Below are 72089 nucleotides of genomic sequence, written 5' to 3' on the forward strand. Positions count from 1 at the left end.
CTATCATTATGTTTGATCAACAACAATTAAATGAAGATTATCCAAGTTTATATGAATATATATATAAAATCCTAAATCAAACTTAACCACTAGATTGATTAATTATATGAAATAACATATGGATAAATATAAATAAATTCTCTTCTCACAAATATATCCAATTTCTAAATAAATCTATATTTAACAACATATAAATATTAATTCGCAAAATATAAATCTATACTCAAATCTAATAACATTAAACTAAATATACCTAATTTTATCCGATATAACTATCTTTAACAAAACCTAGCTATATTTATCCAAAATATAACCATTTTAATAAATTGTACTATATTATCAACTAAACTACATTTCTAAAATTTAAAATATATTTATTTATTTAATTATTTGACCAACAACACTACATGTGTAAAAATGTATTAACATTTATGAATTGATCTATGTGTGTGTGTGTGTGTGCTAATTTTAGTTCAGATTAGATAGACAAAAATTCACACAATTGTACAAACATTACCCTAGGAAAACCTTCCTCTTGAAGGTGAAAAACCCAACAATTGATCTCTTGAATGTATTAGCAAAATGTCTTACAAATGCTTCACACTTTGAAGCTATACAATGAGAGAATTCTCTCTAGAATCAATCTATATAATGAAGATTAAATCCTCTTTATATGATGATCATTACTAGTTGAATAATTCTACAATATGCAAAAGATAAATCACAATATGCTATAGAATATCTGAACTGCTGAAGATAATCTATAAGAAGATATAGACAAATCACTTGAATATGAATCCCTGAAGAGGAAATGTGAATCTAATGAAGAAGAACACGAACTTCTTATTGCTACCCTGTTGTAGAATTTGATTTGCTTTAAGTGTATGTATTTGATACTTTGAAGGAGGGGAAGAATGGTTCTATATACCCTTCACAAGGTGGAGCCAACCAACACGTCTCCTTAGGTAGTTGGCTCCTTATAATGAACATGTCTCTTCATTAATATGACTTTAGTTAGGAATAGGACACGTCTTAATAAATGTGTCTTATAATCCAAGGGTGGTGGATTATACATAATTAGAATATTAACAAATAGAAGAAAATCCATACAATTAAATTGTCTAAGGATGAAAGGCCAGTTAGACAATTTAATAGTCTATATCGGCCCAAAAATATTCTGACCGACGCTATCACATTAGCACTCCCTCTTAGCTAGGGAGGAATCCTTCTTGATATTCAAATCACATAGTGATATCCACCATGGCTATTCCTAGAGGGTGGATCCATCATGGCTACACCCATGAATGGAAATACAAATGAACACAACCACCATGGATACTTCTAGAGGATGGGTCCATCATGGATACTCTCATGAATGGAAATCAAATAAACACAAGTTCCCATCACTAAGATGTGATTTTTTCATCTCAGCATGACGTTCACCATAGCTACTCTTAGAGGGTGAATAAACACAAGTGCTAAGTCATGAAATTTCTCTCGTGACATCCACCATGGCTACTCCTAGAGGGTGGATCCACCATACCTACTCACAAAGGGTCTAACAAGGGCTTGCACCTCAAAATTGTCTCACAAAGAAGAATGCATTATAATACATCTCAATTAATCATTGATATTGAGACTCCCTCTCAGTAAGGGCTTCATTCTCCACAACTCCAAGCTTGTCTCAAAAATGCACAAACTTCACTTTGGTAAGAGGCTTGATGAGAATGTCACTCGTTAGCTCCTCAATACAAATGTATTTTTCAATTGAATAGCATTCCTCTATACCATATCTCTGATGTAGTGGTATTGGATGTCAACATGCTTTGTTCTATCATGAAGCATTGGATTGATAGAAAGCTTCACATAACTTTGGTTATTACAATGAATGGTGGTAGGATCTAATGTTTGTCGAAACAATCCTACAAGGAGATTTCAAAGCCACACTACTTCATGAGTTTACACACATGTTGCAATGCATTTTGCCTCTGCGATGCTCAGTGCCACTAAAGACTACTTCCTGCTACACCAGGAAATCATAGAAGATCCCAAACTGAAACAAAAACCAAAGGTGCTCTTCCAATCAGTAACACTCCCTGCCCAATCAAAATCAGAATAGACTTCAAGAATTAGGTCCACACTAGAAGAATATTTCAAGCCATATCCAACTATGCCATGCAAGGATCTGAAGATATGTTTGGCTGAAACTAAATGTATCTATCTCGGTTCACACATGAACTAACTAAGTGCACTCATTGCATAGCAAATATCTGGTCTAGTGTTAACTAGATACATCAAGGACCCAATCAACTGCCTGTACATATTAGGATCCACAAGATCTAAACTACTTGCAGCTTCCCTCAATTTCTTCAAGTTTGTTTACATCGGTGTGATCATAGATTTACAATCTAATATTCCAAATCTCTTTAAGATGTCAATGGTGTATTTTCCTTGACTTAGGATAATCTCATTAGGCCTCTTCCATACTTCCAAACTTAGAAAGAAGTGCATGAGTCCTAAGTCCTTCATCTTGAATTCTAAAGTCATCTCCTTCTTGCATCTATGGATGAGATTATCTTCCTCGGTAAAAAAGAGGTCATAAACATAAAGTACCAAGATTAACATTTCACTATTGAATACCTTGAAGTAAAGATTCAAATCAACATCATTCTTGTAGAAACCCAAGCCCACTAAGTATTTATCAATTCTTTCATACCAAGCATGAGGTACCTGCTTAAGACCATATAAATATTTCTTCAATTTACATACATGAGACTCTTTCCCATGAATCACAAACCCCTTAGGTTGCTCAATGTAGACCTCTTCCTCAATCACACCATTGAGAAAAGTTATCTTCACATCCATCTGATGTAACTTCCATCCCTTAGCTGCTATAATGGCAATGATGGTCCTGATGGACATATATCAAGCAACAAGAGCAAATGTTTCTTCATAGTCTAATCCCTCTTTCTAAGAGAAACCATGAGCCACAAATCTAGCCTTGTACTTTTCAATGCTTCAATTAGTTGTATGCTTATTCTTGTACAACCACTTGGAAGATACAATGGATTTCCCCTCAGGTCTAGGGACAACATCCCACACATTACTCTTGATAATGGATTTATACTCTTCATCTATTGCATCTTTCCATACTTGTTGTTGTAAGGATTCCTCAACACTGGAAGGTACAAATTCAATAAGATTACACATCAATGCAACATAGCTAGAAAATATCTATGGTCTTTTTCTTTCTCTAAATGTGCCTCTAGGAGCTGTGAACTATTCTGTGTCATGCATAGTTCTCCTTGCCCAAAGAGGTCTCTTTCGATTCACAACAATATCTCTAGGCCCATCAGTAGGATCCAAAGGTTCAACTGGATCATCATTCACTTCAGGTTCTATAGACTCCATCTAAATATTAGGACCATGATCAACATCCATGTCTTGAGGAATCTCATGGTTTTCATCATCTATCTCCATGCATGAACCCTTTGATTTTTTGAATGCAACATATTCCTCAAATGTGACATCCCTGCTTACTTCTATTTGCTTTTGACTAGGAATGTAAATACGGTAGGCTTTAGAGGCTTCACTGTAGCCCACAAATATCTCTCTCTTGCTAGAAGGTTCCAACTTGGTCCTCTTGTCCTTGGGAATATGAACATACATAGGAAAACTAAAGATTCTCAGGTGATTGGTATCAGGATTAATCCCTAAAAAGGCTTCTTCAGGAGTCATATTTTGCAATATCCAGTGAGGAAATCTATTTTGAATATTAACTATTGTTCTAGAAGCTTCTACCCATAGAAAAGTCCGAAGGTCTTGATCATGAATCATAGCTTTTGTAGCTTCAACAATGGATCTAATCTTTCTTTCTACAACCCCATTTTGTTGAGGGTTGTAAGCAACACAAAACTCCCTCTTGATCTCTGCCTCAATACAGAACTCACAAAAGCAACCTGAGGTGTACTCACCTCCATTATCAGACCTTAAAACTTTAATTCACTTTCCCAATAAATTTTTTACTTGAGTCTTAAACTCTTTAAATCTACCTAGGACTTCATCAGACTCTTTATACCCTAAGAAATAAATCCAAGTCTTCCTAGAGTAGTCATCTATGAAAGTTACACAATACAAAACTCCACTTAGGGATGGAATTAATATTGGACCACATAAATATGAATGTATAAGATCTAGAATTTCTTTAGACCTACTTTCATTGCTATCGATAGGACTTAATATTTTTACCCATAGCACAACCTTTACAAGTACCATCGTGTACATGATTAAGTTTAGGAATACCTTTCACCATCTTCTCCAGTGATAGAAGAGCCCTGAAATGAAGATGCCCAAGTCTTCTATGCCAAAGTTTGTTGGAACTAGAAGAGTCATGAAGAAGAGCTTGGAAAGGATGAGTGGAGAGCTTATACAAAATCTCATGTTGATTCACAATCAAACGTGCAATCTTTATGTTGGATTTCTTTGGTCATGTAAGAACACTTCCTTCAAAAAATGCAATTTGATAGCCCTTAGCGTCCAAGGTAGAAATAAACACAAAGTTTCTCTTGATTGTTGGCATGAATAGAACATCACTTAGATGAAGAGAGACTCCACATTCTAGATTGAGTGATGTATCACCAAACCCTCTTATTGTATATCGTACATCAACTTTGATAATCACTTGGAGATTAGACTCCTCCACTAAATCTAAAAGATGCTCCCGATAGTTAGTGATGTGTCTAGATGCTCCAGTGTCAATTAGCCAGGTATCACTATATGTAGGAACATTTCTTGATAATATTGATATAAAGAGGAATCCATTGGAGTTATCTTCAGTTTCCTTCTGAGCTGAGACTTCATTTATGTTCGCCCCTTGTTTCTTAGGTCTTGTCAAACAATCCCTTACATAGTGACCAAACTTGTCACATCTAAAGCATTGGATGCGGGATAAATCGTTCTTCTTCTTCTTTGAATCAAGTACAAAATCTGATCTCTGGTGTCTATTCCTTTTGAAATTTCCCTTCTTCTAATTCTTTCCCTTCTTGGTAGATTGGGTGGCAAGGACATGAGTGTCTTCATTTTGAGAACCTTTGACAATTCCCCTAGCTGCCAATCTTGATTCTTGTTGAATGCAATTCACACGAAGTCGATCAAACTTAGATAATTTGGATCTCCCACTTATACTCTAAATAAATGGCTCCCATGAATGAGGAAGACTATTCAATGCTAGTATGACAAGGTCTTTGTCAATCACTTGGTCTCCAATTGCACTTAGTTGATCTCTCAATTCTGAAATCTTTATGAACAATGACATAACTGATTCTCCTTTCACCATCTTTACGTGGCGAAGTTGTTTCCTTAATGCAAGAGCCCTACTTGTGTTGTTAATGTCATATAAACCTTCCAAGGTCTTAAACATTTATCTCGCAGTTGTCATCTTGGAGATGAGATGCACTAAATGATCTCTTACAAAGTTGATTAATATCTTCTTTTCTTTGATGGAATTCTTCTTGAATTGAAGCTTCTCCTCATGATCTTCAGGTTTAGTTAAATCCTTTTCCTCCACAAACTGAAGAAGATCATTTTCTTCAAGTGCAATAAGCACTTTAAACTTCCATGAGGTGAAGTTTGATACACCTTCAAGTCTATCCTCGACTTTAAAACTGTTCACCATTTTCGAGGCTTGAGGTATCTTCTTGAAGATGAAAGTGAAGAGAAAACTTCACAATTTTAGGGAAATCTGATCATGATCTTTCTTTACCATGTCTCTGATACCATGTTAATTTTAATGATCAGTCTAGACAGACAAAAATTCACACAATTCCAGAAAGATTACCCTAGGAAAACCTTCCTCTTGAAGGTGAAAAACCTAGAAATTGATCTCTTGAATGTATTAGCAAAATTTCTTACAAATGCTTCACACTTTGAAGATATACAATGAGAGAATTCACTCTAGAATTAATCTATATAATGAAGATTCAATCCTCTTTATATGATGATTCTTACTGGCTGAATAAGTCTACAAATTGCAGAAGATCAATCACAATATGCTATAGAAAATCCGAACTATTGAAGATAATCTATTTGAAGGTATAGACGAATCACTTGAATATGAATTGTTGAAGAGGAAATGTGAATTTGCTGAAGAAGAACACATGAACTTCTGATTGTTACTCTAATGTAGAATTTGATCTGCTTTAAGTATATGTATTTGATACTTTTAAGGAGGGGAAGAATGGTTCTATATAGCCTTTACAAGGTGGCACCAACCAACACGTCTCCTTAGGAATTTGGCTCCTTATAATGGTCATGTCTCTTCATTAATACAACTTTAGTTAGGAATAGAACATGTCTTAATAAATGTGTCTTATAATCGAAGTGTGGTGGATTACACATAATTGGAATATTAACAAATAGAAGCTAATCGATACAATTAAATTGTCTAGGGCCGAAAGGCCAATTAGACAATTTAATAGTCTCTGTTGGCCTACAAAGATTCTGACTGACGCTATCACATTAACAATATCAATATATATATATATATATATATATATATATATAAATATATATATATATATATATATATATATATAATCGATCCACAAGAAATATTAATTTCTACATTTTTTTTAATAACTAACATTCTTCTTTTAATATAATAATGTAGGTTGAAGAAAGTGCTGAGAGAGGGGGTTTTCCACCATGGACCCCCACAATGGTGGTGGAGATCTCACCATTGTGGGTGAGCCCATAGTGGGTGGCTCCCCACTACCGTGGGCAAGCCCATAGTAGGTGGGCTCTCCTCCATCGTGGGTAAGCCCACAGTGGGTGGGCTCCTCTCCACCGTGGGTAAGCCCATGGTGGGTGGGGTTTCCCAACTCCATAGTTGCCCAAGACACCCTTAAAAACCAGACACTAGAATATAAATAAACACGCAAAAAATAAACAAAGATTAAAATAGTAAATTATAACTTTGTTCATATTTATATATATATATCAAAATAACTAAGAGGGATTCACAAAAAATTACTAGAAGAGAGAATAATATTTTTATATTCTTTTTTCGAATCCAAGAATCTAAAAGCACAAATTGACCAATAAATACGTTCTAGCCCCTAAATTTTTCCAAATTATTTTAAACAAAGATCAAACAAAATTTACAAAACCTCATTATCAAACAATCCATTTTATTTTCTCTTTTCAGATAAGCAATCAACTATTTTTTTTTATCAACTAAAAGAAATTCTACATGCAAGAAGTAAATCTGGAACCCTACCTCTAAAATGCTATCTGAAAATCACGCATAGAAGCAGAAGCCAAAAATCCTCTAGAAGATCCACAACCGCTGAACAAAATATGTTAGGCACACAAAACCAGAAGCTTTAACAAAATCCTTCAAACCCTTTTCACTAATTTCCATAGCAAAACCCCAAACAAAACTCCATTGTATCTCTAATTTCTTCTTCCAACCCCATTTTCCACCAAAAAAAAAACCTTTTTTAGAAAATAATAACCAAGAATTCCTACGTACTATAAACTTCATGCCCCCGCCCCCCTCCCCCCCCCCCCCCAAAAGAACAAAAACAAAACATTTCCTCTTCCTTTAAAAATAACCCCCAAAAAGCATGCAAGAATCCACTACATTAAATTCATTAATTATTTATTAATTTTCTTTCTGTAACTCCCACACATGTAAATTTTAAATTTGAAAACAATTAATTATTAATTACCCTTTTAAAAATTAATTTTCCTTTAATAATATAAAATCCATAACTAATATTTAATTGCCTTTAATAAATTATTTTCTAAACATTAGATTAGATTAAATCACTTAATATAATAATGCGCAAATACAATTATATTAATTATATTAATAATATTTAATTACCTATAAAATATTAATATTTTTACTTTCTCACTATAAACACATTACACTAACACAACGGTAAGGGAGAACGACTAACAAATCGAAGTACCAACATGGCCTACACTAATATGACTGACAAATAATGAACAAGGGTACCTGACAGGGTCTTGTTCCCTTAGGAACAATGGTACAACAAGGCTCTGACTGATAACTCTAATTTCTACATTACCATTGGGTTGTAGAGCACGCTCAGACCTGAAGGTTCAGGTGGAGTCAATGCTCAGTACTTGTAGTTGTATAAACAAAGTGTCAAACATATACCTACAACCATATCATATCATACCGTGAAAAGGGATTGGAAGCGACGTAGCTTGCCCGTGAAGAGAATTGCAGCGCTTTTCCCTTTCACCCAAGAACATCAAGAATAAAGCACAATGAATATCAAAACAATTAAACATCGATAAATATAATGACTAAATCCTAACATCACATATATAACCCACATCATTAATTATCTAACTATCAAAGCATAAATAACAACATGCAATCACATCAACATGTAAATCATCGATCCATAAAGCATATACCCTAGATAGCCACATAAATTGCAACAAAGGTCATCCAAAGTCAAAATAGGTTAAATTGAGTCTGATCAAGGGAGGGGCATTACATCAACAATCATGTCATTGTATGTGGGCTCGTACATGCTAGGAATCTTTGAAAAATATGGTTAGTAAAATATTGCCAAAATCACTTTGTTTTTTATTTGCATTTTTTTACATTTGGCATGTGATGTTAGGGTGAACCCACAATAGTAGGATACACTTTTTTGGAAAAAGAATTTGACTCTTTTGTCCAAATAATATTTTCACCCACGTTTTGTCAAAAATCCCTTACGATGGAATGCCAGAAATACTTTCATTTGAAAGTATTTATTACAATAATATCGAACAAAAGTGATATTCGATCAAAAGAGATGTTTGTTCTTAAAATTAATATTTAAATGGGTTTGATCAAACATAGTTTTGATCGAAACCCATTATTTAGGGTTTTTAAAAATAAAAATTAGTAATTGTCAAAAATGACAGTTACATTTTAAACAGTCGTTGGGCCTGTGGAGAATAGGAAGAACAGGTGTGGTGAACTTTCTATAAAGATCTAAATCGTTCTAACTTTAATAATAAACAAAACACTCTTTATTCTTAAATAAAATCATAATTCCTTTAATAAGTCTATTTCATTTCCACTTTTCCTTCCATAGCTTCATTTGATCATTGCATTTATATCGTAATAAACACGAAATTTCTATTAAAGATAAAGATTCTTCATTTAATAAATAGATATAAGTAGTATCTCAATCATATAATACTTAGGCATTTCAAGTTGTCGTAAGTTCAATAACAAAATAATACAATGTAAAGGGTGAGATGCGTCCTTTGATCTACAACCCAAGCTATCCTCAATGCAATCTTTAACATGAAGACCAGAACAAGATTTGGGTGCTTTTTCCACCCAACCTTGAAGCTTACACTTCCCTGAAATTCTTAGTCAATCAAGAATACCCAACCCTACACGAATTGCTTAGCAAAAAGAATTCGATAGACAAGATGGAATCTGGTGCGTGCCTAGATGATACATGCATTTTCATTTTTCTAATTCCATTAATAAACAAGCAAGATTAATCAAGGATGTGGTAGAGAGCATAAATAAATCCATCTATTTCAATGGTCCATAAGTTACTCGACCGAGTATAATGTCATGCATAGCAATAAAAGATAGTTTGGAAAAGCAAACTATTCTCTCTATAATTCCACATTCGGCACCCGTCCTAGAAGGTAACTTTCCACAAACACAAGCCTATAAAGATTTGTTCGCATGAATCTAGAATAAATATATAGAGAAGACAATCTTTCACTTTTCAATTCTAGCTTCCTATTTCTCATAAGATAAAAATAAAATGATAAATAAGACAATCTTTCATTGAATAGAAATAGAAAGAATCAATCCTACGTTACAACCAATCCTATCTGACAGGAAGCAATCTTTCATGCATAAACAAATATACATATGAAAAGAAAACAATCTTTGCTTCTATCTTTCAAGCAATTAAAGACAAGAATTAAATATTAAGAAGGTGTAACACATACATGTATCATTACAAAAAAAATGAATAAAAAATGAGTACACATTCTTTTATTCATTTATTAAAACATTTAAATAGTGTAATCATTAACTTGCATTCCATTTCTTATGGTTTAGAATTTCCATGTTTATATCATCTAAGCTCTCTATCTTTCCATGTGTTTTGGTTTGTCTACCTCTTTTCTCGAATAACATATTTAGTTTAATATTAATAGCGACTTTCATGATTTAAGAACTCAACTAACTGATTTTACAAATTTCCATAACAACAATCTAACGTGATGAAAATTCAAAAAGCGCATATCTATATGGCTTTTCAAATGAGACATCTAATAATCATCTCTACTTTTCATGCAAGGATCAAATTCAAAATTGTATGAATTCAAAATAAGCTTCAATATTTAATAATTCATTATCCTAGTATTTCATCTTCTTTGTGATTCAAGTTCAAAGTTTTTCTCTCTCTATCCTCTTACTCTGTTTCTAGAGGGTTTTGGTGATCTAATTTCTGAGAGTTTCACTAAGTTTATCAACAAACTTTAAGAAAATATTTCATTATTGCATCTATATTTACATGAACGTAATTTAAAGCAATAAAAAATGGTTCATATCATGATTCTAATTCCTTCATTAGAATATTGTATAAATCTAAAATAGAACACTCTTTATCTTTTAGATCCCTACAACAAAACATACTAGAATAGAGCCTACCTTAGGAAATGCGATCCAAGTCTGTTATGGTCACGAATAACTTTAAACTATCTGCAATTCATCCTGATTCCAATGCTTTTCTCATATGCACTTTTCTATCTCATGAGCTCTCTCTCTCCTCTACTTACCACTCTATATTTACATTCTCCATTCTTAGTTCTTATCCTTTCTATATTATGAGAATTTCTCTCTTTTTTGTAATACCGTCTTCTCTCCCTTCCAATCTCTAATAATAATAAAATAAACTAATGCTCGTTCAAGAGCCTAACTCTTAAATTCGATGCTAAATCAAAGATGATCATAACCAAACCTCTACGTCTGGTCTTTATTCTCCTAAATATCGAATTCCTATTCTCTTTTACCTTCCATTATCTATTCCTTTGTTGCATCCATGTCTCCCTCCTTCTCCTCCAACTTGATGGTCTATCTATAGTGATCTAATCTAGCTTCTTTCCTATATACGAGCTATCTCTCCTAGTGGTGGATTGATTCTAAATGACACCACACATGGTTTAATTGCAATATAACAGTCCTGATCGGGTTCAAACACCTATGTGTTCACCATGCAAAGTTATTTGTTAGCTACTATGTGACTCAAAACTGCACATGTCATTGCAAACGGTTTCTAAGTTCCTATGATGCCAAGTCGAGTTCCCTCTAATCATGCATGGTTTGTCGACTATGACTTGTATTAAATACACCCAACCGTTGCATAATCAATATTATACTTTGACTCTACCATGCGGTAAGATTATTTCTTAATAACTTGCTACGTGGAATTGCCAACCTTGACTCCCACTTATCGTACCTTATTCTATGGTTTACGTGGGCTAGTAACCCACAACTTTCACCATGTCCAACATTGTTGCAGGTTGGGTCTTCGTGGCTGCAACGTGACTTGTCATGGAAGGTAATAAAGGAGAGGAGGAGTAGTCGGTGATATTACCGACCCCTCAAATTTAAATAAGGGGAGTGGTCGATATTACTATCGACCTCCTTCATTAACATTCACTTGCTTTAATAAACCACTCCTTTTGGTCGATAGCTTTTCACTTAAGTCGCTCTCCATTTTAATCATTATTTATTTATTTATTATTATTAATTGTTTTTAATTTTAATTTTATTTATATTTATATGTAAATAAATAATGACTTTTCATTTAAAACAATAATTATTTAATTTAAACAATAGATTTACATGTTCAATAATTACATATGTATATATAAGTCCTTGATCGAATTATTATTAGAACTCATATACATATATATGTTATACTATTATCAGATTACAAAAGTAAACTCATAAGTAAGATATTTCTCACATTTATACATATCTACACATAAAGAACGTATAAACCTACTATCAATATTCTTATCTAACCCATTATCGAAACAATCTTACTTTTAAAATAAGACATAATATTTCACATTCACTCATGCAACTTGGATTTAATTCAATCACCACTCAAATCATGCAACAAATGCTCATGTATAAATATTTAAATCAATCTTCTACTCATTCCAAATTCATCATTCCAATTTAAACAAACACTCAAATAATGTCATTTAAATCATCCATCATTACAAGATGCAAATTATAAATCCTAATGTGGTGTGTGAGCGATTCCATCTATTCTAGCAAAATCCAGGAGCTAAGACAACTCTACCTGAACCATGTTCTCACCTTCATTCACATTCTTCTATTCCTGCATTCACTTTCACTCAATTGCTCATTAGCAATGATGATCCCAATTTTACAATAAAAATTATTACTGATCATTCAGTTGCATAAAAATCATTTCATTGCATTCGACCTCCTATCTTATTTCATTATCAATTTCATTTTCATTTGCAAAAAATAAACATTATTTTCCTAACTAAATAATTATGGAAAAATAGGGTTTGTGACATCCTTCCCCTCTTAAAAGAGACATCATCTCAATGTCTTATTATTCTATCAATAAGCACATACTTTCTTAACATCATAAATATTAACCATACATTGTGGTCTCAAATCAAGTATAACAATAATAGTACTATCTATACTATCCAAATTTACAACATGTAAATAACAATCAGAGTATTCAAGTATTTCATGCATCAAGAAAATACTACTCTAAGAAAACAAAAGAGGAATATTGCAGTCAATCATCGCATCATCCTCCCAAGTAGAACTATCATCAGAATATTGGTCCCACTGGATCCAATACTAAGTGAAATCTCTGCTATGTAGCTTAACGCTACATTGATCAAGAATTTGGATGTGCTCCACTAGCACCATTCCTAGATCTTGTATCCATAAGCAACTAGATTCATAACCTTCAACACATCGAAGGGTCCCACATATCTTGGTACCAACTTTGATGATTTCCTCGATAAAATAGAGCTCTTATGAGGCTTCTCCCTCAAAAGAATCTCATCTTGAGTAACAAATATCTGAGAGTCTCATTTCTATTATCATAGCTTTTCTTGTCTGTCAATTGTCTCTTTCAATATATTCTTGATCAATTTCATCTTCTCATCCATTTTTTTAAGCATATTAGAACCAATGATGATCTTATCTTTATTTCATCCCAACTGGAAAATCTTTGTCATTTATGTCGTAAAGCATCATAATGGGTATCATTCCTTAAAAATGTATGAAAAGATTTTGTTGTATGCCAACTCAATCCAAAGGCAAATACTTCTCCCACTTACATTTCTAATCCATGCAATATACCCAAAAGAATCCTCCACTACCTGATTAACTCTTTTCTAGTCCATCATCTGTCTAAAGATGTCATGCCGACTAAAATGTAATCTAGCTCCCAAAGATGTATTCAATATTGTCCAAATCCAAAATTCCATCTAGACATTCCTATTTGATATTTTTGTTTTTGAAACTCTATGTAATTGATAATTTGAATGAATAAATTTCTTCACAAGATTCAATGATTCATCTTTATATATGTCCAAGTATGAAATGTGCAATCTCTGTCAATCTGCTGACAATAACCAGCTATGATATCATGCTTATTATTTCTCAAAAGAAATTCTTGAATAAATTTCATATTGGTTTCCTGCCACCTATACTTAGGTTTGATACAAAAGTCCTAATATATGATCATGCTCAACTTTCACTTGCTAAACATTGTGCCACATACTCAACTACCTTTTCCAAAGTTCTTAGTTTCATCACATCTTTATCAACAATCTCTAGATTAACTAGATATTTCCAAATGTTCTAAATAAGATGGAATATTAACATCCTCAAGTTTCCGCCTCTAAGTGAGTACATCCTTTATTGACGTTCTTAATTACCTTCAAGTTCTTATCTCAAATCTATCAAGTTTATGATCCACAATATCTACTTCCAAAACTTGCTTAACCCTTAGATAACGTTCCACTTCCAAGTGATTCCACAACTATTACTATCTCAGGATTGACCTTATAGTAACCATTGTAGATAAAATTTATTTGATCTATGAGAACCCATCATTTGAATTCCTTTTTATTTCCAACTATTCTGACCAACTCAATCTACTTCATACCTCCAACTTCTATCAATCCATAAGATTTCCAAACTACTAGGTATACTTTTAATTGACAAATAACAAGGCAACCAAGACGACAGAAAATTCTTAACGTCATAACATATGTTATACAACTACTAGCGTAACCTTTTTACTTAATTATTTCAAATGTGTCTTTATGCCAAAGACCATATATTCTTGGATGTTCAAGACTCCAAAACCCACTTTTAACAAAAGACATCTTACATGGTCACATGATCTTGAAGGTAAAACCGAGGAAGTAAGATCACATATAATTGATGAACTAATTTGAATTTGTCTTTCTACTAAATATGTATAAATATATTTGCCTTAGCAAGGCATATCCTCCTATTCCACACATTGGATTTACTCAAACTAAAAATTACACATACACATAGTATTATTGCCCTAACTGACACAACACCTATGTTTGGTACACTCTCCGCTTTTTATTTTCTTGGGCATACTATCAGGGGCTCACTATGAACATGATAAGGAAGGAATGCAATATGCAACCGAAAGACAATGAAAATTTTAAACATTAGATCAGCCACCATAAAGGTTAAGAGAACAAGTGGTCAATTTCAACAGTAAATTATAAAATGCGCATAATGAAACATTAAGTCAAGTGTGACCAAAGGTCACAAAATAGAAAATTGGTGACTTGTCCATTTAGAAAAAGAAAATATAATCAAGTTAAGAAGTCAAAACTCATTCAAAAATCAAATAATTCATCAATAAGCCAAGTAAAGCATCAAAACGAATACATGTCAAATGTACTGAGTGACTAGGAGTAGTCACATATGAAGGAGTGTTACAACACCTTGGGGTATCTTTTCCAGGGTGTACGAGAGAGAGTATCAAACATAGTACCTACAATTTCGTGTTGAAGATAAGGACACAAAACTAGAATATAGAGTCCTACGAAGATTTCATCATATCATCCATAATTCCTATCCATATAGTACCTACCTCCTACAATATAGACATAGAGCAATATCTTTTTCAAGAGATAAGTTAGAATAAGTATCAGTCTAATAAATCAAGCATCTCAAGCATCTAGGCTCTAATAACAACTATCATTTTTATATCGATAAAGTCTCAACTGCAACTTTACCATATAAGTACCCAACTCTTACTCAATAAACTATCATCCAACGTATGTGTCCATTAAGTATGCTAACTCTAGGAGATACTCTTTCTCTGTCTATCTAGACACCATGTTGATTTCGAAAAAAGTGACTTTACTTATCGATTGTTCATAAATGATATCACCCAAATTTATATCTCTTCTCATGGAGTCAATGGGGTATGTCCTTTCAACACATTTGAACTAAATATAGTTGACTCAATAGGGAGATACTCATATAGATGTTATTCGTCTATCTCGTTAATAGGGCAGTCCAACTATTCTTATCTCCCAAGGAAATGGGATGAGATTTCCGTTACCCTACTTAGCTTGGCTAGCTATTTATTCTCTCTTGGTTTAGGAGTTTATTCCTTTCTTCTTTCATCCTATAAGTAGACAACTGCCTTCCTTGACCTTATAATTCTCATCTTGAATGACTTGAATTCGTTCCATAGTAGGAGGGAAATATTTCTTCCTTAGTCAACCACCCTCCTTCTTCTAGGTTGTTATCATCAATTCACCTTTATAAAAGATTTGTGCTCTTTAATTTGCAAATATCACGTGTTAGATATCCAATAGCAAGTTTGTTAAGCACATGACATCATTCATGAAGTGAACTCATAGGACCTAGAGTTATAAACCATGCTCTGATACCAAAATGTAAAGACGTAAATTGTGCTAACTTCAATAATAAATGAAATACTCTTTATTCTTAAATAAAATCATAATTCCTTTAATAAGTCTATTTCATTTCCACTTTTCCTTCCATAGCTTCATTTGATCATTTCATTTATATCGTAATAAACACGAAATTTCTATAAAAGATAAAGATTCTTCATTCAATAAATCGATATAAGTAGTATCTCAATCATACAATACCTAGGAATTTCAAGTTGTCATAAGTTCAATAATAGAATAATACAATGTAAAGGGTAAGCTGCATCCTTTGATCTGCAACCCAAGATATCTTCAATAAATTCTTTAGCATGAAGATGAGAACAAGATTCAGGTGCTTTTTCCACCCAACCTTGAATCTTACCCTTACCCGAAATTCTTAGTCAATCAAGAATACCCGACCCTGCATGAATTGCTTAGCAAAAAGAGTTCGATATAAAAGATGGAATCTGGTGCGTGCCTAGATGATACATGAATTTTAATTTTTCTAATTCCATTAAGAAACAAGCAAGATTAATCAAGGATGTGGTAGAGAGCATAAATAATTCCATATATTTCAGTGGTCCATAAGTTACTCGATCGAGTATAATGCCATGAATAGTAATACAAGATAGTTTGGGAAAGCAAATTATTCTCTCTATAATTCCAAATTTGGCACCCATCCCAGAAGGTAACTTTCCACAAACACAAGCCTATCTAGCTTTGTTCACATGAATCCAGAATAAATATATACAAAAGCCAATCTTTCACTTTTCAATTCTAGCTTCCTATTTCTCATAAGATAAAAATACAATGATAAAGAAGACAATCTTTCATTGAATAGAAATAGAAAGAATCAATCCTATCTGACAGGAAGCAATCTTTCATGGATAAATAAATATACATATGAAAAGAAAATAATCTTTTGCTTCTATCTTTCAAGCAATTAAAGACAAGAATTAAATATTAAGAGGGTGTAACACATGCATGTATCATTACATAAAAATTGAATAAAAAAGGAGTACACATTTATTTATTCAATTATTAAAACATTTAAATAGCGTAATCATTAACTTGCATTCCATTTCTTATGGTTTAGAATTTCCATGTTTATATTGTCTAAGCTCTCTATCTTTCCATGTGTTTTGGTTTGTCTACCTCTTTTCTTGAATAACATATTTAGTTTAATACTAATATGTGACTTTCATGATTTAAGAACTCAACTAACTGATTTTACTAATTTCACATAACAATAATCTAACATGATGAAAATTGATAAAGCGCATATCTATATGGCTTTTCAAATGAGACACCTAATAATCATCTCTACTTTTCATGCAACGATCAAATTTGGAATTGTACGAATTCAAAATAAGCTTCAATATTTAATAATTCATTATCCTAGTATTTCATCTTCTTTGGGATTCAAATTCAAAGTTTCTCTCTCTCTATCCTCTTACTCTGTTTCTAGAGGGTTTGGTGATCTAATTTATGAGAGTTTTACTAAGTTTATCAACAAACTTTTAGAAAATATTTCATTATTGCATCTATATTTACATGAACATAATTTAAAGCAGTTAAAAATGGTTCATATCATGATTCTAATTCCTTCATTAGAATATTGTATAAATCTAAAATAGAACACTCTTTATCTTTTAGATCCCTATGACAAAACATACTAGAATAGAGCCTACCTTAGGAAATGTGATCCAAGTCCTATTATGGTCACAGATAACTTTAAACTATCTGCAATTCATCCCAATTCCAATGCTTTTCTCATCTGCACTATTCTATCTCACAAGCTCTCTCTCTCTCCTCTACTTACCACTCTATATTTACATTCTCCATTCTTAGTTCTTATCCTTTCTATATTCAAAGAATTTCTCTCTTTTTTTCAATATTGTCTTCTCTCCATTCTATTTTCTAATAATAATAAAATAAACTAATGCTTGTTCAAGAGCCTAACTCTTAAATTTGATGCTAAATCGGAGATGATCATAACCAAACCTCTACATATGGTCGTCATTCTCCTAAATATCGAATTCCTATTCTCTTCTACCTTCCATTCTCTATTCCTTTGTTGCATCCATGTCTCCCTCCTTCTCTTCCAACTCGATGGTCTATATATAGTGATCCAATATACCTTCCTTCCTATATATGGTCTATCTCTCCTAGTGGTGGATTGATTCTAAATGACACCACACATGGTTTAATTACAACATAATAGTCCTAATCAGGTTAGAACACCTATGTGTTCACCATGCAAAGTTATTTGTTATGTACTACGTGACACCAAATTGCACATGTCGTTGCAAACAATTTCTAAGTTCCTATGATGCCAAGTCGACTCCCTCCAATTAGGCATGGTTTGTCGACTATGAATTGTATTAGATACACCCAACTGTTGCATACTCAAATTATTATACCTTGTCTCTACCATGCAGTAAGATTATCTCTTAATAACTTGCTACATGGAATTGTCAACCTTGACTCCCACTTCTCATACCTTATTCTATGGTTTATGTGGGCTGGTAACCCACAACTTTCACCACGTACAACATTGCTGCAAGTTGGGTCTTCGTGGCTACAATGTGACTTGTCATGGAAGGTAATAAAGGAGAGGAGGAGTGGTCAGTGATATTATCGACCCCTCCCTTTAAATAAGGGGAGTGGTCGATAATACCATCGACCTCCTTCATTAACATTCACTTGCATTAATAAACCACCCCTTTCGGTTGATAGCTTTTCGCTTAAGTTGCTTTCTATTTAAGTCATTTTTTATTTATTTATTATTATTATTTTAATTTTAATTTTATTTATAATTATATATAAATAAATAATGACTTTTCATTTAAAACAATAATTATTTAATTTCAATAAGAAATTTACATGTTCAATAATTATATACGTATTTATAAGTCCTTGATCGAATTATTATTAGAACTCATATACATATATATGTTATACTATTATCAGATTACAAAAGTAAACTCATAAGTAAGATATTTCATACATTTATACATATCAGCACATAAAGAATGTATAACCCTACGATCAATATTCATATGTAACCCATTAACAAAACAATCTTACTTTTAAAATAAGACATAATATTTTACATTCACTCATGCAACTTGGATTTAATTCAATCACCACTCAAATCATGCAACAAATGCTCATGTATAAATATTTAAATCAATCTTCTACTCATTCCAAATTCATCAATCCAATTTAAACAAACACTCAAATAAGGTCATTTAAATCATCCATCATTACAAGATGCAAATTATAAATCCTAATGTGGTGTGTGAGAGACTCCATCTATTCTAGCGAAATCCAGGAGCTAAGACAACTCTACCCAAACCATGTTCTCGCCTTCATTCGCTTTCTTCTGTTCCTGCATTCACTTGCACTAAATTGCTCATTAGCAATGACGATCCCAATTTTACAATAAAAATTATTACTAATCATTTAGTTGTATAAAAATCATTTCATTGCACTCGATCTCCTATCTTATTTCATTATCAATTTCATTTTAAAAAAATAAACATTATTTTCCTAATTAAATAATTATGGAAAAATAGGGTTCGTGACACTTTTGAGCCAATGCATCAAGGTTGGATTTTTATCATATTTTATGTAAATTTTGGTTTTCTATCACATTTTATCATAGATTTTTGGTGTATATACATGTATATACGGGTATCAATGTATCTATACATGTATATATATGTGTGTATATTTATGTATATTTAAATATACATATATATATGTCCATGTATACATACATACATACATATATCTATGTATACATGTATATATGTTATATATATGCATGCACATATATATACATATACATACATAGAATTATAAAATGTATGTATGTATATATATATGTATGTATTTATGTATGTATGTGTTGAATATTATTGGTCATTGTTGCTGCTAGGATATGTTGTTGTCATTGATGTCAACATAATCCTGTGATTTGTTCTGGTGATTACAAATTGAGAAGATTTTTTGATCCGGTTTGTAGTGTTGGTTTGTTGATCACTGTTTTGCAGAGTTTGGTATATCCTCTGGTATATTCTGGTGTGATCAGATTTGGTGCTTGGATTTTGGGATATTATTTTGGATGGTCTTTTTTATTTTCATTTAATATGGATTGTGATTTGGTTCTCCGCAAGTTATCTTTATTCGTGACAGTTGTTGATTGGTTATGTTCTTGAGCTTTCAGATGTTGACTGATGAAGATTTGAAAAGTGGTGTTGGTGCAATTGTTCCCTATGATTCTAACATTATTTTTGGTGTTTCTTAGTCATTTCCTATTTGTTTGGGTGATCCGCATTGATCGTTGTGTAAGTTTTTGGTGGTTTCTATCAATCGGTGATGATTTGTGTGTTATGCGGTATTTCTGGTTGTGTAGCGTGTTGCAGTTGATCTTGGCATAATTTTTGGTGGATTTGTGCATTTGGGAATTTGATTTAGGACCATGATATGCTATGTAAACCATTATGTTGGTTCGGTGGTCCATCTTTGTATCATGTGATTTAATTTTGTAATTGAGGGTTGAGGTTTTAGTTGACCTTGTTGTCAAGGTTGATGAGTTGTATATATAGGTGATATAGTCATGTTATTTGGGTGTCAATGTTGTCTCTAGATTATCAAAGAGACATTTGTGTGTGAAGAAGTGATTTATCCTTCGGTGTTGAGATTGAGGTGAGATTTGTGTTGCAGAGCAGACATCTGTGCTTAACCGGAACTGTATTCAAGCATTTGGTGATGCTATTCTTTTGGTTCATTTCTTTCAGATTGTATTCTGAATCTTATTGTAAGTTAGTGAGACTTCCCTGAGAGTTGTAGCCTTTTGCGCCATTATATTTGTGTAGTGAGCTCTAGGCAGTGTGCTTGAATGCATGTGCATTCCCCATTGTAATATTTTCACATACTACTGCAGAGTATCATCTTATTGTGGGTAGGTTCCTATCATGGTTTTTCCCTTAATGCGGTATTCCACATCAAAATCTTGTTGTTGAGTGTTATGCTATTAATTTGCTTATGTGTCTTATTACTGCAATTTATCAGATCTATGTTTTGTGGTTAAGTTTTTTGTTTCGGTGAAGACTGATTCACCCCCCCTCTCAGCCTTCCTTCTTGGTTGCTGCTAAGAATTGGTATTAGAGGAAGATCCTCTATTAGAAGCTTAACCACTTGAGGAGATCCAGGATGGCAGCTCAAGGTGTTATCTTTAAGAAGGAGAGTTTGAGATTTGAGGGAAGTAACTATGGTAAATGGAAGGATTGGATGGAAGTGCACTTTAAATATCTTGGTGAAGATTATTGGAAGATTAAAAAGAATGTTTATGTTGTTCATCAGAATGGACCATCTATTTCTAATGAGGTTAAGGAAGCAGAACATAATACTAGAGCGAAGGAAGCATTGCTTAGTGCCCTGACTGATTCTGAGATGACAAATGTAATGGGACTTCAAACTGCCCATGAGATCTAGGTGAAGCTTGAGGTGTTGTATGAAGGTGATAAGCAAGTGAAGGTTGCTAAGTTGTAGAGTTTAAAAGGAAAGTATGATACATTGAAGATGGGAGATGATGAGAACATACACTCTTTTATGGCTAATGTGAATGACCTTGTCCTAGGTATCAGATATGCCATTGGAACCATTGAAAAAGATCAAATTGCTGCTAAGGTGCTGAGATCTTTGCCTCCTACCTGTAAAAATAAGGTTGATGATATCAATGAGATATAGAGTGTGACTATAGTGACAAGAGATATGTTGGTTGGAAAGCTTGTTGCATTTGAGCTGAGCGAATTTGGAGAATCACATGGAAAGTTTGATCCTGCATTTAGAGCATCTGCATCTGTATCTTGTAAGCAGACATATGATCCTGATGAGTGTAAAATATCTAGATATGAAAGAGAGAGGAGAGAGATGGAAGAGAAAGAAAGGGAGCTGGATGAACTTGAAGCACTGATTGCCCAAAGATTTCCTAAGGATGCCGGTAAGTATGATGAAAAGTTGCCTTTGAAATGTTTCTCTGGTAATAAGATAGGAAATTTTTCTTCTAGATGCCTGGATAGAATGACTAAGTATGACAGACATGATAGGTTTGATAAGCATGATAGGAATGATAGATATGACAAGCAAGAGAAGTATGACAAGCCTTACAATCCTAACCAAAAGTCTAGGAAAGAATTGTTATTATGTTGTTGATGAAGGTACTAAAGATGAAGAATTTGAAGGAGATGAAGTTGTATTCCTTGCCATTAAGGAAGATGGACCTGCACCCATTGATTCCACTAGTTGTACTATTAAGGAGAAACATTTAGGTGCTAAAGTTGAAGAGAAAGATGAATGGGTGATTGACAATGGTTGTTCACATCATATGACTAGTGATAAAAGAAAATTTATGAGTATGGAAAGGTATGATGGTCAAATAGTTAGATTTGGAGATGAAAAATCTTGTGTGATCTATGGGAGAGGTTCTATTTATTTTGATGGTAAGCATAACACTGATGATGTCTTGTATGTTGAAGTTTTGAAGCATAATATTTTGAGTGTTAGATAGATGGTTGATAAAGGTTATGATCTACAATTCAAGGATGGTAAATGCAAGATCTATAATGCCTCTAGTATAGAGATTGCATCTGGAACTAAAATTGAAGGTAACATTTTTCATTTGAATGCTGGTGAGAAAATCTACTTGATTTCTCAGATTGATGAGAGTTGGTTATGTCATAGGAGAATGTGTCATGTAAATTTTGATTCAATGATTAAGATCAGTTCTACACATGTTGTTAGAGATCTGCATAAGATTGTTAAACCTGTTAATCTAGTGTGTAAGGAATGTTAGTTGGGTAAGCAAACAATAATTTCTTTCAAGAGAAAACAATATACATCTAATGGATTGCTAGATCTTGTGCATACTGACCTATGTGGACCTACAAATGCTAGAAGTGTGAAGGGTGATAGATATTTTATGCTGCTAGTTGATGAGTATTCTAGAATGATATGGGTTGTCTTTTTGAAGGAGAAATCAGAAACATTTGATAAATTTAAGATATTCAAAGCTAAGGTTGAGACTGAGTCTGGATTGAAGGTGAAGTGTCTAAGATCTGACAGAGGTGGAGAATCTTGTTCTGGTGAGTTCAATTATCTGCTCCTAGAACCCCTCAGCAAAATGGAGTTGTTGAGAGGAAGAACAAGACTGTTTTGGATGCTGCAAGGACTATACTGATTGAAGGAAATGTTTCAAAGATCTATTGGAGAAAATCTATTAGTATTGTTGTCTACACATTCAATAGAGTTCACATCAAAGGAGATACCAGTAAGACCCCTTATGAGATATTTTAGATTATCTGGTAGTAAATGTTATATCAAAAGAGATGAGGATATAGGAAATTTTGATGCTAGAAGTGATGAAGGTATTTTCTTGGGATATTCAACAAAGAGCAAGGCCTACTGATGCTACAAAAAGAGATTGAGAAAGATAGTAGAAAGTGTAAATGTGAAGGTGGATGAGAACCTTGGGAAATAGATTAGAGCATGTGGTTATGATGATGGAGAACATATTGTTTTATCCCCTATTCAGCCTGAAGAGACTAAACAAAATGATCTGGTAGAGACTGTGAATCCGGATGTTGTTGGTGAAGGAGTGTAGGAACTTGAGAATCAGGACAATCAAAAGACTCCAAGGTATGTAAGACTGAATTATTATGAAAATTAGATTATTGGTGATAAGAATAAAGGTGTGATGAATAGAAGAAGGTTAGATGCTAAAGGAGTATGCTTGATTTCCAAAGTTGAACCTAAAGATGTTACTGAAGCCTATAAAGATGAAAGTTGGATGAGAACTATGGAAGAAGAACTAGATTAGATTGAAAAGAATAACACTTGGGAACTTGTGCCTAGACTGAAGGATAAGAATGCTATTGTTTCTAAATGGGTATTCAAAAATAAATTGATTGAAGTTGATGAAGTTGTCAGAAATAAAGCTAGACTGGTCTGCAAAGGATATTCACAACAAGAAGGATTTGATTATGAGACTTTTGCTCTGGTTTCCAGAATCGAATCTGTTAGACTGTTGCTTGCTTATGATGCTTATAAAGATTTCAAGGTATATCAGATGGATGTCAAATCTACCTTTTTGAATGGTGATCTTGAGGAAGAAGTTTACATTGAGCAACCTGATGGATTTTCATTATCAGATGATGGAGACATGGTTTGTAAGTTGAAGAAAGCTCTTTATGGATTGAAACAAGCTCCTAGAGCCTGGTATGCTAGACTATACACATATTTGTTCAAATTAGGATTTAGTAAAGGTACTGCTGACAATAATATATACTATAATATAGAAAATGATAACATCTTGATTGTTGAAGTCTTTGTTGATGATATTATCTTTGGTGGTGATGATAACTTGAGCATGAAGTTTGCCAGTGATATGCATAAGGAATTTGAGATGTCTATGATTGGTGAGATGAAATTTTTCTTACGTTTGTAGATTGCACAGACTTGAAAAGGTATATTCATATCTCAAACTAAGTATGTGAAGGAATTGTTGAATAAGTTTGGATTAGATGACTCCAAACCGGTTGGAACCTTTATGGTGACTAGCTGCAAATTATCTAAGAATGATGAATCTCTTAAAGCTAATCAAAGTTTGTACATATCTATGGTTGGTGGACTATTGTATCTTACTCAGATGAGGTCGGATAGTATGCATGTTGTGTGCATGGCTGCAAGATATCAAGCTGATCCAAAAGAGAGTCATGTCATTATTGTGAAGAGGATATTCAGATACTTGAAGGGGACTATAGATTAGGGATTGTGGTATCCGAGGAATGATGATTTCATGCTATGTGCCTACACTGATGTTGATTGGATTGGTGATGTTGATGACCAAAAGAGAACTACTAGTGGAGAATTCTTTTTAGGTAAGAAATTGGTTTTATGGGCTAGCAAGAAACAAGATTCAGTGTTCTTATCTACTATTGAAGCTAAGTACATTGTTGCTGCTAGTAATTGCACTTAAGTATTTTGGATGAAGAAAATGTTGAAGGATATTAGAATTATTTATGATGAGCCTACTATTATGTATTGTGATAATTCCAGTGCTATCAACATGTTAAAGAATCTCGTGCAACATTCAAAGACTAAGCATGTGTCAATCAAATATAATTACTTGATAGAGAAAGTCAGTGAAGAGAAGGTGAATCTGGAGTATGTATCTACAAAGGAACAAATAGCTGATATTTTCACTAAACCTTTGCTTGCAGATACATTTGTCTATTTGAGAGACAAGTTAGGGGTATCCACCCCTCCAAATGAGATCTAGTTGCATTAAGTTGCATCAATCCCATGGATTTCAGAGCCTTATCTTTTTATCTAGATTGGTGAGTTGGTGTTGCTCCTCTGGTGGAGTAGTTTGTTGATCTCGTTATGTATTTCTAGGGGAGAGAGATTCATGTCCCTGTTTTTGCAAAGAGAGTTTGTGGTGCAGGGCACCTAGCACTCTAAGAATGTAAGCCTTGATTTATTTAGTTTGTGTGTTAATGTGTGATGTAATAATGGACCAACCATTGAGGACTCAGTAGAGCCATGATTGAGTTGTCCAAATTTTGGTTTGAGTCAATTGTGCTCGAGATGTTGTTAGCCTGAGAAGTGAGGTGCTTAGGTAGGTCACATGCAAAATACTCCAGATGAATGTATTCATGAGCTAGGAGTCAATTGAGTTGTGTTTAGGTCTTGTAAGGTGTTTGAGGACTTTCAAGAGTCTTAGAATGCAATAGAATGCAAAATTGCATCCTGGAGCAAAAGTTGTCAAAAGTTGTTGAGCAACATTTTGCAATTTCTTGCAAAAGTTGCATTTTTGGCTATGGGCATTAGGTAGTTGGTTGAACCAACTAAAATACTGGATATAAGACAAATTTCACTTCATTGTACAGGGTTGGAGAATTGGAAATGTAAGAACAAGTTTTTGGTTTGTGAAGCAATGTTGTTTCCACCGGTTTTTGATAGTTTTGTCTTGTTTTCATTGCTTGTATGGTCCAGTACAAACTAGATGGTGTAAAATAATTTCCATCTTTGTATATTCATTGTATTTCTTTCAATAAGGTTGAGTTTTAGGTTTGATTGTTCCACGTTGTAAAGATTTCTCTCATTCCTTGCAACTAGGAGCAAAACCCTTGCGAGTAGGGTTTAAGAGCAAGAAATGGCTCTAGCCTAGGCATTCTTTGATGGAAATTGTTGAAATCATTAAGAATGATAGGTTAGGGTCTGTACATTTTTTTAGAATATGGTGTGTGATGTTGTAGGTCTAGGAGGAGGAGAAACAATGAAGACCTAGGCTTGCCACTGGGAGTAGGTGAGTTAGGACAGTAAGCAAAGTGTGATTTGTGAGCACTTGGAGATTGATGCGAGCCCAATTGGAATATGTATAGAAATCCCTTAGTGTTTCCTTGAAGTTTCCCAAGGTTTTTAGAGGATTTTTGATAAGTGAAAGGTTCTAGACCAATTTTGTCAATCCACTGGTTAAGCCTAAAATCCCACAAATTAGTGTAGCATTGGAAACCACACCTGTACGAATAACCCAGATACAATTTTCTATTATTGTATATAAATTCCAAAAGGGTATCTGAATACATGATTTATTCCTAGGCTTTTTGGGGAATTTTGAAAATTAAACCCCAAAAACCGCTTAAGGAGGGCTAATGCCATTAGGCCTATTTAGGTGCCGGTAGAGACCTAGAAGGCTTGAGACCCCATGGCGATGGAGTTGGTGAGTCTTAAAGTTCAAAAAGAAATGAAGACGCCTTATTAATGCATTGAGAAACCATAAGAATAGTTGATGTGTTAAGATCCTAGCAGAAGTGGTTGGAGCCTAGGAGAGGTGAGTGTGAGTAACTAAGGTGACAACCTCAAGTGGAGGAGTTGATTGTCCGAAAACCATTGGAAATAACTAGGAGGCAAGTCAAGAAGGTTCAGACCTTGGAGGTCTCATTATAATAACCCTTACCAAGTGCCATAGGAAGGACTTGAGTAGTAGTAGGGTTGAGTAGGACAAGTCACTCAAGAAGGTGAAACAAGCAAGGCTTCAAGACTCTCTGCATTAGAGTGGTATCAAAGCCATTCTTTGAAAGATTTGGTGTATGTCAGATTGTGAAGAATCAGAAGCAAGTTCAATGCCTCCAAAGGCAATGACTCCATAAGCCATCTGATAGATGGTGGCAGAGATGATAGAAGGATTGAAGGATGCAGAAGGAAGCAGAGGAACTAGAGAGGTAAAGAAGGAGAAGGGAAAGGTTAAGACAAAATGGGGTGATGAGACTAATGAAGAAGTGGAAGATGGAGAGGAACCAACAACAATAGCTATGCCTCAAGACCAAAAGTTATTCCTAGATGTAGTCAAATCCATTTCTATGGACAATATGGATGGATTACCCACATATGGAGGAAATCTCAATGGAGAAGAGTTGCTAGAATGGATAGAAGCTCTCAATAATCATTTTGATTACAAAGAGGTAGTAGAAGAGAAAATAGTTAATGTGGCTTATTTGTTGAGACATTGGCATATTTTTATCCTTAGAACTCTTGAGCTTTTGTCATATTTTGATTTACATAGTAGTAATAATGTATTAGAAGTTTACTATATGTATTTCAGATGTTAGCCTGAACCTATTAAAACATGTTTTGTCTTTGCCAGTTTATTCCTGCAGCCATGTGATTCATTCCTGTTGCCAAGCAAATTGTTTAGGGCAATATCATGTGTGAAATTAATAGATGTCCTGATTAAATAAAATATGTATGTATGTTCTTGTATGTTATTTATTTTGAAGTGCAAGGAATAAATGATGTTGTGGTGGAAGCTTGCCTATCACGCCAGTTGCAGGAAGAGATATTCAAGAAGATGACTGAAAGATCGAACAACAGAAATGCTGAAAAGCATAAGGAACAACATAGGAGAAGAAATCACTCGATACTACTGATGCCTAACTCAAGTGGACATTGGTGTTTTAAATACCGCTATAGTATGTTATGACTATGGTTCAGTTTAGATCCACATTTTCTTGATTAGTTATCCACCTCTTCTCTTCAGCGTGATCTATGTTGTCTAAAGTAGATGATTTCTTTTAAAATAAGCTCTTCATCTCTTCTCAGAGGTTAGATAGAAATAGAGAGAAAGTAGAGCAGAGGATTTTTACAAGTGTTTTTAAGTTTCTTTTTATGTTAAATCATGTAATGATTTCCAAAGAATGATGAATAAAAATATGTTATTTTGAGCACTTAGAGTTGTTTTTGGGAAGCCTGGAATTACTCACTCAAGGGGGCCCATTTGGTGAGTATTCCTGTACATTTGTTAAGATTAGTTTTCTTTCCTTAGTTGTAGTAGACGTTCTTGCATAGATTGTTCCTGCAGCCACTGGAAACAGATCCACTGACTGCTCCTGCAACTAAACCAAACCAGAGTAATTTCTATTTATCAGCATTGAACTTAGCCAGTATTGCTTGAATGAATTTATGTTAATGCAGAAGTTTTCCTGTATCCTTTCAATAGTTTCAATTCTTGCTTATCTTTTCTGCATAATGTTAGTTGTTGTTGTAATGCAAAGTAATTGTTGCAGGAACTTAGTGCATATATAGTACAGACCCATTTCAAGTATTACGTCCCTGGGTTGACAATCAAATGAACACTAGCTATAGAAATTGTGACTTTACCAAGTGAATGTCCAAACTTCAGGTTGAGACTTTCAACTAGAGTTATTATTCTTATTGTTGGGTTAAACATTTTTGGCACCGTTGCCAGGGATGGTGTCAAACTAAGAACTTGTTATGGTTATTGTCTTTTCAGTTTTCAATTAATTGTTTTTCTGGCATTCCTGATTGTTCAAAAAAAAATTATGAATCTGTATGTATAAGTGAAGAAGAGATGTTCTAGGTAGATTTCTGCCTAGTCATCCTAAATATGCAGAAATTAATTCCATAGATATAAATCCTTTTGCTGAACTTTATCAAACCCTAGAGAATTTGAACTACCCTGAATCTAAATTTCCAGATGGTAGTCTTCAGTTCCTCATTGGACCCCAAGAAGAATAATTTCATATAGTAACTCCCCCAACAAGTCCAATGCAAGGAAACCCACCTCCTGGTGGAAATAATCCACCACCACCTTTGGACACAATGTTTGAGTTCCCCATATTTGATCAGCATGATAATGCTAATCTCAAGAACATTCCAACTTCTTCCCTCCCTAAATTCTATGGATTAGTTACAGAGGATCTAGACACATTTTTGTTTAAGTTTGATGTTCTCTGTAGGAGTTTTGATTATACTACAGATGCCCATAGACTCAAAATATTTCTTGCCACTTTTAAGGAATCATCTTTAAGATGGTTTATGGGCTTGGGTAGTAGTGCAATCAATACATGGGATGAGATGAAACAATTGTTTCTTTTAAGTTATAAAGATTATTGTAGAGGAACTGATCGTCATGGGGATGATATCTTTAGAATGACATAGAAAGAAGATGAGAGTCTTGAAGATTATCTGGAAAGGTTTCTATTTAGTGTCAAAAAGTCCAAGCATAGTACTCTAAATGAAGATTCCCTCAAGTTGATATTTTTGAGGGGAATCAGTGATGAATGCACTAATTCTGTGGATCTTATGAGAGGAGGTGACATTACACAGTCTACGTGGAATGAAATAGGACAAATTTGTAATAGTATTCCAGATCTGCTTCTAAAAAGAATAGGCATTTCAAGCGAGGAGTGCCTTCATCAACATCTAGTACTGGAGTTTCTAGAATGGAACTTAGCCATTTGTTGAAGGACTTTAGGGAGGACATCATAAACAATATGGCTACTTAGTTGGATACACTCTCAGCTAAGAAGAAGCATGAAGAAATTGATGTATTTCTTGCAGAATTTTGCCCTCATTGTAGATAGTAGAAAAAGGACTACAGATGTAAAATGGTTGTGAATCTTGAGGTTCCTGACTTCAAGCCAATACAAGGTGAGGATGAGAAAGTTTTCTATGTTTCTCAAAGAAGGCCAAATTTCCAAATACAAGGTATGCCTCCGGATCCACTTTCTTTTTCTGGTTATAGTGGAAATTCTTATGTACCAAATAATCAATGGCAATCACCATATGCTCAAAATTTTGGTAATTATCCAAATTGGTATGGTTCTCAAAGCCAAGGGCATCATTTTGCTAATCAAATGCCATAGTGGTAGCAACCACGAGGAAATTGGTATCCACCTCAAGGCCAAGGGAGCCAGTTTCAAGGGAATTGGCAACCTACTCCTCAATGGAGGGGGAGTCAGCCATGGACTACCCAATCCTCTGATTATCAACGGCCTATTTAGTAGCCACAATCACTTGCAATAATGCCTCCCCCTATAGCCACTATTGTCCCACCTAAACCAATGTAGTTTCCCACTCAGCCAATGCTAAATCCTAATATTAAATCTCAGCAACAACAACAAGCTTATTCGGCTGACCCTAATCAATACCCAACCTATTCTCTATCTATAAGTCATATTCACCTCTGATCCAGGACAACTCTACCTAATCCATCTCCTCCAGTTATCACTGAGGTACAAGAAGAATGAGAAATCTCTAATCCAACAGCCACAATACCTCAGAAGTAGAGATTGCAAGAAAAGGAAGTTCTTACAGAACAGGAGCAAGGTTTTGATATCATGGATCAATTGAAAAATGTCTGTGTTAAAATTCCATTGTTGCAAACAATAAAAGATATTCCTATATATAGTAAGGCACTTAGAGAAGCATGTCTAAAAAAAACTGGCAGGAAAAAGAAGGATCCGCAAATAGTGCATGTGATGGGTCAACTGGCAGATATTATGTTAGGAAAAGGTTTCAATTCCTAAATATTCTGATCCAGGTAGTCTTGTTGTGAGTATAGTCATTAATGGTAGCTAGATAAGGAATGTTTTAGTTGATTTAGTCACAGCCATTAATGTGATGACAATAGAAGTAATGTAGTAGCTTGAAATCAATAGTCTAAGGCCTACACCCACAGTCCTGGTGCAGGAGCACCTGAGCACCTGAATGCTCAAATCCTAGCAGGTATAGCTTTTTGTTGCAAATTAAGCATGTATGTTTATTTTATGCTTCTATTAGGTTTAATAGGTTTGTTTTGTGGTGTAATAATGTTTGGAACTCATTTTTGTTTAGGAGTTTCCAAGATTTTTGTTTTTTTGCTTAGTGGGCCAAAAACTGTCAATTTTGGATCCAAATGAGCATTTTTGAATTTTTAATGTTGTAAATCCTTGAAAGGAATTGGAGCATGTTTATTTAGTGTTTATAATGATGTTGAGTCATTGGTTTGAGTGCCAAGTCACCGGGAGTCAAAATGCAACTTTTTGAGCAACAAAAGTTGTCAAAAAGTGCAAAAAAGTGATTTTTGGTGGTTTTGGTTAGTTCCAGCCTGTACCTGTCCATACAAAGGCTTCAATAAGCTAGCACATGTATAAAAATCATGTTCCCATCATTTTATGTGTAGTTCATGTTGGAAAAGTAAGAAAAATACTTGTTTTGCGCTTGTTTTTTGTGAGTTTTAACTAGTTTCCTGCACTTTTGAGAGTACAGTCCGTACCATGGCTTCATGAGTTCGTGCTACTCTTGTTTTTAATTGGTGTGATCTCCTTTGATGTTTGAGTAGTGATTTGGAACAATTTTTGTTTGAAGTGCTCTTGGGGAAGGCATTGTTTTGTGGTTCCAATGGAAGATCTTTCATGGTCCAACTAGTTTCTTCAAGGTCTATTCATCCATGGCTTTGAGGAAATTTGATGGACCCTTTGTACATACTATATCATACATCTATTTTCATTTTCTATCAATGCACAAGTGTTTGTAAGCCCATGGCAAGTATGTGAAGTGAGAAACTTGGCTTGGGTATCCTTAAAGTTGTTTGAATGGTACTTTGCTGTTCATAGCACTGTACTTTGAAATGTTGAAGGAGAATTAACTTGGCAAGAGTTATCATTTGCATTTTATGATCCTTGTCTCTCTCATGAATTGGTTGGATGCAAGAAGCAAAAGTGTAATCAGACTGTAAAACAGTGGGTCACTGTTTCATTATTAAAACCTCATTGCCAACCTCCCTAATGGACAGTATGGAATGATGGATTCCTCTTTTATGCATCATGGAATGTATTTGCAAATGTTTTTAATGCTAAGAAGACAAGATGCACAAGTTGGTTGTAAAGGACCTAAATAAGGATCCTAGAAAAATGCATTCTCTATCACAGTCTTGTATGGTTGTCATGCTTTGTGACATCTTTTAAGTGCTCAAACTTACAAGTTTTTTGAAGAGGATATATGCATTGTGTTACCTTGCTATTAACACCTTTCTGCAAACTAGGGATAGAGTGAAGGAGTAAACAAAACAAAGAAAGAAGGTTGTAATAGCCTTAATACTGTCAAAGTGCAGTGATGGTGGGTGTATGACCAACAGTCATAAAAAAAATCCTTTCCTACTTGTTTGCAGGTTGCTCCAAATTCTGTCAAGTCTTTATTGCATCTATATTTGACAAACTTACATTGTATTTGGTTTATCAATGTTGAAAAAGTATGCAAAAATCTTAAAAACATTGTTGTCTCAGTCCTCTAGACTGTTATTTCTGTGTAAAGCAGTAGTATGGCATTTGTTTGACATAATGACAGTATTAGAAGATAGGTTTTGAATCCTTGGGAGTGTTTGGCATATGTAATAGCAAGGTTTGAAACATTTAAATTGGGTCTAGTATCATGGAGAAGGTCTTTAATTTGCAAACCCTCACTAAAACCCTCAAAAACCCTTGAAAAATGCCTATTTTGTGGGACAGTCCTCAAACAGTCCGTATAGTACTTGCCATAGCAAAAATCCTTGAGATTTCATCATCAAATGACCACATCTCCAAGGGTTTTCCATGAAGTTTAACAGATTGAGCAGGGTGAACAATTTTCACTAAAAACTAGGGCTAATTCTAGTAGCCTTTTTGGGGCCAATTTGACAATTTCATGAAATCGGTAAGGAAGGAGAAGTAAATGATTGCTTCAAATCATCAAAATTGATGAGTTAAGACCTGAGACACCCTACTACAAGCTCCACAACATTGCATTAAGTCATTTGATCAAGATGACCTTTTGAACCTAGAAGTTGCCTTGAGTAAACCAACGCTCTTTGCATCCAACTTGGATATTTTCACTCTTGAAAGGTGAGGGACAGTCATCAGACTTTGCAGACCTGTCTAGATGCTCAGTCAACACATTAATATGATTGAAATCCTTAAAGGTGCAAACAAGGTTAGGTAAACCATGGTTCTCCAACAGTTGCCCATTCCTGGAAGACAGGAGATTCAGCCAGTTGGACAACCAAACTTGTTCATTTTTGGTGACACACAAGAGGACCTCATTTCAGATTTGAATGCCTTAGCATGGAAGGTAAGGAGGAGTGATGTACAATACAATAGGGTGCAAGCAGTGTTGAATAGAGAGGAGGAGATAGGAGAAAGGTTTAGAAGAATCCCATTTGTGCCTAGGGATTGATTTGGGAAGCACATCGAGAACAAAAGCCCACCAACCTCAAAAGAAGACCAACTTCTATTCTACCTCCTCATCATAGTGGTATCAGAGCCAATTCAGATTTGGGTTGAGAGATTAGCACATGTCAGGTAGTGAGTCAGTGGGAGACAACACCAACAACATGGTGACCAATGCAGAGTTAGCAAAGAGGATGGAGGATCAAGTTGAGGAAAATAGACTCCTTAGGGAAAGATTACAACAACTTGAAAAAAAGTTGAACGAAGTAGAAGTCAAGACTGAAGAAGTCAGTGAGAGAGTAGAAAATGCTGAAGATAAGAAGGAAACCTTAGAGGAAGAAGTCCCAGAACCAGATCCAATCTTGGATAGAGAACAAGAAACCTTTTTACAAGCTTTGAAAGCTTTGACTAGAAATGCCCTAGATGGAGTGTCCCTTTTCAGTGGCAAGATGGAACTAGAAGCACTAATGGAGTGGATAGAGGGTCTAGAAAATCACTTTGAATGTGATGGAATTACAGAAGCACAGAAAGTGAAGGTAGCCAAATCCAGAATGAGAGGGGCAGCCTTAACTTGGTGGAAGTTCATCCAAGAGGAAAGGGTGAAAGAGGGAAAGAAACCCATAGCCACCTGGAAGACAATGGTAACTAAAATCAAAGACACCTACATTCCTGAAGATTATGAAATCCAGTTACATAAGAAGAGACAAAACTTGAGACAGAAAGACCTAGATGTCAGTAGTTACACTAAAGAATTCCAAAAACTATGCCTTAGATCTAAGGTACAAGAAGATGAAAATGTCAGAGTAGCTAGGTATCTCAATGGGTTAAGATGGAATATTCAGGAAGAGTTAGGCCTATGGTGTCCCAACACATTACAGAAGTGTTATCAACTAGCACTGAAGGTAGAAGAGAGAAACAAGAAGAAACAAGAACAGAATGGTAGAGGCAGAGGCAGAGGAAACAGAGGCAGTCATAGAGGCAGTTTTGGGGGAAGATACACAGATCATAGGTCCTAGGGAGAGTCTAATCTTATTGAGCAAAGCGGGGATTCTCAGAGCAGACCCAACTATAGGGGTAGGGGATCAGGCAACCTAGGAAGGGGTAGATTTAATGGACCTGGAAGAGGTTCATACTTCTTCACCATGAAATGTTATAACTGTCAGAAACTAGGCCATCCACAATATAGATGCCTAGAAAAGCCAAGCTCATCTCAAGGAGGTGATAAGAGAGTCCATTTTGTGCAAGAGGAAACCACACCAAATCAAAGGTGTCTACCATCAGAAGAAGGGGAAAACCTCATGATCAGGAGGATCCTCATGAAAGAGCCATCTCAGAAAGATATGTCTCAAAGGAAAGCTCTTTTCAGGATCAAATGTAAGATCCAAGGAAAGGTGTGCAAAGTTATCATTGACTCAGGATCAACTGACAACATTATATCAGAAGAAGCTGCTACAAAACTTCACCTACCTAGAATACAGCACAAAGAGCCCTACAAGGTCACATGGTTGGAAAAAGGGCAGCATGTATTGGTGAGTGAACAAACATGGGTAGACTTTAACATAGGTGAGTACCAAGATAAGATTTTGTGTGATATACTACCTATGGATGCTTGTCATTTGCTTTTAGGAAGACCTTGGCAATTTGACAGGAAATCACAATATGATGGTGAAAAGAACTCATACTCATTTTTCAAGAATGGTATCAACTATAAAATTCAGTCCCTTAATGAAGAAAGTGAGGGCAGAAAACCACAAGTTCCTAACACTTTGTTAGTTGGTGAAAAGGAGTTCATTCATACCCTAAAGGAAGGTGATGGCATAGGTTTTGCATTGGTAACTAAACCAGTTGATGAAAAGAAAGAAAAGAAAGTAGAAATCCCATATGAGGTGCAGCAACTTCTAGATCAGTTTAAGTCAATTGTTAATGATGGTCAACCAACCTCTCTACCTCCTCAGAGAGCCATTAGCCACCAGATAGACTTCATCCCAGGTGCATCCTTACCAAACAAAGCTGCTTACAAAATGACACCTGAACAAAATCAGGAAGTGGCAAGACAAATCCAAGAGCTCTTAGACCAAGGATTGATTAGAAAAAGTATTAGTCCATGTGCAGTACCCAGAGTGTTAGCATCTAAGAAAGGTGGGGCTTGGAGACTTTGTACAGATTCAAGAGCAATAAACATGATCACAATCAGGTATAGACTCCCCATCCCTAGGATAGAAGATCTTATGGATTGTTTAGGGGGAGCAAAATATTTCAGTAAGATAGACCTAAAAAGTGGTTATCACCAAATCCGCATCAAAGAGGGGGATGAATGGAAAACAACTTTCAAGACAAATGAGGGGTTGTATGAATGGCTAGTCATGCCATTTGGGTTAACAAATGCACCCAGTACATTTATGAGATTGATGAATGAGGTGTTACATGACTTCATAGGCAGGTTTGTAGTTGTGTACCTTGATGACATCTTAATTTTCAGTAAAACCAAGGAAGAACACCTCCAACATTTGCAGATTGTCTTACAAAGATTGAATGATGAACAACTTACTATCAATCTAGAGAAATGTGATTTCCTTAAGCAAGAGCTGGTCTATTTGGGTTTTGTTGTTTTAGGGGGTGATTTGAAGATGGATCCAAGTAAGGTAGAAGCCATAGTTAATTGGCCAACCCCTAAGAATGCTAGTGATGTTAGGAGTTTTCATGGACTTGCTCAATTTTATAGGAAATTTATCAAAGGTTTCAGTGAAATATTTGCACCTATGTTGGAAACCATTAAGGGTGGTGTGAAAGTGAAATTTCAGTGGACAGAAGTAGCCAACAAGGGATTTGAATTGCTGAAAGTCAGAGTTGCTACTCAACCAGTGTTGATTCTACCTAGTTTTGACAAATTGTTTACCTTAGAGTGTGATGCAAGTAACATTGCTATTGGTGCTGTTTTGAGTCAAGATAATAGGCCTGTTGCATTTTTTAGTGAAAAGCTTAATGATGCTAAGAAGAAATATTCTTCATATGATCTTGAAATGTATGCTTTCGTTCAGGCACTTAGGAAATGGAGGCATTATCTTCTTCCTAAAGAATTTGTGGTTTACACTGACAACCAGGCACTTAGTTTTCTCAATTCACAGGATAAGCTTAGTCACAGACATGTTAAATGGGTAGATTCTTTGCAAGCATATACCTTTACTTTGAAGCATAAGAAAGGACAGTGCAATAAAGTAGTTGATGCATTGAGTAGGAGGTTACTTACTGTTCAAGAAATTCAGATTAGAAGTATCGGTATAGAATGTTTTAAGGATTTATATCCACATGATTCTGATTTTGCTGATATTTACAAGGTTTGTCAAGATTTTCAGAATACTTTTCATAGTGACTATGCTGACTATACTTTGCAGAATGGATTATTATTCAAGGGTGGACAGTTGTGTGTGCCAAAAGGTTCAATGAGGGAGAATCTAATACAGGAAAAGCACAATGGTTGCTTGAGTGGTCACTTTGGTATTAATAAGACTTTGGAATTGGTTCAGAGGCACTATTTTTGGCCTAAAATGTAGGCAGATGTCAGGAAATATGTTGAGCAATGCATGGTATGTCAGAAAGCCAAGGGTACTAGCACAAATGCTGGTTTGTATCAGCCTCTTCCCATACCTTCTAGGCCCTGGGATTGCATCAGTATGGATTTTGTGGTAGGTTTGCCCAGAACTAAAGCAGGGTGTGATAGTATTTTTGTGGTTGTTGACAGATTCAGTAAAATGGCACATTTCATACCTTGCAAAACTACTAATGATGCTAGTCACATTGCTTTCCTTTTCTTTAAGGAAGTTGTAAGAATTCATGGTTTGCCATCCAGTATTGTATCTGATAGAGATGCTAAGTTTTTGGGTCATTTTTGGAAAACTTTATGGAAGAAATTGGGTACTAACTTGTCTTTTGGCTCAACTTATCATCCACAGACAGATGGCCAAACAGAAGTGGTGAACAGAACATTGGGTAACCTACTTAGATGTCTTACCAAAGAATATGGGCAAAGTTGGGATCAACTCATCCATCAGGCAGAGTTCACATACAATGACAGTGTAAACAGATCCACTGGTAAGAGCCCATTTCAGATTGTTTATGGAATGCATCCTAGAGGTGTTTTCGAGTTAAATGATGTAACTAATTTGCAGCAAGTGAGTGGTACAGCAGAAGATATGGCACAGTCTATGAAAGAAATTCATGTGCAGGTACAGAAATCTTTACAGGAAACTACTCAAAAAGTTAAGGAGAGAGTTGATGCTTCAAAAAGAGATGTTCAATTTTTAGTGGGTGATTATGTGATGGTCCATCTCAACAAGTCACAGTTATAGAAAGGAGTGCCTACTAAGTTGCAAATGAGAAGAGTAGGACCATGCAAAATCTTGGCTAAATATGGCCATAATGCTTACAAAGTTGATTTGCCTAATGAAGTTTCTATGTCTCCTATTTTCAATGTTGCAGATTTGGTGCCATTCAAAGGGGAGCTACCATCAGAATCACAAAGAGTTTTAGATCTTTCTCATTCCCTTTCTGATCTTTCTCTCCCCTCTTCTTCTACTCCCATTCCTTAGCAGGTACTAGATTCAAGAATCATAAAAAAGACAAGACACCATACCTACATGGAGCATCTCATCAAGTGGAAGGATAAACCAGCTTCTGAAGCCACATGGATACCTGAAAGTGACTTTCTCAAAGCTGGAATTCCTCTTTCTTTACTGCCCAAAGGAGTCACATGACTTCTTTGTCCTTAGGGGAGTATGGTGCAGGAGCACCTGAGCACCTGAATGCTCAAATCCTAGCAAGTATAGCTTTTTGTTGCAAATTAAGCATGTATGTTTATTTTATGCTTCTAGTAGGTTTAATAGGTTTTTTTTGTGGTGTAATAAGGTTTGGAACTCATTTTTGTTTAAGAGTTTCCAAGATTTTTGTTTTTTTGCTCAATGGGCCAAAAACTGTCAATTTTGGATCCAAATGAGCATTTTTGAATTTTTGATGTTGTAAAGCCTTGAAAGGCATTGGAGCATGTTTATTTAGTGTTTCTAATGATGTTGAGTCATTGGTTTGAGTGCCAAGTCACCGGGAGTCAAAATGCAACTTTTTGAGCAACAAAAGTTGTCAAAAAGTGCAAAAAAGTGATTTTTGGTGGTTTTGGTTAGTTCCAGCCTGTACCTGTCCATACAAAGGCTTCAATAAGTTGGCACATGTATAAAAACCATGTTCCCATCATTGTATGTGTAGTTCATGTTGGAAAAGTAAGAAAAATACTTGTTTTGCGCTTGTTTTTTGTGTACTTCTCATTTTTTTGATATATCCCAGATTTATCTTACTATCAAAATAGAAGTTGATTTGAATAAATGTTTGAATATCAATAGTGATCTTTCAGATACTCAAAAGGTAGCACTCTTGGACTTGCTTAAATGTCATAAAAATGCCTTTGCATGGGAATACAAGGACATGCATGGAATAGATCCAACGGTTTGCACCCACCGTATCTATATAAAAGAAGAATGTTTCCCATTCAAACAGCCACAAAGAAGAATCAATCTTCCATTAAAAAAAATAGTTAAAGAGGAATCACAAAAGTTGTTAAAGGCTGGGTTTATTTATCCTATCTCTGATGGCCAATGGGTATCACCTTTGGTAATAGTTCCTAAAAAAAGAGGAAAATGGAGGGTATGTGTTGATTATAGAGCTTTGAATTTATAAATAAGAAAAGATCATTTTCCATTGCCATTTGTAGATCGGGTATTAGACTCTTTGGCTGGGAAGAGATATTTTTCATTTCTTGATGGATTTAGTGGTTACAATTAGATTCAGCTAGCCCCGGAGGACCAAGAAAAGACAACATTTACTTGTCCTTGGGGCACATATGCATATTCTGTTCTTCCTTTTGGATTGTGTATTGCTCCAACCACTTTTCAAAGAGAAGTGATCAGTATCTTTTTCAGATATTTCTCAAGACATCATGGAAATTTATATGGATGACTTTACAACTTATGGTTCTAAATTTGAAGAAGCATCGGGGAACCTGAAAAAAGTTTTGCAATGGTGTGAAGACTATATTTTGTCATTAAACAGTGAGAAGTGCTTCATAATGATGCAGGAAGGAATATTCCTTGGTCATCATATCTCTATAAAAGGAATACAGGTTGACCGAGCAAAGATTGCAGTCATTCAGAATATCAATGCACCGGTGAAGTAGAAAGATGTAAGAAGTTTCCTTGGTCATACTAGATACTATAGAAGGTTTATCAAAGATTTGAGAAAAATTGCAAGTCCCTTATATTCACTACTTACCAAGGATATGGAATTTAGATGGAATTCTTCATGCAATGAAGCTTTCTTGAAGCTTAAGCATGCTTTGACCCAAGCACCAGTTCTTAAGGGTCTGAATTGGTCTTTACCATTTTAAATTCATATAGATGCATTTGATTATGCAATAGGAGCAGTATTAGGACAAAAGATTGATAATTTAGAAAGTGCAATATATTATATTAGCAAGAACTTGCAGGGGCCTGAGTTAAATTACATAGTCACTGAAAAGGAAATTTTAGCAGTTATATGTGCACTCAAAAAATTCAGGCACTATATCACAGGGTATCCCATATTTATGCATACTGATCATACTACAATCAGATATCTCATGAATAAGCCTTCAATTACTGGTAGATTAGCTCACTAGTTATTGTTGATGTAGGAATTTGATATCATAGTTGTTGATAAACTAGGGAAGTCCAATGTGGTTGCAGATTATCTTTCAAGACTTTAGTTACATGAAGATTTTATAGCCATAGATGATGCTTTTCTGAATGAACATTTATTCCTTATACAAGCTCACACTCCATGGTATGCTGATATTGCCAACTATTTAGCTACTACTAGAATGCCACTTCATTTCTCTCCTAAGGAAAGAAGGTTGTTAGTAGAGAAAAGATTTAACTTCTCATGGATTACTGTTTGTTTATTTTATACTGGACCTGACCAAGTCAAGAGGAGATGTGTATGAGATGATGAAACATATGATATCCTGCATGCATGTCATGATGAGCTACGCGGAGGACATTTTGCTGCTAAAAGAACAATGCTTAAAATACTAAATACAGGATATTATTGGCCCACATTATATAAGGATGCAACACAATATACAAGAAACTGTGACAGATGCCAGCAAATGGGGAGACCTATATTAAATATGACTAGATGTCATTTTATCCACAAATATTGGTTGCATTGTTTGATAAATGGGGATTAGATTTTGTTGGCCCAATTGACCCACCTTCTAATGGAAAATCCTACATTTTGTATGTACAGATTATGTAACCAAATGGGTTGAAGCTCGTACCATGACACATGCAAGAGATAATAAGGTGGCTGAGTTTCTTTATGAGGAGATATTTATAAGATATGGAGTACCAAGGGAAATTGTATCAGACCAAGGCCCATAATTTACTTCAACATTGATTGCAGCCTTGGTCAATGAATACAATATAAGGCACAAAAAATCTACCCCATATCATCCACAAGCTAATGGACAGGTAGAAGTTACAAATAGGGAGCTTGAGGCTATTCTTACCAAGGTAGTAGTTGTTCATAAAAAATACTAGTCTGATAGGCTTTCAGAAGCAATTTGGGCATACAAAACAACTTGGAAGACACCAATTGGTTTTACACCTTTTGAGATGATGTATGGAAAAGCAGCAATGATGCCTATTGAGTTTGAACATAAAACTCTGAGGATAGCTTTGCAATTAAATATGACACTTTCTGAAGCACAAAAGGAACGTATTGAGAAATTGAATGCTTTGGATGAATGGAGAAAAATGGTTGTCTAGCAAACAGAACTGATACAAAATTAGAGATCAAAGTGGCATGATAAATATATCAAAGAGAAAAATTTCAAAGTTGGTGACTGGGCAATATTGTATGACTCCAGATATAAAGATACTATGGGAAAGCTATAAACTAGATGGTTAGGTCCATATGAGATAGAGGAAGTTTTCAACAATGGAGTTGTTCATTTGACCATAATTGACCCAGTTTGGTTTAAGCTTTTGGTGAATGGTCACCGATTATGTCTTTATCATAAGTCGACCAGTAAAGAGGAGTTCCTGTAGCAATTTGATAAATAGGATCAAACACAAGTTCCTACAATAACTTATCAAGTTCATGCAGCCACTGATCAAGTTCCTTCAGCAATTGAGAAAAGTAATGGAGGTAAGGTTCCTGCAGCCACTGTAGTGAACATGCTTGCTGCTTCATAATTCTCCTCGCGTCATTTCACAAAAATATTTCCATGTCTTATGGAAATATTATTCTCCATAAATAAAATTGCATCCACATCATCCCATCTCATTTTCTTGTCTGTTGTTGCATTTGATTTCGCCTTTCTTCTCGTATGACTGTAGGTATGTACATATTATATTTTATTTTAATTACGTATTTATGATTTCATTATGATTATTTCATTTCCTAAATCCATGTGCACTTCCCTTCATCCTTTCCGCCTATGTGGACACGAGCCAAAGTAAGTTGGGGGGTGTTTTATGGTCCAATTTCCAAAATTAGTAATTACTCATCCTTTTCGGTACCTTGATTTGATTACTTGCCATCATTTCTTTAACAAGATATTCTCTGGCATAAGAAAGTAATAAACTTTTTCGCCAAAGTCTGCCGCCAAATTTGGAGATATGTAAGGAAGTTTCAATTTTCAGTCTGTAGAATATTTTGGTTCTTCATTTCTTAGCTGCAGAATTTGCTACGTTAACAGAGTAAGAAATGGGTGGAGATCCAATCCGCCATGAACCAACAATCCATGATGCATTGCTACAGGATGCTCTTTGTGAGCATTATTTTAGGCAACATGGTTGGATTTTTTACTTTTTGAAAATCAGGGATTATAATGAGGAAATTGCCGTAGATTTTATGCATTCATTCAACGAAGGAGAGGCTACTGTTAAAGGATTAAGGGTCATTGCTACGAAGTAGTAGATAGCTGAAGTTACAGGGTTTCCACAGGAAGGAGAATTATTTCTAGAATCAAAAGACACCAAAAGCACTAGAGAAGAGTTTACACTTCCCATAGATGGACCTCTAATAATGGACAAGCAAGGAACCAGGAGGGTTTCCCTAGCAGCAGAGTGGCCCCAAGTGGCTTTATATGTAATGAAATACATTACTTGCAAAGGGAGGTATTCAAATTTACATTCACCCCATTTCAAATTGCTTAATCATTTACGACATGGCCTGAGAGTGAATGTTCCTAATTTTCTATACCACCTCATTTCCATAAGTGCCAAAGAAACACGAAAGAACAAAAAATCATTCTGTCAGCCATCATGGTTTGATTAAATTGCTTGTAGAACATTCTCTTAGAGATGTTTCATAGATGGAATGGGGGGTATTTGAAGACATATTGCAGTTTAGGGTTGAAGATGCTCCTGTTATAGATGATCCAATAGTTGAAAAATAAAATATTTAAGAACCCTCTTCTCCTATAGTTTCTGTAGAGAATGAATTTCTCATCGCTGAAGGAGTTGTGGCTATTGTGGAGGAAGAGATTGTTGAGACAAATGTGGAGCAGCCCTCCACTTCTCTTCAAAGAGAATCACCATCTTCTAAAAGAAAATGGAAGCAATTGGAAATAATGGATGCAGATGAAGAACCTATGGTTCAGCTACAAGCAACTCGAGTTTCTCTACAGCCAAGAGGCATAGGTCTAAAAGAAATACTCCTACAACAAAGCCACAGGTAGAAACCATTCTTGCAACCACTCCAAAGGTTTATGTGAGAAGGACTCAGATTAAAACCCAGAAGGCTCATCCAACAGGTGATCCGACAGAGGTTATTTCAGTGGAAACATCAGAAGAAGGGAGCCCTATAGATGTTGAAACTCAAAAGGAAGATGATGTTGATAGACTCTCAAGTCTTGCATATGTGGTAGAGCAGCTTGAGGAACCTATTGAAGAGATTCCACAACCTAAGGTAACACCTATTAGACCACCATCATCCCTAAGTAGTTTATCTATTGTGTTAACATTTTATAGACAATGGGAAATAGAGAGGGCTAGATTGCAAGGGGTTATTAACAAACAACAAAGAGAAATTGAAAAGAGGGGTAACAAAATTGAAGAATTAGAGGCTAAAGTTGATACAATCACTAGTATGGTCCCCAAATTGATGCAATGTAGGGCACCACCAAGGGTTTATGCTCTGCATTTAAGGGAGCAGTATTTAAATTTCAAATTGAACCACATTGTTAGGAACCTTAGCCCCTCTTTAGAAACCCTTGAGGAATTTTATGATGCTTACCAGATTTCTCCAGCAACTGTGAAATTTTTTTATGTGAATTTTATTTACATAACTATGGTGTAGCTTCAGATAGTGAGTGGAATTTTTTGTTATATATTGTTGATATCCATATAAAAGCTTTAATGTCATGGATTCAAAATGAGATCAGCATGGAGGCACAAGCCAGAGCATAAAAGGATTTTGAATTTGATTGTCCATTGCCATTGAGGAAAGAAGAAAAAGAGCCAAGAGTTCTTTATTATGAATGGAAGAAGTTACTGGTAAGGCAAGATGTTAGGAATCTAGTGCTACCGATGATGGAAGAAATATATCAAGCATATGAGCATTTAGTTCAAACTGAAAGTGCAGCTGCAATTGATGGTTTAACTCACCACTAGAATAACTTGCCAGAAGAATTGAAGCAAGGAGAACCTCACTCACTATCAAATTTCCAGGAATCTATGTAAAGAGCCCCTAAATATAGATAACTGGGCAGAGAGAAAACCAATAACTAGGTACCTTTGATCTTCCAACCTCCTATTCTTATGTGGCCACTATTGGGATGTAAGACTACATATAAGCCCTATGAAGCAGTTACAAAAGTAGCTAGATGGTCCAGGTTGGAAAAGATTAAAGGATTTTACTGGAATTTAGCTTCAGGAGGAACAGGTCAAGGAACCATTGGTGACCTAACAGTTAGTGCAAGAATCATAAATTTTCCTCTTGCTAGAGGATCAACAAGATATTAAAGTTGGGGGGCATGATGAGTTGATACATTGGCATATTTTTATCCTTAGAATTCTTGAGCTTTTTTCATATTTTGATTTATATAGTAGTAATGATGTATCGGAAGTTTAGTATATATATTTCAGATATTAGCCTGAACCTATTAAAACATGTTTTGTCTTTGCCAGTTTATTCCTGCAACCATGTGATTCATTCTTGTTGCCATGTAGATTTTTTAGGGCAATATCATGTGTGAAATTAATAGATATCATGATTAAATAAAATATGTATGTATGTTCTTGTATGTTATTTCTTTTGAAGTGCAGGGAATAAATGATTTTGCGATGGAAGCTCACCTATCATGCCAGTTGCAAGAAGAGATATTCAAGAAGATGACTGAAAGATCGAACAATGGAAATGTTGAAAAGTGTAAGGAATGGCATAGGAGAAGAAATCACGTGATACAACTAATGCCTAACTCAAGTGGACATTGGTATTGTAAATACCACCACAGTATGTTATGATCATGGTTTGGTTTAGATCCGTATTTTTTGTAGCTTAACTCCAGCAATCTCCTTTCTCGATTAGTTATCCGCCTCTTCTCTTCGGCGTGATCTGTGTTGTCTAAAGTAGATGAGTTATTTTAAAATAAGCTCTTCATCTCTTCTTAGAGGTTAGATAGAAAAAGAGAGAAAGCATAGCAGAGGATTTTTACAAGTGTTTTTGAGTTTCTTTGTATGTTAAATCATGTAATGATTTCCAAAGAATGATGAATAAAAATATGTTATTCTGAGCACTTAGAGTTGTTTTTGGGAAGCTTGGAATTACTCACCCAAGGGGGGCCACTTGGTGAGTATTCCTGTACAATTTTTAAGATTAGTTTTCTTTCCTTAGCTGTAGTAGACATTCTTGCATTGACTATTCTTGCAGCCACTGGAAATAGTTCCACTAATTGTTCCTGCAGCCAAACCAAAATAGAGTAGTTTCTGTTTATCGGCATTGAACTTAGCCAATATTGGTTGAATAAATTTATGTTAATGCAAAAATTTTCCTGTAGCCTTTCAATAGTTTCAATTCTTCCTTATCTTTTCTACAAAACGTTAGTTGTTGCAGTAATGCAGAGTAGCCATTGTAGGAACTTAGTGAATATATATTGCAGACCCATTTCAAGTATTACGTCCTTGGGTTGACAATCAAATGAACACTAGCTATAGAAATAGTGACTTTACCAAGTGAATGTCCAAACTTTGGGTTGAGACTTCAACTAGAGCTATTATTCTTATTGTTGGGTTAAACAGTGGCCAAATCAAGAATAGGAAGATCAGCATTGGTTTGGTGGAATATGATATCAGACTTAAGGCACAATTCCTTCTAGGAGATTATGAAGTTCAAATTCATAAGAGACTGCAAAATCTAAAACAAAGGGAGTTAGATGTCAATGCATACACTCAAGAGTTCCATAAGATTAGTTTGAGGGCTAGAAAGCATGAGAATGAGGTGGAGAAGTTGGCCAGGTATATGAATGGCCCTAGACAAACTATACAAGATGAAATAAGTATTCTCACACTAGACACTCTCCATAAGTGTTTTCAGTTGGCCCTAAGGACAGAAGAGAAGATCAAAAGGAGGAGTGAGCAAAATCATAAACATAGGGGAGGAAATAATTATAGAGGTAGAGGGAACTTTGGTAGAGGGCAGAAATCATCAAGAAGTGAAGAGCACCAAGGCCAAGAAGGTAGTGGAGACTCTTATAGAGGAGCATTTAGAGGATCCTATAGAGGAAGGAGCAATTTTAGGGGCAGATTTGGAAACTCCAGTAGAGGAATTATAGTTTTCACTGGTAGGTGTTATCATTGCAATCAAGTTGGGCATACCATGAGTAAGTGCCTGGGGAAAGCCTCAAGCTTCACAAGTTCATACATGGGGGAAAGAAGAACTCAATTTTTGCAAGAGGAGGACACTCAAAGTGTAACTTCTTCAATCAGCAAAGTAGGCCCAGTGACAGAGGGAGAAAATTTGATGATGAGGAGAACAATTCTCAAGATACCCCAAGCTCAAGAGCCACACCAAAGGAAAAGCTTATTTAGGAGCACTTGCAGGTCACATGGAAAGATTTGTAAAGTGATTGTAGATTCAAGTTCCACTAAGAATATTCTCTCAGTCGAAATGGTGGACAAACTCAAACTAAAAAGATTACCTCACCTCACACCCTACAAGGTGGCATGGCTCAACCGGGGTCAACATATATTGGTTGATGAACAAGCATGGGTGGATTTTGAAATTGGTGAGTACAAGGATAGATTATTATGTGACATATTGCCTATGGATGCTTGTCATTTGTTTTTGGATCATCCATGGCAGTATGATGTGAAAGATACTCATGATGGGAAGAAGAAAAACTATCTTATCACCAAGAATGGGAAGAAGTATCAAATGGATCCACTACTTGAACCAAAGGAAGAAAAACAAATAGGCTCAAGTGTGATGTTGATGAGTGGAAAAGAGTTTCTCAAAGTGTTGAAACAAGAAGGACATCAGGGCCATGCTATGTTGGCAATATTGCATTATAACAGACAATGAAAGATTGTTCGCATTTCAATAAGGATATTGAGAAGGTTGTTGATGATTATGGATATAACTGATTAAAGATGTTTTACTATCTTGATATTATTATTTTGTCATTGATGTCAAGAAATTGATTTTCTAATTCAGTATGATGTTGCCATATCTTGAGAAGTATGATATGAAGATTATGAAGAAGTCGGTAAAAGACACAAGAAAGAATATGATGAATAAAGGGATGAATAAGGTATTCAATGGGAAACTACTATCGAGTCAGACAATGATGAGATCATGACATTTTAGATTGTTTTAACATCATACATATGTTGTAAAATGTAAAGGTTAATACTATACTATGTTATCAACCAAAGAACCTAGTCGGTAAACCCTAAGGTTATCGCTATCAGTTAATGAAGGCGGATGTCTACGGAGTGAAGTTTAGTATTCACCGAGTTGTTATTGAGTTGTAACCGAGCTATAATAGAATGCATTAAATGTTTACATGTGGTATTTAATGAAAGAAGCTAATGAGCTGGAGTGGATCAATGATTGGCAAGCCATGGAAGAAGTTTGTTAACGAATCTAAGGCAATGGAAAGTCGGCATGAAGATCTACCGCTCAGATTGAATCGCAATACCTTGGCACAAGTTCCAAGACTATTATGCAAGTTCCAAGGCAGGGTAAAACATTTTTAGATCGAAAGATGCATTGAACCTAGACAAGATTGAAGATCTGATGGCGATGATTGATCATGGGAAATGTGATCAAGGAGATTAAGCGACTACCTAATTGTTTATAAATAGGAAACTGGTGATAAACAATACATGTGGGCAAGTGTATGCACAGGGATGCTACATAGTGATTACTGAGAATAGAAGCTTCAAGACCTATTAGAATAATAGAGTATAGAAGCCCAGCTGATAGACAAGATTAGTTCTATGTCTAGATTGTATTGAACAAATAAGAATCTGCTTTAGCATTTTAGATGTGAAGTTGCAAATAGATTTTTATTACTGTTATTTTGTGAAAGTGACAGAAAATCTCTTAACCGAGTGGACTTAACAGTCTTATATGTAAATCCTCTAGCAAGGTGACATTCTGATTGAGTGTTTGAAATCTTTTGACAAGGTCACTTCTAACAAAGTGAAGATCCTAACAGATCTGAGGGAAATCCCTTAATCGGGTCACATCTAGCAATGCGTTTGTAATCTTTAACAGGATTTGCTTTTAACCGAGCATACTCTAGAAGAGTATATTTCTTAGTGGGTCCGAAATCCCACAGTGGTTTTTCCCTATTTGGGTTTCCATGTTAAATCTAGTGTTATGAGGTTTATATTGTTCATATGCTTTTGAGTTTGCATGTTTGACAGTTTTGGATATATGACTGATATATATGTTATCAAGGTTGAATCTGATGTTTTTATGGATGATTAAGTTTGTATGATTCACCCCCCCCCCTCTCATCTTGTTGGCTATTGGATTTGTACTTATATTAAGTATCAAAACTATCAATTGGTAACAGAGCTTTGGACTTCGGAAGGAAAGTTTAAAGGCACTTGAGTTAAAGATCCAAAGATGTATAAGAGGGATGCACCGCAGTTGAACAAGTCAAGTTTCTCTACATGGCAGAAAAGAATGAAGCTACATCTATCAGGAGTTGGAGAATATGTTGTATACTATCTGTCACACTGAGCACCTATCCATTGACTATGAAAGAGATAAAGGCAAAGCAAGAACATATTCAAGCAATGAGTGAAATAACATCTGCATTGACTGATTTAGAGTTTAATGATCTAGAAGGCTGCAATGATGCAAAGGCAACGTGGAATAAGCTCATATCAATATATGGAGGAGATGAACATGTTCAAAGAGAAAAAGTAGATAGTTTAAGAGGACAACTTGAATCTATGAGGATGAATGAAGGTGAGAACATAACTCAGTATAGTACAAGACTAAAGGAGATTGTCAATCAAATCGAAGGAGTAGGTGGAACTATTGAAGAAAAAGATATAACAAGTAAGTTGTTAAGAACCCTTCTACCAACTTATGCAATTCGAGTCTCAGAAATCAATGAATTGAGGTTTGTACCTAATATGCCAATTTCCTTGGATGCTACTATTGGTAAGCTACATGCATTTGAGTTAAGTAATTGTGTGGGGGAAAAAGTGAGACTAGGTTAATCATGCCCTAATCCTACCTTTTGACACACATTACGGAATACGAAAGAGCCTAGAGATATCGCACAATTGGCTATTTCTTTTTGTGAAAGAGAGAGCCACGGGATATCTATTAGGATTTCTATTCCCTTGTTGAAATTGTAAGATCAAGTAATGCAAGTTCAAACCCTAATCCCAAAATGCAAGTATGAACTAATAACAAGATTGCAGAATTGAGATTAAACAATGAACAGCTGTAAATACAAGGATGAAATAAGAATGCAGATGTGTACCCGGAGTTAAAATTGGACTGAAAATGTTCGGGATGGGGGCGCGGGCGCCACTGTCCTGAAAACTGCACTGGAAACTGTTGTTCTGCACTTTGGAACACTGTCGGAAAGCTGTCTGCAAGCTGTCTGTCCGGAGGACCAGGGTGCCCAGCGCCTCTGTCCCAGGGACCAGGGTGCCCAGCGCCCCTGTCCCAGTCTTCTACTCTGCAATTTGATACAGAGTGTTGTCTCGACCTTCTCTCTCCAGATCTGTATCCCGCGGCGTCGTCTGAATCCCGAAACCTGCAATGATATCTGAAAAGGGGTGTATGGGTGGCTATATAGGGTTTTGCCTTAGTCAAACCCCCGTTTCGGTGATTTCCACCTCCACGAATAGCCAAGTTGTTTTGTAAAATGTATTGTGTGTGCAGACCTAGTGTGTGTGCAAGGTCCTAAAATGCAAGAAAGAAAACTAGAGCAACCTAGAAAGTAAACCCTAATTGCTTGTAAATGATAGTGTAAATGCTCTAAATCAAGATGCAAAGTGATCTAAAGCATGAATAAATGATGTATTGAAGCTTATGTAAAGACATGAAAACAACATGAAATCATACCCAACCCTCAAGGGAGGAGTACAAGCCAATCTTCAGTCGGTAATCTCCTATTGTTCTTCAATGTCTTCCAAGCCCTAAGTGGATGAATGAATTTGATAGATGCTTGATAGAAGGATGTTGTAAGATGTTGAAGTCTTCAAAGATCTGCCCTTTCGCTGCATATGAAGTTCCTGAAAACAAAATTTGGATCCCTTCAAATGAAGAAAGAGAGCTCTTATGTATGAAACCCTAGGTCGCAATTTCGTCTTTTGGCCGACCTAGAGATTGAATATCCCGCCAATTTCTTGGGGTTAAGCTTTATTTTATGATTGGATCGTGCTCCTAAAATTTTGGGAAAAATGTCTGGGACCATGTGCACTCCGGGCGCCACGGTCTCGACAACTTTTCACCAAATTTTCAGGGCCGTCGGATATGATGATTTTAGAGAGAATCCCAAAGTTACAGGTGATTTCGAGATGTTTTGACCCCGAAACCAAGCCCCCAAGTTTGAAATAGGACTTAATTAGGGTTTTTGATTGAGTGATGTATTGGAGGAATAAAATGCGAAGGGCGCGCTTTAGTGAAAGGGCCCAACTTTATGATGTAGAGAATGATGAAATAGGACCTTAGACCTAATTAACTTGATTAATTAAGTGCTAAAGGAGAAATGCAATGCAGAATGTAACTGCGCCAAGGCGGGTGCTAAACTAGGTGTTAAATTGTACTGCTTTAGCAAGTGCGTACAATTTATGACGTTACAGTAATTTTGATAATAGTGGATCTTCGGTAACTAAAGTTGAATTTGCATTTAGTTCTTTTCATCTTGATGAATCTAATGATTACAATGAAAGAAAGTATAAGTACTCTGAAGGAGATCATAGTGGAGCAAGTGAAAGATTTCAGAAGAACATGGAAGCAGTACACAAACTGTATGAAGAAATTAGAAAGCAAGAAGAGTTTGAAGCACTATTAGCCAAAAGGTTACCGAGAGGCAAAAGTAAGTATAAAGGAAAACTACCTTTGAAATGTTTCAATTGTGATAAGATTGGACATGTGGCTTCTAACTGTCCTGACAAAGTTTTTACTAAAAAGAAAGATTACCAAGATGACAGACAGAAAGATAACCATTACAGAGGACAGCGAGACTTCAAAAGAAGAGATAGAAAAACTTGCTTACTATCTGATGAAGAATCTAACGATGATAAATCGGATGAGACTGATACAGAGGAAGTTGTTTATGTGGCTATCAAGGATGGATCAGATGAAGAAAGGTATGAAGAAAAAGCCCTAATATCTCACATAAACACTAATGATTCTTGGATTATAGATAGTGGATGCTCACATCATATGACAAGAGATAAACACAAGTTTGTTATGTTAGAAGATTATGATGGAGGCTATTTTAGATTTGGTAATGATGCACCATGTATGGTAAGAGGTAAAGGATATATAACACTTCTTGATAATGCAAGATGCAATGACGTTTATTGGGTTGAAGGTTTGAAATACAATTTGTTGAGTGTAGCACAACTAAACAACACAAGTTACCAAATAGAATTTTAGAAAGGAATTGTCAAAGTTCACGACAATAATGGAAAGTTAGCTGCTACCAGGACACAAACTAAAGGTAATACATTTCACCTTGACTCAATTCAAAATAAGTGTTTGCATGCAAAGATTGATGATGCCTGGCTATGGCATAAGAGGTTTTGTCATGTAAATTTTGATAATCTAATCAAGATAAGTAAGAAGCACAGAGTAAGAGGTCTACTGAGTCTTGAAAAACCTGAGAATGCTATGTGTCAAAGATGCCAGATGGGTAACATGACAAGATCAAGCTTTACAAGTAAGTCTTACACTTCTAAGGGAAATTTAGATCTAGTGCACACTAATCTTTGTGGTCCTATGAAAGTTCAAAGTTATTATGGTGATAAGTATTTCATTTTATTTGTGGATGACTATTCAAGGATGATGTCAGTAATGTTTTTAAAAGAAAAATCAGAAGCTTTTCAAATGTTTAAATGGTACAAGGCAAGAGTTGAAAATGAAACAGGAAGACAACTAAAATGTCTTAGATCAGATAGAGGCGGAGAGTTCACATCTGATGAATTCAACTTATTCTACAATGATCATGGTATTAAAAGACAAGTCTCTGCACCGAGAACTCCATAGCAGAATGGAATAGCTGAAAGAAGAAACAGATCTATTGTGGATTGTGATAGAACATTGATGATTGAGAAGAAGGTGCCACAAACATTTTGGAGAGAAGCCATAAGCACAGATGTTTATACCTTGAACCAAGTTCAATTGAAGAAAGGTACTTTGAAGACAGCATATGAGATCTGGTATGATAAGAAACCTAATGTTAGTTATTTTAAAATCTTTGGAAGTAGATGCTATGTTCATAAAGATGATAGAAATGGCAAGTTTGATTAGAAAAGTGAAGAAGGAACATTTCTAGGTTATTCTTCTAGAAGCAAAGCATTTAAATGTCTGATCAAATCATCAAACAAAATAGTAGAAAGTGCAAATATGAAAATTGATGAATTTGCTGAAAGAAATGATGAAGGAAATTCCAAAGAATCAGAAGACTATGATGAATTTGTCTATGTGCAACCAAGAAGTCCTACTGAGAAAATTGTTGAAGAAAATGAAGAAAATATCCAGTTACCGAGTGATGAAGAAGATCATACAGAGCCTACCGAGCCTGTATTAGCCAAGTTTGTCAGAAGACATCATGCTCCAAGTTAGATTATAGGAGATAAGGATGATCCAGTGATGACAAGGAACAAACTGAGACAGAACACATGTTTGATATTTGAATTTGAAGCAAGAATAGTAAAAGAGGCATTTAACAGTGAAGATTGGGTAAATGCTATGACAGAAGAGATTGATCAAATAAAGAAGAATGATACATGGACAATAATCCCAAGACTGAAGGATAAAAATGTAATCGATACAAAGTGGATTTTCAGAATGATACATGGACAATAATCCCAAGACTGAAGGACAAAAATGTAATCGATACAAAGTGGATTTTCAGAAACAAGCTAAATGAAAAAGGGGAGGTCATTCGAAACAAAGAAAGATTAGTTTACAAAGGTTATGCACAAGAAGAAGGAATTGATTATGGTGAAACTTTTGCACCTATTGCTAGACTTGAAGGAGTAAGAACATTGTTGGCCTATGCTGCTTTCAAGAACTTCAAGATATATCAAATGGATGTCAAATCTGCAATTTTGAATGGAATATTAGAAGAAGAAGTTTTCATTGAACAACCTGAAGGATTTGTTGAAGACAATAATAAAGATCAGGTATGTAAGTTGAACAAAGCTTTATATGGTTTGAAACAAGCATCAAGAGCATGGTATGAAAGATTGCACTCTTGTTTGATTAAGATTGGTTTTATAAGGACAAATGAGAACAACAACATGTACATGAAGAATGATGAAAATGGAATATTGATCTCAGCCATATTTGTTGATGATATTATATTTTGTGGAAATGACTCTTTATGCAAGAACTTTGGAAATGAAATGAGCAAAGAATTTGAGATGTCATTAATCGGTGAGATAAAGTATTTTATAGGTCTACAGATACTACAAATAAAAAATGAGATTTTCATTACTCAATCCAAGTAAATAAAGGAAATCTTGAAGAAATTTGGAATGGATGATTCAAAACTACTAAGTACTCCTATGACTACCAACTGTAAATTATCAAAGAATGATGAATCTGCATCTGTTGATGAGACACCCTACCGATCCATGATTGGAAAACTACAATATGTTGTTCACAGCAGACCAGACATAGCACATGTAGTAGGTATAGTTGCAAGATTCTCTGCAGACCCTAAGGAAACACACATGACAACAATCAAAAGAATTTTTAGATACTTGAACGACACAGAGGATTATGGCTTAGTATATCAGAAAGGAAATGATTTTGATTTAAAAGTTTATAATGATGTTGATTGGGAAAGCAACATTGATGACAGAAAAAGCACAAGTGGTGGAGCTTTCTTTTTAGTAGAAAGACTAGTGAGTTGGCTTAGCAAGAAACAAGGATGTGTTTCACAGTCAATAGTAGAAGCTGATTACGTTGCTGCAGCACTGAATTGTACCAACATTGCATGGATCAAACAACTGTTGGAAGGTATAAATGAGAAAGTTACCAAGCCAGTAACTATATTCTGTGACAATACTAGTGCCATTAATATTTCAAAAAATCCTGTTATGCACTCTAAGACAAAGCACATATCTATCAAATATCATTATCTCAGAGAAGAAGCTCAAGAGAAGAAAGTGGTGTTGGAATATGTTAGCACAAAGGAGAAAATAGCAGATATCTTCACCAAGCCACTACCAAAGGACACTTTTAAATATCTCAGAAGTAAGTTAGGGGTCCTACCCCTATCTTCTACTCATTGACCGAGTTCGGTGAAAGCATCAATCCGATGACTCTATTGAATATATTTTTGGGAGTTGATGCTGAGTTATACACTTTAGGATGTTTTCTAAAAGTGTACTGGAATTAATACTGGAAATAATATAGAGAATATTATAGGGAATAGGAATTGAAGACAAATGCTCTGACTGAGACTCAGTTGATACATAACAGTAGGAAATAACTTCTTACAGAAACAAATTATGTTTTAGTTCTTTTCTTTTTGGTAATTTTGTCAAAGGGGGAGAATACCTATGAAAGGAGAAGAGTAGACTACATATTGGAAGGAAGATTGAGAAAATAGGAGAAGTCTAATGTATGGGGGAGAGCATTTTAGCATTTCAGAATCACAGAAATCCGAATCTACTAAGGTCAAATCAATTGGTTTTTCCATCAATGCCAAAGGGGGAGATTGTTGGCAATATTGCATTATAATAGACAAGGAAAGATTGTTGGCATTTCAATAAGGATATTGAGAAGGTTGTTGATGATTATGGATATAACTGATTAAAGATGTTTTATTATCTTGATATTATTATTTTGTCATTGATGTCAAGAAATTGATTTTCTAATTCAGTATGATGTTGCCATATCTTGAGAAGTATGATATGAAGATTATGAAGAAGTCGGTAAAAGACACAGGAAAGAATATGATGAATAAAGGGATGAATAAGGTATTCAATGGGAAACTACTACCGAGTTAGACAATGATGAGATCATGATGTTTTAGATTGTTTTAACATCATACATATGTTGTAAAATGTAAAGGTTAATACTATACTATGTTATCAACCAAAGACCCTAGTCGGTAAACCCTAAGGAACCTAGTTGGTAAACCCTAAGGTTATCGCTATTGGTTAATGAAGGCGGAATGTCTACCGAGTGAAGTTTAGTATTCACTGAGTTGTAACCGAGCTATAATAGAATGCATTAAATGTTTACATGCAGTATTTAATGAAAGAAGCTAATGAGCTGGAGCGGATCAATGATTGGTAAGCCATGGAAGAAGTTTGTTAACAAATCTAAGGCAATGGAAAGTCGGCATGAAGATCTACAGCTCAGATTGAACCGCAATACCCTGGCACAAGTTCCAAGACTATTATGCAAGTTCCAAGGCAGGGTAAAACATTTTCAGATTGAAAGATGCACTGAACCTAGACAAGATTGAAGATCTGATGGAGATGATTGATCATGGGAAATGTGATCAAGGAGATTAAGCTGTTACCTAATTATTTATAAATAGGAAACTGTTGATAAACAATACATGTGGGAAAGTGTATGCATAGGGATGCTACATAGTGATTACCGAGAACAGAAGCTTGAAGACCTGTTAGAATAATAGAGTATAGAAGCCCAGTAGATAGACAAGATTAGTTCTATGTCTAGATTGTATTGAACAAATAAGAATCTGCTTTAGCATTTTAGATGTGAAGTTGTAGATAGATTTTTATTACTGTTATTTTGTGAAAGTGATAGAAAATCTCTTAACCGAGTGGACTTAACAGTCTTATATGTAAATCCTCTAGCAAGGTGACATTCTGATTGAGTGTTTGAAATCCTTTGACAAGGTCACTTCTAACAAAGTGGAGATCCTAACAGATCTGAGGGAAATCCCTTAACCGGGTCACATCTAGCAATGCGTTTGTAATCTTTAACAGGATTTGCTTTTAACTGAGCATACTCTAGAAGAGTATATTTCTTAGTGGGTCCAAAATCCCACAGTGGTTTTTCCCTATTTGGGTTTCCACGTTAAATCTGGTGTTATGAGGTTTATATTGTTCATATGCTTTTGAGTTTGCATGTTTGACAGTTTTGGATATATGACTGATATATATGTTATCAAGGTTGAATCTAATGTTTTTATGGAGGATTCACCCCCCCCCCCCCCCCTCATCTTGTTGGCTATTGGATCTGTACTTATATTAAGTATCAGAACTATCATTCTATAGTGTTGAAACTTAGTGAAGAAGCTAAGGCAGATCCAATGAGTGAAGTGCCTCAAGAGGTGTAGGAAATACTCAAACAATATGCAGAAGTGATAGGGAATGACTTACCTGATTCCTTGCCTCCAATGAGAGATGTAAATAATCAAATAGACCTAATAGCAAAGGCCAATCTACCAAAAAAAGCCGCCTACAAAATGACACCTAGTCAAAATGAAGAGATTGGCAAACAAGTGAAAGAAATCTTAGACAAAGGATTTATTAAGAAGAGTTTGAGTCCATGTGTTGTTCCTACTATGTTAGTGCCTAATAAGGGAGGAAAATGGAGAATGTGCATGGACTCTAGAGAAATCAACAAGATTACTATAAGGTACCGGTTTCCCATGCCAAGGATTAAGACCTATTAGACAATTTAGGAGGTGCAAGCTACTTCACCAAGGTGGAATTAAAGTCTGGTTATCATCAGATCAGAATTAGACCTGAAGATGAATGGAAGACAATGTTTAGAACCAATGCAGGCCTATATGAGTCGTTGGTAATATCATTTGGCCTCACCAATGCACCTAGTACCTTCCAAAGGCTCATGAATGAAGTCTTAGTTGAGTTTACTAGTAGATTTGTAATTGTATATCTTGATGACATTTTGATCTACAATAGGTTCAAGGAGGAACACCTCAAGCATTTGGAAATGGTTTTGGAGAAGATGAAGGAGGCTCAACTCAAGAGTAACCTTGAAAAATGTGAGTTTTTGAAAATAGATTTGGTATACCTTGGTTTTGTTATTTCTCATGGATGTTTAAAAATAGATCCTAGTAAGGTAGAAGCAATGATTAATTGGCCTATCCCTAGGGAATAAGTGAAGTTAGAAGCTTTCATGGAATGACATCTTTTAATAGGAAGTTTGTGAGAAACTTTAGCCATGTTTGTGCTCCTATTCTCAATACTATTAAAGGAGGGATTAAATGTCACTTTAAGTGGACACAGGAAGCCAATGAGGGGTTTGAGATGTTGAATACCATGATAGCAGAGTTGCCAACCCTTAGATTTCTTGATTTCAATAAGATGTTTACAATAGAATGTGATGCAAGCCAAAGGGCAATAGGGGCAGTTTTAAGCCAAGAGGGACATCCTATAGCTTTCTTCTCAGAAAAGTTAAATGAAGCTAAGAAAAGGTACTCCACATATGACTTGGAGTTGTATGCAATGGTTCAAGCATTAAAAAAATGGCATCACTACTTGCTGCCCAAAGAATTTGTAGTCTTCACTGACAACCATGCCCTTAGTTTTCTCAATGGGCAAGAGAAGTTAAACCAAAGACACCTAAAGTGGGTTGAGTACCTACAATATTATACATTCACTATTAAACACAAGAAAGGGACAACAAAAAAAGTTGTTGATGCACTAAGTAGGAGAATCATGACCATGCAGGAGATTCAATTGCAAAGTGTGGGTTTGAGTGAGTTAAAAGACTTCTACAAGGATGATAAGGATTTTGCAGAGATATAATGTTTGTACTGATTTTTCTAATATGTCATAGGTCTCTTATTCAAAATACATGGTACAAGAGGGTTTGATGTTCAAAGGTCATCTTCTTTGCATATGTCAATGTTCTATGAGACAAAATATTATTCAAGAGAAGCATCAAGGGGGTCTAGGAGGTCATTTTGGCATTGATAAGACATTGGAGCAGGTTGGTAGGTTATATTATTGGCCCAAGTTGCAATCAAAAGTGAGAAGGTTTGTAGAGAAATGTACCATCTATCAAAGAGAAAAAGTAACCTCAAGTAATGCAGGTCTATATCAGCCCTCGGTCATACCTTAGAGGCCATGGGAATGTTTGAGCATGGATTTTGTGTTAGGCTTGCCTAGGACACTGAGAGGATTTGATAGTGTGTATGTGGTAGTAGATAGGTTCAGAAAAATGGCACATTTCATGCCTTTCAAGAGCATCAATGATGCCACCTATATTGCAGGCCTCTTCTTCAAAGAGATAGTCAAAATTCATGGTCTTCCAATTAGCATTGTGAGTGATAGAGATGTGAAGTTTTTGAGCCACTTTTGGAGGACACTATGGAGGAAGTTGGGCACCAAATTATCTTTTTCATCTTCCTATGATCCTCAATCAAATGGTTAGACATAAGTTGTCAACTGGTCATTGGGTAATTTGCTAAGATGTCTTACCAAGCAACATGGGCATACTTGGGATCTAGTACTTGGATAGGTAGAATATGCATATAATAACTTAGTGAACCGTAGCACCGGTAAAATTCCTTTCAAGATATTGTATGGATACCATCCTAGGGGCATATTAGAGCTCAGAGATCTTGGTTCAATGGAACCCAAGAGTGCACAAGGGGAGAAATTTGCAGAAGGCATTAAAGAGGTGCATGATAAGGTAAAGTAGTCCTTACAACAAAAATCTGAGAAGTACAAGGTTCAAGCTGATAAAAAAAGGAGGAAGCTACAATTTCAAGTAGGAGACTTAGTGCTGGCATACCTTAGAAAGGAGAGACTTCCAAAAGGGCATCCTATCAATCTCATGATGAATAAAATTGGACCTCTCAAGGTGGTGCACAAGTATGGGAAGAATGCCTATGAGGTTGAACTTACACCTACCTTGGGGATATCAATTATATTTAATGTATCTGATCTCTATCCATACAAGGGAGAGTCACCAATAAATTAGAAAGACATGCCATCACCGGTTCATGAAGATTGGGTAAAGGATTTGCCACCTAGTCAACCAGTTGAGTTAGAGAGTATCCTGGATACCAAGATAGTAAAAAAGACAAGGAAGGGAGTTTACAAGAACTATATTGTTAAGTGGAAAGGGTTACCAGATTCAGATGCCATGTGGATGTATATACTTCAGCATGGAGTGGAGATCTCATACCTTATAACTCAAGGGACTTGAGTTCATTGACCCAAGGGAGTATGGTGCAGGGCACCTAGCACTCCAAGAATGTAAGCCTTGATTTATTTAGTTTGTGTGTTAATGTATGATGTAATAATGGACCAACCATTGAGGACTTAGTAGAGCCTGGTTGAGTAGTCCAAATTTTGGTTTGAGTCAATTGTGCTCAGGATACTGTTAGCCTGAGAAGTGAGTTGCCTAGGTAGGTCAAAGGAAAAATACTCTAGATGAATGTATTTATGAGCTAGGATTCAATTGAGTTATGTTTAGGGCTTGTAAGGTGTTTGAGGACCTTCAAGAGTCTTAGAATGCAATAGAATGCAAAATTGCATCTTGGAGCAAAAGTTGTCAAAAGTTGTTGAGCAACATTTTGCAATTTCTTGCAAAAGTTGCATTTTTTGTTATGGGCATTAGGTAGTTGGTTGAACCCACTAAACTAGTGGATATAAGACAAATTTAACTTCATTGTATAGGGTTGGAGGATTGGAAATGCAAGAACAAGTTTTTAATTTGTGAAGCAATCTTGTTTCCACCGGTTTTTGATAGTTTTGTCTTGTTTTCATTGCTTGTATGGTCTAGTACGGACTAGATGGTGTAAAATCATTGCCATCTTTGTATGTTTATTGTATTTAATTTCAATAAGGTTGATTTGCAGGTTTGATTGTTCCAGGTTGTAAATATTTCTCTCACTCTTTGCAACTGGGATCAAAACCCTTGCAAGTAGGGTTTAAGAGCAAGAAATGGCTCTAGCCTAGGCATTATTTGATGGTACTTGTTAAAAGAATTAAGAATGATAGGTTAGGGTTTGTACATAGTTTTGGAACAGGGTGCATGATGTTGCAGGTCCAGGAGGAGGAGAAACAATGAAGACCTAGGCTCACCACTAGGAGTAGGTGAGTTAGGATAGTAAACAAAGTGTGATTTGTGAGCACTTGGAGATTGATGTAGGCCCAAGTGGCATATGTATGGAAATCCCTCAATGTGTCCTTGAATTTTCCCAAGGTTTTTAGAGAAGGATTTTTGACTGGTGAAAGGTTCTAGACCAATTTTGTCAATCCACCGGTTAAGCTTAAAACCTCACAAATTAGTGTAGCATTGGAAACCACACTTGTACAAATACCCCAGATGCAATTTTCCAATATTGTCTATATGTTCCAAAAGGGTATCTAAATCCATGGTTTATTTGTAGGCTTGTTTAGGACTTTTTCAAATTAAACCCCAAAAACCTCTTAAGGAGGGCTAATGCTATTAGGCCTATTTAGGTGTCGGTAGAGACCTAGAAGGCTTGAGGCCCATGGTGATGGAGTTCGTAAGCCTTAAAATTCAAAACACAATGATGATACCTTATTAATGCATTGGGAAACCATAAGAAGAGTTGATGTGTTAAGATCCTAGTAGGATTGGTTGAAGCCCGGGAGAGGTGAGTATTAGTAACTGAGGTGACAACCTCAACTGGAGGAGTTGATTATCTAGAAACCATTGGAAATACCTAGGAGGCAAGTCAAGAAGGTTCAAACCATGGAGGTCTCATTTTCATAACCCTTATCAAGTACCATAGGAAGGACTTGATTAGTAGTAGGGTTGAGTAGGACAAGTCACTCAAGAAGGTGAAATAAACAAGGCTTCGAGACTCTCTGCATTAGTTTGGTTATCTATTTTAGAGCTTTGGCATTACTGTCAAAGGGGTAGAGAGTGTTGACCATTTGGTGGAATTAATTATGTGTTGCATTGATGTTTTTTCATTGATGCAACACTAGCTATTTGGATTCTTTACCAACACCCTTTTGGTCCTGCTAGGTTGAGTGGTTTCTGGTTAACTTGGATCCAGCATGATCCAATAGGCTGCAGTATAGTTTGGTGATGGAATTGACTTGTTCCTGATACTGATGCTCATATTTGGTTAGCCGATTTTGGTTTGGTGATCATATGCTATCCTGCTTGCTTAGAAGCTTGGTTTTTGGTTCTGGCGAGGGTTTGACCAGCATAGCTTTTGATGAAGATCTTTGATGAATTGCATAAGTGGTATTGGTGTTGCTTCTGGTGGAGTTTTAGGATGTTGTTGTTAATCATGTTTGAGACTTGGCATATGGAGATCATTGTTGTAGCATGTGGACCTATACTGGGTCCCAGTTGATCTAGGTTATGGACCGGCTTTAATGTAACATGTGAATTGGACCTCTCGATGTATTTTCGGGATGTCTTGTGTTGGATATTATTTGTTTGGTCTAAGGCCGACATGGTTTGTAATTATGTAATCGGTTTATTATTTGGTGGCTGACTTAATTGTTTATGGTCAAGGGTTTATATATATAGATGTAAGATCTCATTGTAGATCATCATGGTTAATGTTAGAGGTCATGGTCAAAGAATGTAATATGCAACTAATGTAATATCATTTAGGTAGAGGAGTTGGTCGATCATTGAAGATCAAATTGGGTTTATGTAAGAGGATTTAGTCCTCCGGTATTGAGCTTAACTAGAACTGTACTCAGGTATAGGAGATGCTATCTTTTGCAGTTCCACTTATAAATCTTGGTGTTATGTGTATGGCTTTTATTCTGTGACTAGTGTTTATGCTTAATTGGTTTAACTGCTATTCTGGAATTTGGTTTAAGCATTCTGGTATTAATGTTTTGGCTTTTAGTATTGAAGTTTAAATTGCTAATGGTTCTTGTAATTTGTGACAACTGATTCACCCCCCCTCTTAGTTGTCTTCCGATTATTTGAACTATCTAACAATTGGTATCAAATCTTTCATCCTCTCTACAGAAATATTAACCACTTAAGGAAGATCCTATGGCGACAAATAGTTCAAGTTCATCCAAGTCTTGTGGAGCTATCTTTCGAAGGGATATTATGAAGCTTGATGGAACAAATTACACAGTATGGAAAATTCATATGGCAACTCATTTAAGATGTCTTGGCAAGGAGATTTGGGAGATCACATAGAATGGTGTCACACCCTATAATCAGTGATCTAGCAATCCTACTCCAACAAACCTGGATAAGGAGCTTGAGAATGATTGTAGAGCAAGAGAAGCCCTCTTGTGTGCACTTTTTGATCAACAAATAATGAGATTAACCAACAAATCATCTCGAAAGGCTATATGGTATAAGTTGGAGACTCTTAATGAAGGTGACCCTATAGTGAAGATTGCTAAACTTGATGGTTACTAGGTGAGATATGAAAACCTGAAGATGGAAAAAGATGAAAGGATTATTGCATTCATGGAAAGGGTAAATGAGATTGTTATGAGAATTCAAAGTTGTGGTGGAACTCTGAGTGCAGATGAAATTGTTTTTAAATTCCTGAGAGCCCTACCACTGGCTTAAAAAATGAAGGCTACTGCTATTAATGAGTTGAGAACAATGGCTAATACATTTGTCAACATAGATAATTTGGTTGGGAAACTATCTTCTTTTGAGCTTGAAGAATTTGGACCTTTTGGAGCTATGAAGTCTGAACCTTCTTTTCATGCATCTACATCTACAACTGGTAAGAAAGACTAGAAAACTTTATATGCAAAGGAATTAGAAGATATTAAGAGAGAAGATGATGGTTTTCAGAAACTTGAAGCACTCTTTGCTAGAAGAGTACCTAAAGGACTGGTAGGAAGTAAGTATGAAGGAAAAACACCTTTAAAATGTTTTGCATGTAATAAGATTGATCATTTTGCATCTAGATGTCCTGAAAGAAATTTAAGATTTGAAGAAAGAGTTAGAAGATAATTTAAGCTACATAGTGGATGAGGAAGGCATTACTGATTTTGATGATGAACCGATAGAAGACTCTACTAGTGGATCTGACAATGGGAAGGAATGGGCGTTCATGGCTATCAAGAAAGATGATCGGACATTGGAAGAGAATGTGCCTAAAGAGAAGGTACTTGCTGCTAAAATTGAAGATGGATCAATGGGTAATTGATAGCAGTTGTTCACATTATATGACTGGAGATAAAGGGAAGTTTCTATCTTTGCAAGAATTTGATGGCGGTCTAGTTAGATTTGGAGATGACAAAGCATGTATGATCAAAGGAAAAGGAACTATATCATTGGATGGTAAGAACAATACTAACAATGTTTATTATGTTGAAGGCTTGAGGCATAATCTTTTGAGTGTGGGACAATTGGTAGATAAGGGATTTCAATTACAGTTCAAGGATGGAAAATGCAAAATCATTACCAAATCTGGCTTGGAGATTGCAACTGGTACACAGATAAAAGGTAATATATTTCACTTGAACTCCGGTGAGAAGAAATGTTTGCTTATATAGATTGATGAGAGTTGGCTATGGCATAAAAGGTTGTGTCATGTGAATTTTGATAGCATTGTGAAGATTATTTCAACTAAGGCAGTTAGGGATATACCTAAGATTATGAAGCCCTATAATCTGGTATGTAAGGAATGTCAAATGGGTTAACAGGTCAAAACCTCTTTTAGGAGTATACAAGATCAATCAAATGATGTTCTTGATCTTATTCATACTGATTTGTGTGGTCCTAATAGAGTTAAAAAATTTCAAGGTGATAGATATTTCATGCTAATCATTGATGATTATTCTAGAATGATGTGGGTTACTTTTCTAAAAGAAAAATTTGAAGCATTTCAAAAGTTTAAAATCGTTAAGGCCAAAGTGGAAATTGAGATATGATTGAAGATTAAATGTTTGAGAATTCACATCCCGTGAGTTTAATAATGAGAAGCATGGTATAAGAAGACATTTTTCTGCTCCCCAACCACCTCAGCAGAATGGAGTTATGGAAAGGAAGAACAAAACTATCTTGGATGCTACTAGAAAAATGATGATGGAGGCTATTCTACCTCATATCTACTATGAGAAGCAATAAGTACAATGGTTTATACATTCAATAGAGTACATATCAAAGGAGAAACTGATAAGACACCTTATGAATTATGGTTTGGCAATACACCTGCAGTTAAGTATTTCAGAATTTTTGGTAGTAAATGTTATATTAGGAGAGATGATATCATCTATTAATTTGATCCTAGATGTGATAAAGGCATGTTTCTTAGTTATTCTAATGAAATAAAATCATATAGATGTTATAACAAGAGATTGCAAAGAATTGTGGAGGGTTCTAATGTCAAAGTAGATGAGCTGAACAAAAGTTAAATCAAAGTTTATGAGAACGAAATGGCAGTGGAAATGATTATATCTAAACTGGTAGCACCTTTACCGGAACATAGAGTTGAACTAGTTACTCCAATAGTATCAGAGAATTCTACAGTAACTGAAGAATAGGGAAAAGGAACAGAAAGTCAGAAGATTCCTTGGTATGTGTGATTGAATCATTCAGAAGATTAGATCATTGAGGATAAGAGCAATGGAGTGGTGACAAGAAGAAGACTAGAAACTAATGAGGTATGTTTAATTTTACAAGTTGAATTGGTATCAATAATTGAGCCATGTAAAGATGAATATTGGTTGAAAACTATGGAAGAAGAATTATATCAAATTGAGAAAAATAACACATGGACCTTGGTTCCCCGACCTAAAAATAAAAAGGTTATTGGAACTAAATGGTTTTTTAGGAATAAATTGAATGAGGATGGTCAAGTTATAAGAAGTAAGGCTAGATTGGTTTGTAAAGGATATTTTCATAAGGAAGGAATTGATTATGGAGAGACTTTTGTACCTATAGCTAGGATTGAAGTTGTGAGATTATTTCTTGCCTATTCTACTTATAAATACTACAAGGTTTATCAGATGGATGTTAAATATGAATTTTTAAATGGGGATCTTGATGAGGAAGTTTTTATTGAGCAACCTGATGGTTTTTCACTAGCAGATGACAGAGATAGGGTTTGCAGGTTAAGGAAATCTTTATATGGATTGAAACAAGCACCTAGAGCTTGGTATGCAAGGTTGGACAAATGTCTTTTGAAGCTTGGTTTTACTAAGGGCAGTGCTGAAAGTAATTTATATTATAAGATCATTGATGATGATACTATAATTATTGAAGTATTTGTTGATGATATTGTTTTTTGAGGTGAAGATAAGTTATGCATAGAATTTTCTAAGAATATGGAGAAAGAATTTGAGATGTCTATGAATGGTGAGATGAAATTTTTCTTGGGTTTGCAAATTACTCAAACTGACAAAGGAATTTTCATCTGTGAAACTAGATATGCTAAGGAATTGTTGAAGAAATTTGGTATGGGAGATTCTAAACTGGTAAGTACTCCTATGGTTTGATAGCTCTGAAAATTGATTGCATGAAATTTTCAATTTTTGAGTTTAAAATATTGATTTTTCAGGTTTTACTTGTATCCTCTCTGAACAATCCAAGTTCTAGGGTTTAGGGTTTATCAAAAATTCTTACTTTTATGAAGAAAACCCTATAAATGATATATTTTGCTGTTACTTTTTCCCACTTAAGGCCAAGGGTACCCTTTCCATGAGCGGGGTCATCTTATTCCCTAAGTAAAGTGATGATCAACCGGTTTGTGAAATAATGATTTCCCTAAGTCAAGCACATAACATTCCTATTACTGGTCTCCTTTTAAATATTTATGCCTATGCTTGTATTTTCCTAAGTCTGAAGAGTCCTAAATACTTCGACCGTTTGCTAAACACAGGATGGATCCAACAGCTAGCGCTTCACCGTAATCAAAGATCCAAGGATTTTAATGACCGCAACATTGCGAGATTGTTCCGCGTGTTATCGGCAAAAACTGATAGGGTTAGTAGTATAACCGGTCGAAAGAATTGTTATACCAGTTCATAGGTGGTAAAGGTTGATCTACTAATAGTCCCATCAATTTGCATGTGCTCAGAATGAATGGAGATGTTTTATCCTGAGGTAAAAGGTGCTAGACTTTTAAGTCCTGGAAGAGTTAATAGGCAGTATGCAAAGAGATAAAGATTGAACAGATAAGATGACCCTTGTCCACGATGGAAGTTGCTGGGAGATTTGTTGCCATGTTCAGTAGAAAGAAAGATTGTTGATATTCATTAAGGATATTGAGAAGGTTGTTGAAAATTATTGATATAACTGAAGAAGGATGATAACTATCTTTATAACATTATTTTGTCATTGGTGTCAAGAGATTGATTTTCTGATTCAGTATGATGTTGCCATACCTTAAGAAGTATGGTTTGATGAGTATTAAGTGGTCAGTAAGTGAAACAGAAAGAATGTGATGAATAAGGGGAGAAATAAGATATTCAATGGGCAACTATTACCGAGTTAGACAATGATGAGATCATGATGTTTAGATTATTTTGATGTCCTACATATGTTGTTGATTGTAAGGTTAATACTATACTATGTCACCGAGCAAAGAACCTAGTTGGCAAACCCTAAGGTTATCGATATTGGTTTACGAAGGTAGAATGTCTACCGAGTAAAGTTTAGTATTTACCGAGTTGCAACCGAGTTATGACAGTGCGCATTGGATGGATAAAAGCATTATTTAATGAAGGATAATGATTAGCTGGAGATGTATAAATGATTGGTATGTCACACATGAAGTTTGTTAAGGATCTATGGCAAAGGAAAATTGGCAGGAAGATCTACAGTGCAGATTGAACCGCAATAACCTTGTGCAAGTTCCTAGAAAGGAATGCAAGTCTCGAGGCAAGGTAAAACATTTTCAGATCAGAAGGATACATTGAACCTAGTCAAGTTTGAAGATCTGATGGCTAAGATTGATCACGAGAAATGTGATCAAGGAGATTAAACAGTTAGCAATTGTTTATAAATAAGGAATTGTTGATAAACAATGTATGCGGGCAAGTGTAGGCACAAGGATGCTACATAGTGATTATCGAGCACAGAAGCTTGAAGACCTATTTGAATAATAGAGTAGAGAGCCTAGCGAAGGGACAAGATAAGTCTTATGACTATATTGTTTTGAGCAAATAAGAATCTGCTTTAGCATTTTAGATGTGAAGTTGTAGATATATTACTATTATTTTGTAAGTGATAGGAAATCTCTTAACCGAGTGGACTTAACAATCTTATTTGTAAACCCTCTAGCAAGGTAACATTCTAAATGAGTTTTTGAAATCCTTTAACAAGGTCACTTCTAACAAAGTGAAGATCCTAACAGATCTGAGAGAAATCCCTTAACCGGGTCACATCTAGCAATGTGTTTGTAATCTTTAACGGGATTTGCTTTTAACCAAGCATACTCTAGAAGAGTATATTTCTTAGTGGGTCTGAAATCCCACAGTGGTTTTTCTCTATTTGGGTTTCCACGTTAAATCTGGTGTTATGAGTTTTATGATGGTTATGTGTTTATGAGTTTGCATGTTTAGCAGTTTTGGTTATATTGCAGAAGTATAAGTTACCGAGGTTGAATCTGTTGATTTATGGACTAGGTATCAGAGCTTTGGACTCCGAAAGAAAAAGTTTAAAGGTACTTGAGGAAAAGATCTGAAGATGTATAAAAGGGATGCACCGAAGCTGAACAAGTCAAGTTTCTCCACATGGCAGAAAAGGATGAAGCTACACTTATCAGGAATTGGAGAATATGCTACATATTATTTGGAGAATTATTAAATTGCACCAAGCACCAACCCTATGGCCTTGGAAGAGATAAAGGAAAAGCAAGAACATATTCAAACTATGATTGAAATAACATCAGCATTGACCGACTCAGAGTTTATTGATCTAGAAGGCTGTAATGATGCAAAAGCAATATGGTCTAAGCTCATATCTGTGTATGGAGGTGATGAACATGTTCAAAGAGCAAAAGTAGATAGTCTAAGAGGACAACTTGAATCCATGAGAATGAATGAAGGTGAGAACATAACCCAATACAGTACAAGGTTAAAGGAGACTGTAAATTAAATGAAAGGAGCTGGAGGAACTATTGAAGAAAAGGATGTAACAAGTAAGTTGTTGAGAACCCTTCTACCATCTTATGCTATTCGAGTCTCTGCAATCAGTGAATTGAGGTCTGTACCTAACATGCCAGTTTCTTTGGATGCTACTATTGGTAAGCTACATGCATTTGAGTTAAGTAATTTTGATAATAGTGGGTCTTAGGTAAATAAAGTAGAATCTGCATTTAGTTCTTTTCATATTGGTGAATCTGATGATTACAATGATAGAATGAGTAAGTACTCCAAAGGGGATCATAGTGGAGAAAGTGAAAGATTTCGCAAGAACATGGAAAAAGTGCACAAACTGTATGAGGAAATCAAGAAGCAAGAAGAGTTTGAAGCACTATTATCCAGAAGGTTATCGAGAGGAAAAGGTAAGTATTAAGGAAAGCTACCTTTAAAATGTTTCAATTGTGATAAAATAGGACATATGGCTTCTAACTATCCTGATAAAGAATCTAGTGAAAAGAGAGATTACCGAGAAGACAGACAGAAAGACAACCACTACAGAGGACACCGAGACTTCAGAAGGAGAGATAGAAAGACATACCTAGTTGCTGATGAGGAATCCAACGATGACAAATCTGATGAAACTGATACTGAGGAAGTTGTTTATGTGTCTATTAAAGATGGATCTGATGAAGAAAGGTATGAAGAAAAAGCCCTAATATCTCACATAAATAACAATGATTTTTGGATCATAGACAGTGGATGCTCACATCACATGACAGGTGATAAACACAATTTTGTTAAATTAGAAGAGAATGATGGAGGCTATGTAAGATTTGGTAATGATGCACCATGTCGGGTGAAAGGTAAAGGATCTATAACACTTCTTGACAATGCTAAATGTGATGATGTATATTGGGTTGAAGGTTTGAAATACAATTTATTGAGTGTAGGACAGCTAAATAATACATGATACCGAGTAGAATTTCAGAAAGGAATTGTCAAAGTTCATGACAAGCATAGAAAAAGTTAGCTGCTACCGGGACACAAATGAAAGGTAATACATTTCATCTTGACTCAACTCGGAACAAGTGTCTTTATGCAAAGATAAATGATACCTGGTTATGGCATAAAAGGTTTTGTCATGTAAATTTTGATAATCTGATCAAAATAAGCAAGAAGCACCGAGTAAGAGGTCTACCGAATCTGGAAATACTTGAGAATGCTATGTGCCAAGGATGCCAAATGGGTAAAATGACAAGATCAAGCTTTACAAGTAAGTCCTACACTTCTAAAGGAATTTTAAATCTAGTAAATACTGATCTTTGTGGTCCTATGAAAGTTCAAAGTTATTATGGTGATAAATATTTCATATTATTTGTGGATGATTACTCAGGGATGATGTTAGTTATGTTTTTAAAAGAAAAATCAGAAGCTTTTCAAATGTTTAAATGGTACAAGACAAGAGTTTAAAATGAAATAGGAAGACTACTATAATGTCTTAGATCTGATAGAGGAGGAGAATTCACTTCTAATAAATTTAACTTATTCTGCAATGATCATGGTATAAAAATACAAGTATCTACACCGAGAACACCTCAACAAAATAGGATAGCCGAGAGAAGAAACAGATCAATTGTTGACTATGCCAGAACCCTGATGATAGAAAAGAGGGTACCTCAAATATTTTGGAGAGAAGCAATCAGCACTACAGTTTACACCCTGAACCGAGTTCAACTGAAGAAAGGAACTCTAAAGACACCATATGAGATCTGGTATGACAAGAAACCTAATGTAAGTTATTTTAAAATCTTTGGAAGTAGATGCTATGTTCACAAAGATGACAAAAATGGAAAATTTGATCAGAAAAGTGAAGAAGGAACATTTCTAGGTTATTCTTCTAGAAGTAAAGCATTTAAATGTTAGATCAAAGCATCTAACAAAATAGTGGAAAGTGCAAATGTGAAAATTGATGAATTTGAAGAAAGAAATGATGAAGGAAATTCCAAAGAACCAGAAAATTATGAAGAATTTGTTTATGTGCAACTGAGAAGTCCTACCGAGAAAGCTACTAAAGAAAGTGTCCATTTACCAAGTGATGAAGAAGATCATACAGAACCTACTGAGCCTATATTAGCCAAATATGTTAGAAGACATCATGCATCAAGTCAGATTATAGGAGATAAGGATGATCCAGTGATGACAAGGAAAAGACTGAGACAGAACACATGTTTGATATATGAATTTGAATCGAGAATAGTAAAAGAGGCATTTAACAGTGAAGATTGGGTAAATGCTATGACAGAAGAGATTGATCAAATCAAGAAGAATGACACATGGACACTGATCCCAAGACCGAAGGATAAAAATGTAGTCGGTACAAAGTGTATTTTCAGAAACAAGCTAAATGAAAAAGGTGAGGTCATTCACAACAAAGCAAGTCTAGTTTGCAAAGGTTATGTTCAAGAAGAAGGAATATATTATGGTGAGACTTTTGCACCGGTGGCTAGACTTGAGGGAGTAAGAACATTGTTGGCATATGCTGCTTTCAAAAATTTCAAGGTATATCAAATGGATGTTAAATCTGCATTTTTGAATGGTATACTAGAAGAAGAAGTTTACATTGAACAACCTGAAGGATTTGTTGAAGACAAGAGTAAAGATCAGGTATGCAAACTAAAAAAAGCTTTATATGGTCTGAAACAAGCACCTAGAGCATGGTATGAAAGACTGCATTCTTATTTGATCAAGATTGGTTTTATAAGGACAAGTAAAAATAGCAACATGTACATGAAGAACGATGAGGACAATGGAATATTGATCTCAGCCATATTTGTTGATGATATTATCTTTTGTGGTAATGACTCCTTATGCAAGAACTTTGGAAATGAAATGAGCAAAGAATTTGAGATGTCACTAATCAGTGAGATAAAGTATTTTATAGGTTTACAAATACTGCAAATGAAAGATGAGATTTTCATTACTCAAACCAAGTATATAAAGGAAATTCTGAAGAAATTTGGAACAGAGGATTCTAAACCGGTAAGTACTCCTATGACTACCAATTGTAAACTATCAAAGAATGATGAATCTGCATCTGTTGATGAGACACTTTACTGATCTATGATTGGAAAGTTGCATTATGTTGTTCACATCAGGCCGGATATAGCACATGTAGTAGGTATAGTTGCAAGATTCTCTGCAGATCCCAAGGAAACCCATGTGACAACAATCAAGAGAATTTTCAGATACCTGAGAGGCACTGAAGATTATGGCTTAGTATATGAAAAGAAGAATGATTGTGATTTGAATGTTTATACTGATGGTGATTGGGCAGGAAACATAGATGAAAGGAAAAGCACAAGTGGTGGAGCTTTCTTTTTAGGAAGCAGATGTATAAGTTGGCTTAGAAAGAAATAAGGATGCATTTCACAATCAACAGCTAAAGCTGAATATGTCGCTGCAGCATTGAATTGTACCAACATAGCATGGATCAAACAACTATTGGAAGGTATAAATGAGAAAGTTACCAAGCCAATAACTATATTCTGTGATAATACTAGTGCCATTAACATTTCAAAGAATCTAGTAATGCACTCTAAGACAAAGCATATATCTATAAAGTATCATTATCTCTGGGAAGAAGTTTAAGAGAAGAATGTTATGCTGGAATATATCAATTCAAAGGAGGAATTAGCAGACATCTTCACAAAGCCACTGCCAAGGGACACTTTTGAGTATCTCAGAAGCAAGTTAGGGGTCCTACCCCTATCTTCTACTC

The sequence above is a fragment of the Cryptomeria japonica genome, chromosome 10 (genome assembly GCF_030272615.1).
Source record: "Cryptomeria japonica chromosome 10, Sugi_1.0, whole genome shotgun sequence".
NCBI lineage: Eukaryota > Viridiplantae > Streptophyta > Pinopsida > Cupressales > Cupressaceae > Cryptomeria > Cryptomeria japonica.